At 46.7% G+C, this 60,948-nt stretch overlaps 1 protein-coding gene across 1 annotated transcript; it reads left to right on the forward strand.

Moving 5' to 3' along the window:
* The first annotated feature begins 22,726 nt into the window (after positions 1–22,726).
* On the forward strand, positions 22,727–60,360 carry C8B (complement C8 beta chain). Its single transcript, XM_049617085.1, has 12 exons — positions 22,727–22,875; positions 29,210–29,366; positions 32,681–32,822; positions 34,474–34,615; positions 37,191–37,323; positions 39,673–39,870; positions 43,449–43,689; positions 45,558–45,686; positions 48,374–48,537; positions 55,545–55,698; positions 57,754–57,822; positions 60,175–60,360. The coding sequence occupies exons 1-12, from the start codon at positions 22,784–22,786 to the stop codon at positions 60,324–60,326; spliced, it is 1,773 nt and encodes a 590-aa protein (XP_049473042.1). The 5' UTR covers positions 22,727–22,783; the 3' UTR covers positions 60,327–60,360.
* The last annotated feature ends 588 nt before the right edge of the window (positions 60,361–60,948 follow it).

A 60,948-nucleotide genomic window follows, 5' to 3' on the forward strand; every position in this document is an offset into this window, starting at 1 on the left:
CAAACCGTAAGATCATGACCTGAGCTGAAGTCAGCTGGTTAACCGACTGAGCCACCCAGGTGCCCCTTTAATGGGCACCTCTCTCTTTTGAGAGAGAGAGAGACAGAGAGAGAGTGTGCGCAGGGGAGGGGCAGTGAAAAAGAGAGAGGAAGACACAGAATCTGAAACAGGCCTCAGGCTCTGAGCTGTCAGCACAGAGCCCAACGTGGGAGTTGAAATTGGGACCAGCGAGATCATACCTGAGCTGAAGTCAGATGCTCAACCAACTGAGCCACCCAGGCACCCCAGGTAAGTTCCCATTTCTATTAATAATATAAAAAGTATGCATCTAGGTGCTTATGTATCCATAGAAAATGTTTATTATGGAATTCAGGAAACTTCCCATTCATTTAATAAATATGTATTGAGTACCTGCTATGTGCCAGGCATTGTTCTATATGCTGGGGAAGCAAAGTCTTTGCCCCCATCCATCGGTGTTAGGCACATGCTAACCCGGGGCGGGGGGGCGGGTGGGGGGGGTGGGGAGGGAATGGGGTGAGAAAACAAACTTCTCATCTAAACCTAATTGCACTTTTTGAAATGTTGCTGCACACTTTATATTTGCAATATTGCTAGTGGCCAAACATATTTTTTAAATACATACATTTGTGTAATAAATTCGCATGAAAACAAGATAATTTTTGTCTCTCAAATTAGCAGTGACAAAAATGTATTTATCCCCAGGTTGGTAAGGATATGAGGATGCGGGCACCCTCAAATACTTGGAGTATTTGATTCAAAGATATTTTTAAATCAAAATCTCTTAAAAAAGGTGCATAATGTTCAACATGGTAATTCCATGCCTAAAACTGGAATTCATAAGATGAAAATTCCCATAGTAGTGAACAAATAGATATTAATAGGCCCTTCACTTATATAATGTATAATAGAGAAATACTGGAAGTCTAAATTACCAGTGCTATGAGAATGTCTAAATGTTATATCTGTAGAATGGGATGCTGTTCCCAAATGCCCAATGATAAGCTCCTTGAAGACAGGGGCCATATTTCTCATATTTATCTTTGCCAACAATAAGTAAGATTTATGAATGTGAACTATGCAATCATTAAAATAATGTTGTAGGGGTGCCTGGGTGGCTCAGTCGGTTGAGCGTCCGACTTCGGCTCAGGTCATGATCTCGCGGCTTATGAGTTCGAGCCCCACGTCGGGCTCTGTGCTGACGGCTCAGAGCCTGGAGCCTCTTCAGATTCTGTGTCTTTCTCTCTCTCTCTCTGCCCCTCCCCTGCCCACACTCTGTCTCTCTCTGTCTCTCAAAAATAAATAAACGTTAAAAAGAAAAAAATTTTTTAAATAATGTTGTAGAACCTGTATTTTATCCCAGGGTTTCCTATGCCACTTTTTTTTTTCAAGTTATTTATTTATTTACAGAAAGAGAGAGAGCACGCATGAGCAGGTAAGGGGGAGAGAGAGAGAGAGAGAGAGAGAGAGAGAGAGAGAGAGAGAGAATCCCAAGCAGGATCCTCACTGTCAGCATGGAGCCCTACACAGGGCTTAAACTCGTGAACTGTGAGATCATGACCTGAGTGGAAATCAAGTGTTGGACGCTAGCCTAACTGACTGAGCTGCCCGGGAGCCCTATCTCCATGCCACGTTTTTATTAACAATTCAGTATAGCAGAATGTAAAGTCATCTATACATTATGATTCTAATTTGGTTATATAAATATATGCATTCACATACATTCATACAAAAAACCTACCAAAACCCAGGGAATAGGATTACATATGACTTCCATTTTATTCTTTGTGCTGAATGTTATTTTGTTTTAAATTTTCCCTATGATGAATATCTATTGACTATTTCATATTTATTTATTTTTGAAAAAGAGAAAGAGAGAGAGCACAAGCAGGGGAGGGGCAGAGAGAGTGGGAGTCACAGAATCCAAAGCAGGCTCCAAGCTCTGAGCTGTCAGCACAGAACCCAACATAGGGCTCAAACCCACGAACTGTGAGTCATGACCCGAGCCGAAGTTGGATGCTTAACCAACTGAGCCACCCAAGCACCCTAATATCTATTACCTTTTTAGGCATAAAGAAATAAACTTTATTTTAGGAAACAAGGAGCTATTAGACACATATGTCCAATGCAGATAGCATCATAATAGATAATATTTGTTGAGTTTTTCATTTGTGGCCAGATACTGTGTGAAATGCTTTACTTAAATCATTGCAATTCATCATCCTCACTACAGTTCTGTGAGGCTCAAACTGTTACTGTTCCCATTTTGCAAACTATGACACTAGGTTTAGAAAGCACCCAGGTCACAGAAGCAGCTGCTGGAAGGGCCGAGATTGACACCACGGTCTGACTCCAGAACCTGGGTTCTTACTTACACCAGGTTGACTCCACACTGAGCATCAGTACAGTGCCCACTGAACCTTCCAGAGGTGATTTGGTGATGTTGGATGACGGAGAGAGAGAAGAGGGTTTGGAATGAACACAACGGGCTCAAACACGTAAGTAGTGTTTCCCTCTATGCTTCAAACGACCCTGGTGAAGCAGTCGCTAGAGATCTCTTGATCCCCTTCTCAAAGGAAGCCAGTCTTTGGACCCATTTTGAATGAGTCGCTATCATCCTCCAAACAGGTTCACAGAGGCCTTAGGAAAGACCCGGCACCCTGCCCCGCATGCATTCTTGGAAAAGGTGGGAACAGCGTGGGGAGGCCTGGGCCGCGGTGCATCTTGCACAGCCAGTGCATGTTGGCTCAGCGGGCACGACGTTTCTCTGGGGAACACCAAAGACGTTTTAGAGATGGCAGCAGCTGGGGAGTTGAAAGAGGGCCCACGGGTTCCTGTTCCCAAGCAGCCGCAATCTGCCTTTCTTCTCACGGCTATGGCAATACCATCACCACCCGCCTCCCCTTGCCTCAAAAAGCCATGATCAAGGGAAACCATCTAAGTCAGTCTATGAAACCCATAATTCATGATTCACAATTTCTAACGACACTTTCTTTATTTAGCATATACTTCTTATGTTAGCAAATATAAAAATTAAAAACACGGGGGGGGGGGGATAAAATATAAAAGGTAAAATATATAAATATAAAGCTTTCCTAAGCTTGCTTCTAACTCTAATATCTCTGCTACCCCGTTTTGCCATTCGTTTTTGGATCATCTTACTATGCTACAGCAATTATAAATACATTTGCTATATTTATATTTGCTATTCATAAGCACAGCTTGTATAGCTAAGCTATAGCATAGCACTTATAAATAGCAATACCACAGCAATTATAAATACAGTGTTAATATGACAACTTTAATATTACAGAGAAAACTAACTCTTGACCATGCCCTTCCGTCCTTGTTCCTTTCCTAGAGAAAACCAATGAGGCATTCAGGCTACTCTCCTAGAGTCTTCTAGGTATTGACACTCACAAAGGTTTACTACCAGAATACATAGTTTTATCTCTTGGTGTTTGCTTTTTTAATACATAAATAGTATGCTGGGCATGTAAGTTGTTTGTCTTCACTGAACCATGGATTTGGAATATCACCCTTCATGTACACGTAGATCGATATAGATAAATGTGTACGTACGTGCGTGTCTCTAAAGCGGAGGCACAGTGTCCCTACAGTAAAGTGCACAAGTCTTCAGTGTGCAATTCAAATCCCAGCTGCTCAGTTCTGTCACCTCCTGGCTCTGTGACATTGGGTGAGTTAACTTCTCTGAGCTACCATAGGCTCATCTGTAAAACACAGATGAGAATATCTTTGTAATGAGGAATAAGTGAGCCAGCATTCATAAAGTGCCTAGCATCTGTAAACTCTGCATTCGTGTCTCTTAAGTATTAATGACGTGTTGGAGGTCCACGGCCAGTGAGGAGCCGAGGCAGATTTTCTCTGGCAGGCCTACGTGGCTGCTGGTGCTCTTTATGCTCCATTAAAATCCTCTTTTGGAAGCAGGAGTGGTCACCCAGCCCACCCTTCCAATGGGAAGCAGAGACCCGACAGACAAGTGGCTTAAAATTCAGCTCTGGAATGAGCTGGTGGGACTTCTCCTTCCCTCCCTTCCAAGGCTCTGCCTGAGCCACCCCACATGGCTAGAGTGTCTCACCCTTTCTTCCAACCCCAGTGGGCTTCTCCATTGCAGGGAAGAGTAAGGTGGGTGTAGTATCCCGGCCTTTCTGCCGTCGAGTACCTGACTCGAGGGGCAAGGGAAGAAGTGCCACATGATGCATCGTCCAACCCCCCTTCCCCAGCCTTTACAAGACAATTTTGACAATTCCACCTTGAGCACGTATGTCCCTTCTTCTCCATTCCACTGCTACTGCAGGTTAAGCCTTCTAAGTGGTCACCTTGACTTTCCTTTTAAACAATGTCTGATAAATACCCAACACAACTCTGCACTTACTCCATTCCTCTAAGAGCTTCCATGGTTCCATGTTACCTGTAGAATTAAGTCTGGATGACTCGAATATTTCCCCCCCGGGGCTTTCAAACAGACAAGGAAGGCTTAAACTTACAATGAGTGGCAAGGTTTCTAGAATTTCATCATGAAGCTACACCCTGAGTGGTTGCTGAGTCTCCTCCAGAGGTCCCGGAAGCCTCCTCAAAGTCAGCACCACCCTGTTCGGCCCTGAGCCAGGTCTGACCACAGAGGCAGTTCTTTAGCAGTCACGTGCCCACCCGCAAGCAGGGTTCCAAGCTGGCTTTGCTGTCCCAGTCAGAATGGATCTCCTCAGCCCCTTTCTGGTTAGATCCTGGCAGGGAGCACCCAATCCCAGTATTCGGGTTTTAGTTCCAGTATTTGGTGGCTATCCCAGTGCTGCAAGGAGACTGGGGTCCTGCCAGAGTGCCAGCAGGCCTGCTTGGGGTACTGACATGCTTACCTGAGCCAGGCCTCTGATTCCCCCCTGAGATTCTGGATTCCATCCTATCAGGATGGAGGCCTACTTCAAGTCTCTCCTCAGTCTCCCAGAAATCTCCCTCTGACTCATTACTGAGCTAGGGCACACCCAGTTGCCCACTCCCCCTAGACATGGTTATTTGATCTTGGCCACCAGGCCCTTCGAGCTCCTCCCTTTTCCCCAGGCCCCCCTTCTCCACTTCTCCTATGACCAGGTCCTTTTCATAGATGCTGGTGTTTGCGGTGGGGGTTAGCCTATCCGCATGTTTGCTTTGTTGTCACACAGCCCTATGAGATAAGTATTCTCACTAGCATTTTATGAAGAAGAAACTGAAATTCAGGGGCAGGAAACACACTCTCCAGATAAATAGGGCAGCCAGAATTTGAACACTGACCCACAGACTCCAAATCTTGCTCCTTCTCTACTCTCTACTTCCTGGAGAAAGTGAAAGTGGGGTGACTGTCCTCCCCTTTCCACTTGGGACCCACCTGACTTTCAGGAGGATCCTAGGCCACAGTTGGCTATGATACCTTTCTCTAGTTCTTTCCCTGTTTACTTGAGCAGAGGATGGAAAGATAATTATCTGTTACATTAATGTGTGAGACTCACCACTAACAATGCCATGTTATCTCAATGGAAACATCTGGCTTATGGATCACGAGGAACAGGTTTTTATCAAGCTCCGCATAAGCTTACCCCCAAAATAATATTCTACAAAGCCATCCATGCTCTATACTGATGACATTTTCGGTAGAGCAAGGATTGCATTTTGCAAACGGTGCAATAATTTGCAAACCCAAGTGCTGCACTGGAAACCATCATCTCAAGAAAAATGTGCTTTAGCAGATTTGTTCTCCACTAAAAGAAAGCTAGCATTGCCAGAGGCCCCAAGAAAGGGGCCAATAGAAATATCTCTGTAATTGGGCCAGATTCAAGTTAATTTCATTATAGATGCTAGCACTAACCCAACGAATAGTGAGGAGTGTGGCAGCGGGGATTTGTGGGCCTGGAAACTAGAGTAGGGAGTCTCTACCAAGAAAGCAAGAGACAGATTGAGAAGAGCCTCAAGATCACACAAGAAAGCCTGAGGACAGGGGCGCCTTGGCGGTTCGGGCAGTTAAGCATCCAACTCTGGGTTTCAGCTCACATCGTGATCTCCCAGTTCGTGAGTTTGAACTTGCGTCAGTGCAGAGCCTTCCTGGGATTCTGTGTCTCCATCTTTCTCTCTCTCTCTCTCTCTCTCTCTCTCTCTCTCTCAAATAAATAAATAAATAAACATTAAAAAAGGAAAAAAAAAAAAAAAACAGAAAGCCTGGGCACAAAATGCCAGGAGGAAGAGTCAGACAGACTCCAAAACAGGGGTGAGCAGAGGGCAGAATGTGGACAGAAACAGCTGTCAAAGCCAGAGTACAAGGCGTAGGTTTCAGAATCAGGGGCATAAGGCAGCTCAACGCAAGTGAGAACAGAGCAGTGTTCCTGAAGGAACATTAGTTGGCATCTGTGACCCGTTCTCAGGAGATGGTTGGTACCCTAGTGAATCACTGGGGCTTATGTTCTCATGGGTGGTTTAGATGATGTGGATAAATGTCTTTGCTTTCCTACTCGGACTGTAAACCCCTGTAGAGCGGGAACCATGGCATGCTAATCCCATTTCCCTGCGTAAAGCACAGTGCCCAGCACATAGTCGGCGAGGAGCAAGGCCTTACTGAACAACTAGGACTGAGAGAAAAGCACAGGACCAAGGTAGGAGTCCTGGAGTTGAGTGGGTCTGCATTGCTGGGTAGCCTTGGGTAAATTACTTTACCTCTCTGAGCTCCAGTTTCTAACTTAAGTGAAGAGGCTGGATGATAAATGTAATGTCTTTCCTATACTGTAAAATAATATGAGTCTATGAATAAGTAAATCAGTGACTAATAAAGGCTGTTTTAACAGGATTACTACCATTCTTACTAACAAGGCGGTATCCAAATAGGACTTCTCTACAGGTGTTCAGGATATCAAATGAATAACACAGCCCTCCCCTTGAAAGGGTGCCTACTGGGGCGCCTGGGTGGCTCAGTCGGTTAGGTGTCCGACTTCGGCTCAGGTCATGATCTCACAGTCTGTGAGTTCCAGCCCCGCATCGGGCTCTGCACTGACAGCTCAGAGCCTGGAGCCTGCTTCAGATTCTGTGTCTCCCTCTCTCTCTGGCCCTCCCCCATTCATGCTCTGTCTCTCTCTGTCTCAAAAATAAGCATTAAAAAAAAAAAAAAAGGAAGTGTGCACAGGTGGAGGAAGATGAGGGAACAGGTAGCCAAGGAATTATAATTCGGTGTCACAAATTCTGTCGTAGAGATAGTGCTGTGGGTCCAGAACAGGAAGTGGTTTCTTTTCTTGGGATAGTCAGGGAAGGCTTTGCAAAGGAGGTGACATTTGAGGTGGATCATGCAGAAATGAACATAAGTTCCCCAGACAGAGAATGAAGAACTGAGCAGAAAGTCCAGGAATGACATGTACCAAGTACTACAAGTCAGGAAACGTAGGATTTATCACTGGAGACCCAGGATTTGACCCAGAAGATAATGCCTTTCTCACAGAAAGAAAGGAAAGGAAAGGAAGGGAGAGGAGAGGAGAGAAGGGGAGATGGGAGGAGGGCAGGGGAAAGGAAATGCACTTTGAGGCTGGGGATACATCTGTTTCTGACCCCCGTTGTTGAGTAAGCTTCAGAGCGAATACAAAAAGCTGTGAGACAGCATGGCAGTGCGTTTCAGCTCTGGAGTGCTACAGCTATAGAATGTGAGTTCCAGAAGAAACTTCAGAATCATCCAAACTAAGATTTCCTAACATGAGCATTTCTTCTATGCGTCCTCCTGCTGTTTCCTTCTTCCCCACTCTCGTTTCTGAGACTGGAAATGGGGTATGGAATTTAAAGTGGTTTTTTTGCCTTTGTTTTTGTTTTTGTTTTTGTTTTTTAGTTTCTAGCTAAATTTGGGCTGGGGAACACAAATTATAGGTGAACATTCTCATTTTATGTCTTTTAAATTTTAAGTTTGTTTATGTACGTATGTATGTATTTAGAGAGAGTGCAAGGGGGAGATGGGCAAAGAGAGAGGGAGAGACAGAGAATCCCAAGCAGGTTCTGCACTGTTAGCACAGAGCCTGATGTGGGGCTCGAACTCACAAACTGTGAGACCATGACCTGAGCCGAAATCGAGTCCAGTGCTTAACCATCTGAGCCACCTAGACTTCCCTGAATGCTCTCATTTTAAAAATCAGAAAGCTGAGGCCCAGGTAAAGGAGATTACTCTCTCATGGCCTCAGAGCTAGTGAGTGGCATGGCTGGAAATAAAGTCTCAGTCCCTCGGCTTTCTGCTCTCAAGGCAATTACCCGGGTAACTTTTCCAAGCTACAGTGAGAACATCTGCATGCCAACCCATTGGCCTTTCATCAGCAGGACACAGGTATGGGCAGGATGCCTCCAGGGTCTGGAACTGTACCACCGTGTGCCAGTTTCCACACCCCTGGCTGGAATCCTGCTCTAGAAAGACTCAAGAGTGCTGCTATCATGAGGCTCTCACTCTTTACTCTCAGCCTTAAAAGAGACTTCCCAGTGTTTACCTGAACAGCCTTGGTTTATGTGTCATTCCCTGGGATTTTAAACTTTAGAGAAAGAAACAAGAGAGAGGGAAAGAAAAGGCAGACCCTAATTTTCCCACCAGCAGAGGAGAACTAGGGTTTGGCATAAAGCCCTTGGCGTAAATCCTCCCTTTATCATATAACTAAGATTATTATTAATTATAATAGCTAACATTTGTTAAACCTTTCCTTGGTGCCAGGCACAGTTCAGGGGGTTTACCCACTTCATCTTTAATCCTTACAAAATCTCAGGAAGGTTGCATCATCTGTTTTGTTTGTAAAGAAAAGGACCGTGGGGTGCATACACCCCTCAGCCAAGGTTACACAGCGGCAACTTGACCACTTCAGGATTTAAGTACAGCTCACCCCGACTCCACACCTTATTTTTAAGAGTTGTGTGACCTTGAGCGATACAGGTTCCTCATCTGTGACACAGTGGGTAATAATAAAAATTCATGTTGTGGAAAGACTCACAGAATAAATAAATCAAAGTAAATAAAATAACTCCTGCCTATCAGGGTTGCTGTTGGAATTAAATGAGTTGATATGGGAAAGTGCTTTGTAAACTGCAATACACCTTACAAATTTTATCATTATTATTATTTCCAAAAAATATGGCTTCTCCTATACAATAAAACAGTCCCTGGCATGTATTTATGACAACATGCCTAAGAAACAATTTCCATTCTGATGGGTTGCCTCCCTATCATGTTATTAAAAGGTTAAGGAAAATGAACAACGGAGGATTAAGATTAGATCTTTCACACATGAAACCACAAAATCAATAGAGCCCCCGTAATCCATCCAGTGATAGGAAGAAATATACCTGAGGCGCCTGGACCGATTACTCAGAGAAATGTCAACAGGTATTGACAAGAAACCTGGCAAGGCAGCCTTGGCCGGGACTCAGCCGCTGCCTCCCTCACTCTAGCGCCCTCCTGGCAACCGGAGACTGGATTTCGAGAAGGTGGAGCAGTGAGGGGACTTGGGGGAGCAGAGAGGGGGTTCGGGAGAGGGGTGCTTTTCCTTCTGCCAGAGTTCTGCAGCACCAATGTTTCTGCAATTGGGTCAGAGCTGCTTGAAAAACAATGATAGCCTCAGAAGCACTGTGGGGGCCCCATGCGATTATACCTTTTTGTAGTCAACACGAAGCCTAGTTTTTGAAACCTGCTGTGATTATCCTTACGCTTTGTTGGTCATGATCACTGTCATTCTTCTTCAGCATTTATAGGATGCCGACTCTCTTCCCGGACACCTGTGGGATTGGGAGCCATGGCTGGAAACTCAAAGCAGTGAGTGGGTTCTCCTCAGAGGGTTTCTTCTTCCTGCCCAGCTGGAAAGGGATGCCTCGAGATGTCAGGAGAAGACACGGTTCTGGTGAGTGTTGTGGTCAGGCTTCCTGACAAAAGTTTGAGATTTGACTCAGGGCAGATTGAAGCCTGGCCCTGGGGTACCCTAAGATCGAATGACCTATTGATTAACTTACATGGTTTGATGATTCCACATCTGTGTGAGTGCCCTCCCACGGCCCGGCCATGGACAAGCTACAGGCATTGTGGAGGGTGAGACAGTAATAGTTCCAGGGTACCGAATGTCTGCCGCGTGTAGAGCACTGTGCAGAAGTTGACGCGTATTGCCTCTAATCCTGGCAACCGCTGTACTTGTCCTCGCTGCTTTATAATGGAGAGGGTCAGAGACGCAAAGAAGCCTGCCCACAGTCAGTAAGGGATAGAAGTGAGGTTCAAGCTCAGACCGCTGTTCCTCCGATGCCCACCCTCTGCCCACTCTTTGGCATTGCCTCTCAAAAGGACAGATCCTCAAAACAGAAGCGAGGGGGCCGCCTGGGTGGCTCAGTCGGTTAAGCGTCCGACTTCAGCTCAGGTCGTGATCTCGCGGTCCGTGAGTCTGAGCCCCGCGTCGGGCTCTGTGCTGACAGCTCAGAACCTGGAGCCTGTTTCAGATTCTGTGTCTCCCTCTCTCTGACCCTCCCCCATTCATGCTCTGTCTGTCTCTGTCTCAAAAATAAATAAATGAACAACAAATTTTTTTTAAAAAATTAAAAAAAAAACAAAACAGAAGCAAGGGCTGTGATGGGGCTTCAAACATCGGGCAGAACTACCCTCCTACCAAAGGGACAACATGGAAGTAACAGGAGCAGATACCAAAAAGAGCAGAGGATCAGAGGACGCTGGAGAGACCTGGGAAGGTTCTCGTGGGCTTGGAAAGAAACTCTACCGGCAAGGTCTACGTGGGAAGGACAGGGAAGACTCAGGGGGCGGGTTAGTGTCCCTCAGAGCCCATCAAAGGCTGCCCTCCCAGCCTCTGAGAACGTAGGCTGTGGTATAAGATACTCCAGCCACTCACTCTGCAAGCATCTGAACCCAAGACAACTGGGGCCAGCCTCTTTAAGAGTTTGTGCCCTGTTTCTAGTAGCTGGGCTCCAGGCATCACCTACCTTCAGGTTTCTAAGGGAATCCAGGGGACTCTGACTTGAATGCCGGGTACCTCGGCTTGCCCCACCTCAGCGAGTCTGCCTGGATCTGAAAAGCCCAGGTGCCCTGTGCATAGGACATGTATACGTATTCTGCAGGTGAGGACCTGAGACTCAGAAAGGACACACAAAAGTGGCATGCACGTAGCAGGAATGAGTCCTGAGCCCCATCCTCTAGTGGGAATCCCAGGACTTTCCCTCCTACTCCATTCTGCCTCATAGAAGAGTCTCAAAACTGCAGCCAGCCTCTAGGGATCAAGTGGAACTCTACATCCTGAAAAAGGCCACCACCCTGTCCCTTTCACACTTCTCCAGGGAAGTCCTTGGAGTCAGAGTCAGGGTCCAGAAAGGGGGAGGTGTGAGGCCTGGAATAAACCCCCATACTTGGTAAAGAAACTGATTGATAATAGTGACTAATGTCTATAAAAGCTACTCCCCATGTGCCATGAATTGTTCCAAATATTTTCTGCAATCTTAACTCATTAACCCTCATAAAAGCCCTATGAGGTAAATGCGATTAGCCCCATATTCCAGACAGGAAAACTGAAGGTGAGGGGCATAGCTTGTAAGCTCAGGAGCCCACTGCCACAGGCAGACTGTTTGTGCCCCCCACCCCCAAAAAGTCGTATGCCGAAAGCTAATCCTCAGTGCGATGGTATTTGGAGCTGGAGCCTCTGGGGGGCGGAGGGGGGTTAGGTCACGAGGGTGGAGCCTTCAGGAATGAGATGAGTGCCCTTGTAAAAGAGACCCCGAGGGTTTCCTTGTCTTTCCACCATGCGGGGACCGTGAAGCTGGAATATGGCAGTCTGGGATCCAGGAAGGGGGCCCTCATCAGCCCCTGAATCTGCTACCACTTGACCTCAGGCTGTAATATCAGCGTAGAGCAGCCCGAATAGACTAGGCCCGCCCCTTCCTTTTGCACCAGGCAGAGACCTGCCCCTTCCTTTTGCGCCAGGCAGAGGTACTGCAGAGTCTCCCATCCCCCTGCCCCACTGACGTCCCTCGCGGGAGACAGGAAATGCCCCCAGACCCGGCTCACATGCAGAGATTGTGACATCATCGACCGGGATAAAGAGATCCTGGAGCAATTGCACACCTCAGCAGATAAACTTATTCAAACATGGCTCCAGAACTCAGAGACTAATGCACTCAGGAAACCTAGAAACTTGCAAAGTAATACCTTGAATAAAAATCAAAACTGTCTATCTGCGTTCACGTGGGACTCCTAAAATATCCAGTTTGGACATCAAACAACATAAAAAATGTTTCTTCGTGGGTTGATCAGTCAGTATGACTTAGATACCAAGGTGATTCAGCCTTGACATCGACGCTGCTGTTTATCAACCCTGTGCAGCAAGCCAAGCTCGGGAGGCCAGGGTTTTCCTCTCCAGCAAAGGCCACACGGTTGTATACTGGATGCACATTGACAGATATTAATGGTCCCTCCTGGAAAGAGGGCTATTATTCTCTTTTTGCCCCTCTGGCTGCCAAAATGCTCACATCAGTAGGCAGATACGGTAGCCCGTACCCAAGCCAAATATCGAGCTGGAAAGATGTATAAATGGGAAATTATGAAATTAACAATATGAGCAAGAGCATTAACGTTATTAATAGTTAACATTTTCAAAATCCTGGTGCATATGCAGTGCTGTGCTAAGTACCTTGGCAATCCTGAACAGAAAAGTTAAGTAACTTGACCCAAAGTAAGGCCACTTTTCTAGCACGTAGAAGAGGCAGACATCATAATCAGACATTCTGACTGTAGAGCCTGCTCTCTTAACATGTATAGAAGCTGAGCCTAGTGTCATATTTTTTTGTCTACCACACAGTTAAGCAGAAATATGTAGAGCAAACTATGGGAATGCTAGGCTGGGGTTCTGATGTCAGAGTTGACATCTTCCTCGGCCAAGGGGATAGTCTCTGTCCAGGTAGGACCAGGTCTCCTGCCTTGTTTTGTTTGCAATCTGTGGATCCACTTCTGAATGTCCCTGTTCTTCTCTCTCATGCCCTGTCTCAAAATTGCATCATTTCCACGTATCGGGGTCTTTAAACCCTTTGAAGGAATATCTTGGCCTTTGCACCTGCCGCTTCTCAAAGTCCATTGTAAGTCTTGAGGCTTGATCCCAAATGAGGCTGGAGACGGTGCTTCCCTGTGGGTAGTACTACAGTGATATTCTGGGCTGGCCCTGTGGCTCACTTCAACCGGTAGTATGTGGTAGAAGCAGCACACTCCCTCCAGCTCCAGGCTAGAGCCTGAAGAAGTTCTGGAAGCTTCTGCTTTTGTGCTCTTGGGAGCCCTGAGCTGCCATGTAAGAAGTGCAGCCACCCTGTGGAGAGGCCTTGTGGAGTGACCACCTGGAAAGGAAGAGGCCCTGCGGAGCACCAAGGTGGCAGTCACAGGGTCCCAGCCACCCCCCGAGTTGTCCAGCTCTTCAGCTGAGTCAACGAACATCTGAGTGGTCATCTCGGCCATTCTTATTGCGTCCCTTCAAATTCTTGACCTGCAGAATTGTGAGTAATGGTAACATAATTGATGTTTTAAGCCACTAGTGTTGGGGTGGTTCTTTGTGGCAACACCAGATAGCAGAAATGCTGTGTGATACTGCATGGCATCGGTATCGCATTAGCAACTCAAACGTCTGACAGTTCAGTCGCTTCACCCTTTGATTTGGGACGTTCTTTTCTTTTTCTTTTTTTTTTTTTTTTACTTCTTTTTAAGTTTTATTTATTTATCCTTGAGAGAGAGAGAGAGAGCGAGCATGCGCACACAAGCAGGAAAGGAGCAGAAAGAGAGGGAGAGAAAGAATCCCAAGCAGGCTCCACCCTGTCCACCACCCCCAGAGCCCGGTGTGGGGCTCGAACTCACAAACCGTGAAACCACAACCTGAGCCGAAATCAAGAGTCAGATGCTTAACTGACTGAGCCACCCAGGCGCCCCTGGTTTGGGGCTTTCAAGCGCAGGGGAATTTCCCCGCCCCCAGCCAACCCCCAATGACCTCAGAATAGTATATGCTTTTACTACTTAAAGGTACTCAAATCATCATGGTAGACAGAAGTGTAATTGATTCCTTGTGTTTATTTCCTCTGGGAAACCGGAAGCTCCACATGGATAGGGAGCCAAGAGTTGTATTTACTGCTTGCTGTGTCTCCCACGCTAGCACACTAGGCATTGAAAAAAAAGAAAAAAAATATATATATATATATTTGAATAAATGAATTGCTGTGAAGTTCAGAGTAGCTGAAGCAGACAGATTTAAAAATCACTTATGTAGCAGGGTGAGGAGTCTACATGTGATCCACTGCGAGTGAATGAACAGATGAGCAGGGTGGCTTAGATTTCCTGTTTGCCACAGTTAATCCACAATATCAATGCAACTACATAATCCATCAAGTTGTTAAAAGTCCCCCAGGTAATTCATTTCCTGGCACATTGCCAGGTGGAATCCCATTTCCCCTCCTCACACATTTCTAGTGTTCCTGGAAATATCCGACATAGAAAAGGAATACTCAACATTTTTATTTCTGAGGAATTGCCTGTACTTTAATGTAAAAACATTTATAAAAACGAGCCGCTCTGAGTTGAACTCCAGATGTTTCCTTGCCTGTGCCAGTGATGATAATGAGCTTCGTGAGGTCAGTAAAATATCCTAAGACTGTGGGAACTCAAAAGAGTCTGAGAGAAAATACAATGGGGGCACCTGGGTGGCTCAGTTGGTTAAACATCCGACTCTTGATTTCAACTCGGGTCACGATGCCAGGGTCATGGGATTGAGCTCCACCTCGGGCTCTGCGCTGAGCATGGCGTTAACATTCTCTCTCTCTCTCTCTCTCTCCCTCCCCTTGCCCCGCCCCCCTCAAAAAAAAAGTAAAAAGAAAGAAAGAAAAAATATGATGTACTATGCTCCATTATTAAACAGGTAATTATGCACAGACCCTGGGAATCACTGACTGGCCTAGAAGTCATCTTCCTTGTCCACATGTGAGTCCTCAACACGCTGTTGCTTCATGGTCCCTGTCTGAAAGTGTTCCCAAACTGGGGACTCCCCTAAAGGCATAATTTTCCTCACTGCCATGGCCCACCCGTCTTCTAGCGTTTCTTCTTTGCCTCTTCTCCTCACACACACTGCCGGGTCCTCTCTGATCAGCACTCTGGTCAATGACCAGGAGCCGAGCAACATGCCCGCTCTCGGCCCTAAATCGCTAGAACCAAATCAAGTTGTTCCTATAGGGCTCTCCCCCCGGTCTCCTGGTTGTATTTGGCGATTGCGTCCCAAATAATGGAGGCAAAACCCGCAAAGTCACTTCTCCTCTTGGCACACTGGCCGACCATCACCTTGGAGCACGCCGCGGGCCACATCTGCCTACCTGCTCTTTGTAGCACTGGCCTTCATCATTAGTGTTGCCCAGATGTTCTTGGTAGACTTCCTATGTACGGTAACAGGAAGACACTGGAATCTCAGCAGCTGGAACCCAAGAGAAGTTTCCTTCTCACTGAGGCTTAGTGTAATCAGCAGGGAGTGTGGAAGATTCTGCTCCATGTGGTCACACGGGAGCCCAGGCTGCCCGCTGTGCAGCCCTCTTCAACAGTGGCTTCTAAGGTCATATTCAGCAGGCAGATGTGGGGCAGGAGAGCGGGTCAGATTGCACGTGGGACGGTGTAAGGGCACGCCTGTATTCCATGTGCCTTTAGTCACAGAGCCAAGCAGGGTCACAAAGGTGCTGGGAAGTGCAGCGTAGCTGGGTGCTCCGTGGAGGGCACAGGGATCCGTGAACAGCTGGTCTCTTTGCCACAAAAGGATGAGACTCTTCATTTTGCTAGCTAGCTTTTTTTCCCTTTCCTTATTCTTCTAGTTGGAAATAGAGCCATCTCCTTTTCTCCTTCGGGTGGTTTGTCCCCAGGCAGTCCTCCAGAGACCTCACTGCCCACTCAGCCCAGCTGCACTTCTTTCTGGTCCACCTTTGAACCTTGGTGGGGCTCCTACCCTGCCGTGGGGAAGGAGCTCCAGGGAGCGTAACCTCCTCCAGGGATGCACTTCCCACAGATGTCTGCCAAGGGTCTTTTAAATCAGGCCTCCAGGGCCTCAGAGAAAACCCTGGACATCAGACACTGATTAGGACTCTGGGACAGTAGGGGAAGATAAAGTCTTCCTTCGCCCATCCCCAGGGTCCAGGGAGGTGAGCCTGGAAGACAAGGAACTCACCTGATGGTAGCCAAGTGTGCGCCCTTGAATCCACAGGACCATGAGTGATAAAGAAGGAAATGGATGCCGAGTGGAGCCAGGGCGCTCTGGGCAGCTGACAAGCTCAGCCCAGGGGACTTAACATACCTTCCTTAACACAGAACCATAATCTCCGTCATAATGACCCCACCTTGTGCCCAGCAGCATGGTTTACAAAGTCCTTTACAAATAGTGTGTTATTGGGCGCCCGGGTGGCTCATTTGGTTAAGTGTCCGACTCTTGATTTCAGCTCAGGTCATGATCTCACAGTCCGTGAGTTCGAGCCCTGCACTGGGCTCTGCGATGACAGCGCGGAGCCTGCTTGGGATTCTTTCTCTGTCCCTCTCTCTCTGTTCCTACCCCCACCTGTGCTTTCTCTCTCTCTCAAAATAAATCAACTTAAAACTTACAAGTAAATAGTGTGCTATTTACTTCTCTCCACAACAGAATGCACACATTGTGTCCATGCCTCCTCTCTGTTACCACCACCCTGCTTCGGGCGTCTGTATCTCTCAGTGGACTGTTGTAACACACCCCCGTCCAGACTCTCTGCTCCAATTTCCCTTCCACTGGTCCATCCTCTACACTGCAGCAAGAGTAGTCTCTCCCACAGAGAAAGCTGTCCTTTCCCTTCCCCTCCAAAGCCTTCAGTAGGTCCCCTTGCACTTAGGACACAAGTCCCGATCATTAGCACTGCCCACCAGGCCCTTCATGATATGACTCCTGCCTGCCTCCAGTGCCATTTCTTCCCACTACTCATGCTGAACTCTGTGCCCCTGAAATACCAAATGGCTTTCGATTCCCCAACTTCTGTGCGGGGTCCCACCCTTGTATCTTGAATTTGCTGCCCTGTCCCAGTAATAGCACATGCTCTCCCTTTGGTCCTTTGGTTTCTTGACTCCTCCTCACCCCTGAGGGGCCAGCTCGAGCATCACTTCTGAGAAACCTTTCCCAATGATCACACACACACATGCACACACACACACCTGTGTGCACACTCACACGCATGTGCACATACACACGTGTGTGCACAAACTCACACTTTGCACACACTTGTGCACATACACACGCACATGCAGTACTCATGCACGCACACTCACACATACACACTTGTGCACACTCACGCATGTGCAACACAGGATGCTCACACGCACACTCTCTTGTGCTTGTGTGCACATGCTTGTGCATGTGCACTCACACATGCACGTGCATGTGCACTCACACATGCACGCTTGTGCACACGCTATGCACACACACGCATGTGTGCACACTCGCAGCTGCACACAACTGTGCACATACACGCACATACACGCACATACACATAGTCGTGCGTGCACACTCACAGATACACTTGTGCACACACTATGCACACGCATGTGTGCACACTCGCAGCTGCACACAACTGTGCACCTACACGCACACACACAATACTCATGTGCGTGCACACTCATGCATACACTTGTGCACACATGTGTGTGCAACACAACAGTGTACGCCCTCTTGTGCTTGCGTGCACACGCGTGTGCATACACACATACACACACTTGTGCACACACTGTACACACACATACTTGTGCACACTCTGACATGTGCATGCACACATGTAAACACTTACATGCACACACACATTTGGCTGTGCCCAGATTGTGCTCTGAAGGCTCCATCACTGCACTCACCACACTGTACTGCCATGATGTATTATAGTGTCTGTTTATCTCACCAGATTGTCTGCTCTTATGTGGAAGGTTTATTACACATTCATCTTTATACCCCGGCACCTAGCATTGTGCCTGACATGTAGTAGGCTTGCAATAAATGATTATTGAAGCATTATTTCAACAAGCCTGCATTTTAAACCAGGGAAACTACTGCTTGGAGGGCTTAAGGGATTTGTCCAGGATATAAACTAATAAATGGGAGAAATGAAATGCTAATCTAGGTCTGTCTGATGCCTCAGACACTTCCAACTACTCCACACCACCTTCAAAGCGAAAAACCCAGAATTCTGTGAGCTGAAAAAGTTACATCTCCTGAGGGAATTTTTTTCCATTTCCTTTTGTTTTTACTTCTTTTGAATCGCAGATATTTTTTAATCTGAGGGGAAATATGGGCTTTTTCCCCAGAAACATGTACATACACAACAAATTTTGTGTGAAACATTAGAATATAACTAGTCAGAATAGAGTAGCTATTGCTGCAGTAACATATAAACCACAAAATCTCAATGACATAACAAAAGTTTAATTCTTAGTCATATAAAGTTCTCTGTGAGTCCACAGGGGCTCTTTTTTTAAAGAATTTTTAAATTTATTTTGAGAGAGAGAGAGAGAGTATGAGCAGGGGAAGGGCAGAGAGAGAGAGGGAGAGAGAGAATCCCAAGCAGGCCCCATGCTGTCAGCACAGAGCCCGATATGGGACGCGATCTCATGAACCGTGAGATCATGACGTGAGCCAAAATCAAGAGTCAGACACTTAACAGACTGAGCCACCCAGGAGCCCCAGCAGGGCCTGTTCTCCATCCAGCAAGTCAGAGCTATAGGCTCTATCGACCATAAGCCACTATTATCTCAACACACACTACAAAATCACAAGGACAGGAGAAGAGAGAAATGAAGGAGGCACACTGAGCTTTAACTGCTTTTGTGAAAGTGGCGCATATCTGTGGTAAATCCCAAAATACCCACAAATTCCTTGCAACCTTATACGCACACCCCTTTGCAAAGGGACTCTGCTGTTCCTTCTATCAGTAGGTATGATTTGTGTCTCTGTCTCTTGAGTGTGGGTTTGGCCATTGCTTTGGCCAGTGGGACATTAAGAAACATGATTCAAGCAGAGGCTTAAAAGGCACTTCTGCCTTGGAGCCTGTCCTTTCTTGCTGTTCTTTGGAACCATGAAATCACCGTGAAGAAGACTGAGTCTGTTTGGAGAACTGTGGCCCACTGACCCCATCGCTTCAGTCAACAGTCAGCACTGATAGACAGACAGAATGAATCCTCAAGTAGACAAGGCAATGCTGTATCAGCCAGCCCCCTCCCAACCCACCAGCTGGCTGAGGTTGCATGAGTGAACCCAGCAAGACCAGCAGAATGACCCAGCTTAGCCCAGACCTATTTGATAACCCAAAGAATTTTGAGTTAGTAAATGACTACTAAGTTTAGGAATTTTTGTTATGCAGCAAAAGCTAACTAATACAAAAATAGGTACCAGGGGGAGAGTATTGATTGCCATAACAAAACCTAAAATGTGTGGGATTAATTATGGAAATGGAGGATAGAAAATTAGTTATCAAAGGCTGAAAAAAACAATGAACTCTTGGTGGATCCATAGGCGTACAGTTATGAGTTTCTTTGTACAATTTAAAGGCCTGGAGACATATGATCATTTTCTAAAACCTACTCTTAGAGAAGAGAGCTATGGCCAGAGAGTGGTGAGGTGTGATAATTGTGCTATACCTGAATCCATCCTGGACCTTCTAAAAGGAGGGTAAAGCCTTGGAATTACAAACAGAAGACTTTGGGAGTCAGGAAAAAAACAAAAAAATAACAACATAAAATCCATACCTGATCATAGGTTTCCTCGTGGACTCAGTTATGGAACCCCATGTCAGAGGCATGGAGAATGACAGTTATTAGCTTATCGTCAAGATCAAACAAGATGACATATGGGAAAGCCTGTTAAATTGCTAAGAACTCCCCACGAAAAATCTGTTTTATCACTGCTGCCTGAGGCTGCCATCCTCCTGGCATAACCTCAGGTGAGCAGCACTGAGGGGGCCACCAGGGGGCAAAGGACCCCAGGAGAGTCATTTGGGAAGGTAACGTTAGTATGAAACACAAACAACGAATTCTGTTTAACCAAGTGGCACATATTCTGGGTAGAGAGAACAGCATGCGCAAAAAATCTGGCGAGAGAGCACCTGAGTCATTCATGTAACTGGCCACTAAAAATTGCAGGGTCCTCCATGAGTCCATCGGGTTGAGGAGGTGGAAGGGGAGCCTTGTCTTGCAAGGATGTGGCTTCTCTTAAACGCACACAGGCGCGCGAGAGAACATGGATCTTTCTTGAAATGCAATTTTCTGCTTGTTTACAAATGATTAACTACCACAATCAATTGTGGCAAAGTTCAGGTCGCTGCATCCTTTGGGACAACAGTGAGATAGTGCCTTGTGCTTGGGATAATGATAACTGGGATGCACACAGGATGGTCTGACAGCAGAGTTTGTGTTCTGTGTTCTGGGCCCAATTAACGCAAAGGGATGGCCGCCCTCCATGGCCTTCCATCCATCCCCTTGCCGCTCTTGCTTATCTGCCTTCCCAGCCCTAGCCCGGCCCCTCTGGCACATGTGGCAGGATGGGGTGCCGGCTGACACTCAAGAGTACTCCACCCTACGAGGGGAGCTAGGTTAAGGGCTTAATGTGTTCTATATCCACTCCCCAGAATAACCTTGATGAGTTGTTATCTCCATTTTTCAGAATAGAAAACAGAGAAATGAGGTCGCTTGTTTAAGGAAATGCTATGCAGTCTTCCTCCCAACGCATCGCCAAGCTGCCTGCTGCCTCCCCCCACCCCGGGTCCCCTCGTCTACACCTGCAGCATTAACAGCAACAGGACCATCTTCCGCCATGTTTATACAGCCCTTAATGCCCTGCAGGTTGGTTTCATAAATGCAAGGTTAGTGCAGTTTGGACTTTAATTTGTTGATTCTGAGGAGTCAGTGGTGGTTTGCAGAGAGGTGTGTTTGGGATCCTTGGCCACTTGCACATTGCCTTTGAGTCTGTGCTATGCTTCCTCCAACCCCACGCCAGTGCCCCCCACCACAGGGACGGCACGTGCCGTCTCCAGCTGAGAAGTGGGCCTGACACTGTGTCAGCCGGAACTGAAAATGTGAACACGTCCATCCGACACCCAGTCACGGGTCCTCTGGGAATCATTTCTAGACGTAATGAGTTGAACATTTGCTTGGATTACGCCCTTGCAAGAGAGTCTCATGTGACATTTTCCTTTAATCCCGTTTAAGGGGGACGCCACATCAAAATGGCACAGCAATGGGCGTGCTACTCGGAATAATGAAAAGTCGAAGGAAAATCCCTCTTCCAGACTCAAGTTTATTCACCATACATGAGTGGCACCTGCCTTTGCTGTGTTCACCCCTAGAGGAAAGAGAGAGTCCCTCTGACCTGCAATGTGGGAGACATGGTAGGTGGAAGGCAATGGTGTTGACTGAACTCTTTTCAGGTTGCTACCACGTGGGGTTTTGTAGGGTCACTAGCAAATATGGGAGACGCATGTTCAATCTACGACTACCAATCACCTACTACACTTTCAGGCAAGGTCAGGAAAGCTCTCTGTTTTTCCCCAAACCGTGGTGAAGTTCCATGTAAGTTACATAATAACAAACAACACAGATTTGGATAATTACTCTTTCACAGTTATTTTTTTAAGTGTATTTGTTTGTTTTGAGAGAGAAAGAGAGCACGCAGGCAGGAGAGGGGCAGAGAGAGAGGGAGAGAGAGAATCCCAAGCAGGCTCCTCACTGTCAGCACAGAACCCGATGTGGGTCTCAATCCCACAAACTGTGAGATCATGACCTGAGCCGAAATCAAGAGTGGGATGCTTAACCAACGGAGCCACTCAGGTGCCCCTATAGTTATTGCTTTTACGATGCCTATTTATGAAGCACTTTCACAGTTAGAAGCCCAGTGACTCTCCCAACCCTGAGTGACGGATAAGCCTAACTCTCCAAATTTCGTGGACGAGGGAACAGAATCAGAGAAAGTCAATAAAAGATAGCAGGTCACTTACAGAGAGGGCACGTAGAACGTGCCAGGCACCCTTCAAAGTGTTTTAAATATTTCAGTTGATTTGGTCTTCACATCAGCCTTGTGAGTTGGGCACTATTATTCTCGTTTTATAGATGAGGAAAGAGGCTCCCAGAGGTTAATGATTTGCCACGGGTCACACAACTAGTGAAACATACCAAGAGAATTCTAACTCGGGTAGACAGGTTCTAGAGCTCAGCAGCCCCTCATTGACTTGCTCAAAGTCACACCGCTAGAAAGAGGCAAAACGCAAAGCTTGGTTTGACTTCCCACGCTGCCTTCCACTTCATAGTAATAGCTCCCACGTGCGAGTGTTTCCCATGGGCCTGTCCTCGTCGCCTTACTTAGGTTACTTTCCGTAAACCTCACCACCTTGCAAGCGAGGAAACCGAGGCCTAGAGGTAAAGTGACTTGCCAAAGGTGACAAAGCAGAGAAAGGATTTGAACCCAGGCAGTCTGGACCTAGAGCCCACGGTCCCCACTGACAGCCTGTCCTCTCGGCTGCTTCCCCGGATAGTCTGTGTCGTGTGCTGCACAGTTTTCCACCGTTCTCATTGGTGTCTGGGGTCATAGGCACGGTTCTGTCCGTGCAAAGTCTAAGGGGTTTCCAGGCACCACTGGCTTTCTGTTTACTTTGCTGAACTGTTTGCTCTGTGGGGACAGAAGCTCCCTGTGCAGACTTTTCATGGACCTCGGAGCCTCAGCTGAAGCTCCATCACGTAGAGACAATGAAGATATCGGTGCCGTGGGCTCAGAGGACACCATCAGAACTGATTCTTCTCTCTGCTGCCCTCGGCTGCCTCAGTTTGCCCGGCTCCAGGTAAGTGATGGTGACAAGTGATTCGCCAGTCAATAATGTGACAGGGAGTACGAAGCCACAAAATGCTGACCGCCTCTTTGTCGTGCGTCTATTGAATAAGGAGCATCTCCTCGAGCAATTTGCATGCATTTGATAAAATAATATCAACAGCTGTCTTCAGATTATTATGGAACCAAGCGTCTGACTTCAACACAAGTTCCCCTGAGAAACTGACATGTTTAAATGTATTTTGTCACGCTGAGAATAGGATACTTGTTCTGTGTTCTGAACAAAGCTTCTTTGCGCAAAAGAAGGCCTGTCATGTATGGAAAAAAGAGCCAATTCACATCAGTGACTTTAATGTCTGAGTGGGACCCACTCTACCTGCTCATCAACCCAAATTCTGTGGGTTCTCAGGTTCTCTCTCTCTCTGTCTCTGTCTCTCTCTCTCTCTCTCTCTCTCTCACACACACACACACACACACTCCTGTATGTTCCCAGCAGTTAAGTTCTAACTGATTTACTTCATTATTTTTGGTATTGTTAATAGGATACAAGGCAGGCTAAAGAAAATATCTTAGTGAAAGCTCAAACGGGGGCTCCGGTGAAAGATGTGCCAGTGACTTGGCAATTAGGAGATCCTCCTGGTAGATGAGAAGCCCTTCCACGATGCTGAAATGCTCAGGTATCCCAGGCCTCCTTGTGAGCAGGCCTTCCCTGTGGGAAGAAGGGCTGTTCGTGCCATTCCTTTTGTTGATTCCATAAATGCTGTCTGAGCACAACCTCCCACTTAATGTGAGGAGTACCAGTGCCCATTGGACACACCCCCCGGTCTCACCTCTTCCCACCACTCAGCTGCCACTGGGCACCACCCCTAAGACCAGAACGGAGAGGTTCACTACCCATTGGGCACTCAACAAATAATAGCTATTATGATTATCAAGAATCTCAACTTGGCCCCACGAAGAACCAAGCTGCCAAGTCCTGCCTTATATGCTTGTTCTATGTATACACAGAGAAGGGTTAAAGACCCAGGGATATGTGTCTGGAATGGAGGTTGAAGGGGCTCATAGCAACCCGACCCCCTGCAAATAGGAGTGACCCCTTTGCAAGACCCCTTGTCAGGCTCTAAGGATACAGAGATGAGTAAGACACAGAGAGCTTGTGTTCTCATGGAAAAAGCCACCATGTGGGCACACACTCTAGGTACAGTTGCAAGAGATGATACAGGGACAGGTGAGAAGCAAGAGAGGGAGTGACCAGCTCTACTGGGCATTCAGTAAGTCTGGAAAGTCTTCTAGAAAAGGATGGTATTTGAGCTGAATCTTTATATAAGAATAGATGTTCGCCAAATGGCCCAGGGAGTGGGGAGTGTTCAAGGCAAAGGAAGCATCATAGACAAAGGCATGGAAATACGAGAAGCCTGGCTTGTTCCTGAAGCTTCAAGTCTATTTCAGGAGGCCTCGAGTACGGGCCAAGGCGAGGCACTAGCAAAGACGAGATCAAGTGGGAGTCAGCAGGATCAGAGTGGGTGGAGTGGAGGAGTACTAGGGTGGGAGCTAAGGACCTTGAACCTTACCCTCTAGCAATGGGGAGCCATTGCAGGGTTCTAAGCCAAGGAGCAGCACGATCATATTTATATATTCGGAAGTTCACTCCGACATGGAAAGTGGAGGTAGGCGTGGTAGATAAGTAGAGTGTCTTGTTTAATCCTCCAGCCATCCCATGAGATGGATATTATCTCTTATTCACACTATGTTAGAAAAGCAAAAGGGTCCTCAGAGAGGAGAAGAGACTCACTCATGTTGTCAGTCTCAAACCCCCACCAGGTTTGGTGTTCTGGCCTCTACCCGTGAGTTCCAGTGGGCGGTCCTGAACACAGCAGGTATTTGAGTTCCATACTTGAAGTGGATGAACAGCCTTCAGTTCTGGCACAGGAGAAACTGAGACCTCCCTCATGTTAGCTCCCAAGAAAGGTTTTTGTTTAGTTCTTATAATCATGTCAGATGAAATAATCACATCGTCCTAAGACCTATTGTTTATTTATCGCTGCTCTGTGCCAGCCACTTGGATGCATTAGCTCTAAGCCCTCACAGCTATTGGAGGTAAGTTTTATTGCTTACGGTGTTACAGAGAGGGAAACTAAGATTGGTAGATAAGGTAAATGTCACAAAGCTACTCACTTACTATGTAACAGAATATGGATTCAAATCCAATTGTTTTTTGTTTTGTTTTGTTTTTTTTCTGGTTCCAGAGCTCCTTTGTATCCCTGTACTATCCTGCCTCTCAAATGCATTATCCCCTCTCCAGCTGCATTGTGTATCTGACGTGCTGGGCCCCCATGTCATTTCTCTATCTCTGGGCCACACATTTGTTGCCTTGAGATGTTGCTTTAAATTTCATGTCTACAACAGCAAATGACAGAGAGAGGAGAAATTGAAAATCTGCCACCCAGAAGCTGCCTCTTCCAGCAAAGAGGAAGGATGCTATTTGCAAAGGGAATGTAGCTGCCTAACAAATTGTGTGTGACAGAGAGTTGTTGTGTCAGGGCATTTCTACAGAAAGCCAAAATATATTGACACACCCCATCTCTATAAGTTGATGGCTTGCAATTTACTGCTGACCTAATCCTGCCTTCCTCGATGGATCCATCTTTATTTTGATCAGAAACTCCTGTTAGAAAGAGAGTAGGAGACAGGAACCCAGTGAAATATATCCTGATGTTGGCAATTGCATTCTGTACACCTCAAGGAAAGGCACATCCTTGCCATTCCTTATGTAGAGGGATATGTTACAAGGACTTGTAGAAGCATATTTATTGTAGCGTTCTTTGCAATGGCAAAACATTGGGAAAATATAAATGTCTTTCAAAAAGAAAAAGAAAACATTGAATGCAACTTATGTCCTCTGATGGGACATCAGAGGTAAAGAAATGAACTAGATCTCTTTATGAATCAACATGGAGAGGGCTCAGAAGTAGAGCATTGATTGACAAAAGCAAGTTGCACAATAATATGTATAGTATGAGTAAAGCACACAGATACAATGTTATATGTTGTGCGTATATAATATGTAAAAATATTTAAAGGGCTCAAGGGATACATGTAAATCCCCGACAATAGTTCCCTCTGAGAAGGAGGAGAGGGAAATGTATCTGGGGCTGGTATCCAATGCAGATGTGTAATGTATAGGGTTATTTTCTATTAAAAAAAATTGAAGGAAATATACCAAAATGTTAATAATTGCCAATCATGGGCTATGACTACATGAGTGTTTATTATTTTACTTTCTGTACTTCTCTGGGCATGTTTAAAAACATAGAGAGGATTTTGAATGACAGAGTCATTTCAGTTGGTCAAAAGGTCCATCTGGTCTGTTTCCGTAAAAATCCGTGGGCATGAAATGAATGTGCTGTATCCCTACACAGAGGCCAGGATTTAAAGATGCAATTTAATGCCAGCCTTTCTTTCCAATTTGCATTTTGTAGTACTAATAAACCACACACATCCTAACTGATGTAATTTACAAACATACTATTTATTCAGCTGATTACTTCATTATACTGCCACCTCCATAATGAAAATGGAGTGCAAAAATGAGAGACCTGGTGGCTATAACTACTTTTTACCAAGTTCCTTCTGTAAACGATCATCTCGCCTATTAACAGGCTTTCAAATCTAAGAGAAGAAAATAATTGTGACTCTTAATACAGTGCGTGTACATTACCCATCCACTCAGTCTCAACTGTGCCCAGAATTGCCTTGATGGTTGCTAAAAACACAATGTAACCGTTTCTTAGTTGAAACAGGAAGACGGTACCCTGCCGAGCTGTCAAATATATACTTAGGAGAAGCCGAATCACAGACAATATTGTTTTGTCAAACCCCAGCAAATTAGTAGATATAAGAACACATTCTGAGCCCCGCTCCTGGGGTGCAGCATCCTGCCTCAAGTAACCATTTTAAAAGTATCCACCTGTGGTTTCCAGGAGAGTCTTTGACCTTTCCTTAAAGATCCAACTTTACTAGGCAATTGATTTTTGCTGGTCTCTGGGGCGGTTTTGGAGATGGATTTCACTGTAGTTAATATTATCCTCTTTTTAGGACTTTTGCCAAGTGAGAATGTATTGTTAATGCCCTTGTCTGGAGTGATGTACTATGTATTTGAGACAGTGGAAACTGTGTGATGCTCTCCCTAATGACTCAATCTTGGACACAGAGATGAAAGAGACCTTGCATAGAGACAGAGGGCACTGGTAGAGTGGATGCTGTTCCTGGCACCCTTCCAGGCAGCATGGGGGAAATGGATAAAGAGGCATTAGAGTCCAACAGACCTCAGCTCAGACCCCCAGGACCACTGCATACCAGCTACGTGACTTTCAGTCATTTCCCTCATCTGCCCAAGTGGCAATGTCCTCTCGCATTGCCGTGAGGATTCAAGGAGATGGCCCAGGTAAAACACCTCACACGGAGCTTGACATGTCCTGGGTGCTCAGAAAATCTTTGTTTTTCTTTCTCATCTCTTTTGCCTTGAAAAGGAACACAGGTTGCAAGATTATGTTCTCGCCGGTGGAGGAAGGGTAAAATCTAAATGCACCCGTCATGGGTTTTTTTGTTTGTTTGTTTTGTTTTGTTTTTTGATTTTTTTTAATTTATTTATTATTTATTTTTTTAATATATGAAATTTATTGTCAAATTGGTTTCCATACAACACCCAGTGCTCATCCCAAAAGATGCCCTCTTCAATACCCATCACCTACTCTCCCCTCCCTCCCACCCCCCTCACCCGTCATGTTACACACGGAGTTAACTGGAGGCCTAGACAGATTCAATACCACGTTTGTTTATCCACTCTTTTACTGAATATCCCACCGAATGCCAGGAACTCCACAAAAAGCGTCACCTTACTTTCTACACATAGTTCATGTTGTTTGACAGCTCTGTAGATGCGACACTGTCTGCCCCTTCCACCCACCCGCCCTGCCCTCACCTACATCCCCTTATATGCTCTGTCTGCTCTGGACTGGCAGGGCACCATTCTCTCTTGGACTGCTGGTGGTGTTGCTGTCCCTCAAGGACTTCTGTCTGGCCTGCTTCTCCTCTCAATAACAGTCTTATGCTTTCCCATAGCTTCTCAGGATCAGCTCCGTATCTCTAGCGAAAATCTCTCTTCGGAGTACCAAACCCACTTAGGAACTAGTTGCTGAATCCTCTACATAGGTGTTCCGTGAGCGCCTGGGACTCAGCATGCCCGCCCACATCCTCTCCAACAAGCTCTTTTTCTCCTGTGTCCCCCACTCACGCACACACACAAACTAGAACTAAGCATCAACCTGAACCCCTTCCTGTCTAACCTCTTCCTCTCATTTTCTATCCGTTCCACTGGAGCAACATCTCGTATACCTGCCCCCCGCCCCCCGCCATGTGCTCTCCCCTAGACATTGCCATGGTTCAAGTTCACATCACTCATTGATGCTACTGCATGAGCCTCCTGCCTGCTTGTCCCACCTCCAGGCTCTCCTCACCCTGGCCCAGCCTCCACACTACAGTGACGTCCTAAGGCAAACTCTGGCCCTGGAGCCTGCGTGCTTACAAACCTTGCCTAGTGGATGAGTCCCAAAGAGCTAAGATATGAGACATGTTTCTCTTCTCCTGTTCTAAGATAGACGTGAGCTCCAGAAGGCAGAACCTATGTTTTATATTTCCCTGTATCCCCTGTAGCACAGTACCCTGAATGTTGTTCGTTCTCAGCAAATGTTTCATGGACTCTTAACATGGGAGAGTGCCTTAAAGACCATCTAGTCCAAACCTCTCCTTTCCCTGGGCGTAACACAGAGGCCCCCGGTGAGGAAGGAATTGCTTCCAGTCGTACATCTAGCTGTGGTTGTATTCCCTGCTTATCTGTAGCAGTTTAGCATTTATAAAGTGCTCTCACGTGTACTTTCTCAGTGAATCCCAGGAATAGCCTTGGGAGGGAGGCATGATTCTCCCATTACATGGATTAACAAGTGGAACTCACACAGGTCGAAAAGGCAAGTCAGATCCCCCAGGTGCCGATGGACTGTCTTCTGCTCTTGAGTTCGGTACTCTTTCGACGATAGCTGGCCAAAATGGAAGGCACTTATGGGTGTTCGATAACTGTTTGCTGGATGAATTAACCTATACTTGAATGATAAACTAATAGCCTCACACAAATGAGCAAATATATATATATATATATACATATGTATATGTATATATATATACGTATATATATATACGTATATATATATATATTGAACAGATGGGTAGGTGGTTGTATGCATACTTAATTCTTTTTTGACACTTGATTCTGTTCTCTCATGATGGCCATTTAGAGGTGAAAGGCCACAGTCTCTTGAGTCAAATGCAGTCAATGAGAGCCTCACCAAGAGCAGACACACACGGAATGTGGATGTCTCACTGATGCCTATTGATTGTGAACTTTCCAGCTGGTCCTCCTGGACCACGTGTGATCCCTGTCAGAAGAAAAGGGTAAGTACTCTGGCCTTGGGGGAGCTCTAAGCTTCCAGAAGCCCTAACTCTCAGCAAGAGTGGTGAAGGCACTGCTGACAGTGCCTGGCACATAGTAGGATCTCATTGAACGTTGGCTCACTTGATGAAGTCTGTTCCTCAGTGTTTCCACGTAGTAGATCCTTTCTTCAACCTTCCAGCTACTTGCCTAGCATACTTATCCTTGCTCAGGTTATAGCTTCCTAATCAGACTTCCTGCTTCCAAACTTGCTCTTTCAGTCCATCTTCATGGTACAACCAGGGGAGCTATTGAAAATGCAAGCATTGCCTGTCTTTTCCCAGCTTGAAACCCGTTCAAAGTCTACGCATGGCTCTTGAGATCAGATCCAGACTCACGGTCTTCAAGGCCCCCATGACGTTGACCTGGCCGACATCTCCATAAAGCATCCCCCACTCTGGCCCACAGAACACTTGTCTCTCTCTGACCATTTCACACTCTCTCTCTGCCTTTATTCATGCTGCTTTCTGAGGCTGGAGTGACCTTTCCCACTTGCATTGCTGGCGAACACCTACTCATTATTTGAAACTCTGCCTACAGGCTACCTCTTTGGAGCCCTTCGTTGACTTCTCAGCCCTATGTGCTATTAGATAGCCAACCTTCCAACACCTGTAATAGCTCCCTGTCCTTCCTGTCATTTACTTTTCCTTAATTACTTACCTTTCCATTAAGTGGTAAGCTGTTGAAGGTTTATTCAATTCTGTACCTACAATGTAGGCCAATTTCTGGAACATAACAAGAGCGCCATAAATAGGTATTGTTTGATCGTGTGATATTTTCTGGCACCTCCATAAGGAAGGGAAGGGAGCAGTTGCACTTTCTGTTAGGCAAATAGGTAAACAGAGACTCAGAGCAGGTGGTTTGTCAGGTTCACCTAGCAGCAGATAAAGGCCTTGAATTTGGGCTGCTGGCTTCTTGTCTAGTGTTGTCCCACAAACAAACGAACGAACGAACAAATAAACAAACAAAAACCACCATAGTCCCTGCCGTATTTGTGCTTCAGGTTCCCCTGTCATACGAGGGCTGACACGGGATCCCAGCTCTGAGAACAGAGAGCTGAGAGAAAAGAGAAAAGAAAAGGGTTGTGTGAGAACCCTGTGAGAAGAAAAGGGATGTGAGAGAAAAAAGAAAAGGGTTGCCATTTCCCCAGCTCCTCAGGATATCAAAGCAGCCACGGGCTAAGACCCTAACGAGGCTGTAAAAGTGGACCCAGGACATTTACACAGTTAACTGGATCTTTGTGGAGAGCCAAGCAGGATCATTCAGTTCCCAAAGTGAGCTTTATTGCTGAAATTATCAGCATTGATCCAATTATCTGTACAATTGTTTCATCTGCAGCATAAACCAGGAAGACTCAGCATGAGCCAGCCAGCCAGCCAGCACTCTTCACTCAGTTTGTTACGCACTGGCCCTCAGTGGACATCATCACTCTCTGCAGGGTCACTGGCTGCAGGGTTATCAAAACCTTTCAACCGGAATTTTGAGATGCCTCTCTCCCATCATTTCCACACCCCTCAATCCCATTTTGTCTTTGGTGCCTGGGGCTGGACTTCTAACAATCTTCTTTGCAGACCTCATCCCTGTCCTGCCAGTCTCTGCCTTCCAGGACAAAAGACCCTCTGGGGTCCCATGCAAAGGAGCATGGGTGCATGGTTGTCTGTATTGTTTTTGTTTTTTTTTTTTGGCAGCAAGAGGTGGGGAGGGGTGTCCAGATGCCATACAAATAATAAGTATGGTTGGTTAACATGTCATTCTGCAAAGGGCCTGCTACCCTGGCTTGTATGATTTTGTCGCACCAAACTCTTGCCTACAACTAGTGTTTGGAAGCCACCCAGATGGGATCACTTTCCCCCCTATAATTGTTTCTCATTGCCTCATAGTAAAATACTAAATCTAACCTGAGACCTGGGGAGCCCTCCCTTACTTGCCCCTGGCTATGTCTCCCTCCAGCTCTGGCCACCGCCCTCCTGTATTCTTCTCTCTGGCCAAGATGAACATCTTTTTGTTTTCTGGAACAAGGCATGCTCTTGCTAGTCTCTCAGGTTTGGTAGAGTAACTTTCTCCCCACAGATTACTCTTCTCTGCCCTCCTCACGCTGCCTCTTCCTGTTTGCCTGACACCTCGTTTCACCTTTGGAACCTCAGCTTGCTTGTCACTTACTGGCTCCCAAGTTTGTATCAGTGAGGCCTCTATCAATTCACAGAGCACTGTGCCCTTCCTCAATATGGCGGCCATCACACTGCGTTGTCCCTGCCTGGCGCTCACCATCACCACCCCCACCATCTGCAGTGACCTCCTTGAGGGCAGGCCAGAGGGCACGATTATGATTAGAAACACACAAGCAAGCCCTTATGGAGTGAATAAGTCATGGGGATGGAGGTACAGCCTGGGGAATATAGTCAATGGTATTGTCATCTTGTAGTATGGTGCACTTGCGGTGAGCACAGCATAATGTACAGAGCTGTGGAATCACCGTGTTGTGCACCCTAAACTAATGTAACACTGTGTCACCTGTACTTCGATTAAAAAAGAACCAAGCAAGCATCAATACCGACCTTGTTCGACATCGAGTGGCTCAGTGTTTTAGAAATCCAATATTTCTGGAATAAACGAATAGGAAGTTAGAGATAGAGAAATATTGCCTGGTAAAGATTAAAAATAAAGAAAAATACCACTATATGTCAACCAACGGGAATTTAAAAGTGATAACAATAAAGAAAAATAAGTACAAGAAATTGTGTGCCTACTAGGTACCGGACAACATGAGATTTCATATTTAGATCCTCTATATAGTTGAAACTCCATAACCGTACATTTAGGTTAATTCATTACCCCTATTTCATAGGTTACCAAATTGAGATCACAGAGGTTAAGTAACTTGCCAACATCACGTAACTAGAAAGTATCAGAGTCAGATGTGTCTCCAATGTGCTTGCTTTTTGATTTATAAGATAGTGAGTAAATGAGAATAATTGAATCAACCCATTGGAGTAATCAAGCTGAGAGATTGTGGTGTTGTGTTACTGAACTGGCCACATCAGTCTACTTAATACCTTTTGACTCTGAAGCCCGAGCTTTTCCCACATTCAGCAAATCTTTATTGATCGCGGCAGCTGCAGAGATCAAAGGCCAGGTCTCTGCCCTCAGAGAGCTCAGAGTCTAGTTGAAATAGTCGAGCAAACAGGCAATTGCAACATGGACCCTTCAGTGTATATCCCTCAGTTCCCAAGGTCCCTGAGGCTCCGCCCTTGGTTCACCTTCCTCCTCTCTGCCACAGTACAGACATGCCTACTTGCTCCGGCCCTCTCAGTTCAATGGGGAACCATGTAACTTCTCTGACAAGGAAGTTGAAGACTGTGTTACCAGCAGACCATGCAGAAGTCAAGTGCAATGTGAAGGCTTTGTGTGTGCACAGACAGGTATAAAGGGATGCAGGAGTGGGAGGGGATATCTAGCAAATGGGGTGATGGGGGCATTGGCCATTACCTGCTGCTCAAGGTCAGGGTCATGGGTCAGGCCGGGAGCCCTCCTTGTCCTCTCTTCCCGTGTATTATTTCACAAAAACAGCCCTATAAAATAGGCATCAATATTATCCCCATTTTACAAATTGACAAATTAAGACTTGGGGAAGTTACTTGCCCAAGATCACGCAGCAGCCAAGTAGAAAAGCGGCAGTTAGAAATTTGGAAATGCAAATCACATTCACAGGCATTAAGGACAACAAAAACACATACATGTGCTGGGATCAGAAACCTCGAGCCAGGTCTTATTTTGACTTTGTGACCTAGGAGAAGTCACTTAGCCTTTCTGCATGTCGGTTCTCTTAACAGAAAATCGGAAGTGACGTTAATACCTTACAAGCATACTAGAAGCATCAGGTGACACAGTGGGAATGAAAGCTCTTTGCAGACTCTGAGCCCTGCTGGCTCTCTCAGCGGCCTGGGGCTGAGGACAACATGGAAAGCCTACAGCCGTTCCATCGGGTGTTTAGACCACTTACCTCTGAAAAATGTTTGCAGAAGTAGCTCTTGACGTTTGCATTTCTGCATAACCAAGTATAGTGGAACCCCTAATGCATGAGAGTCAGTAAAAAGTTTTGATTAAAGGAACGAAGGGAGGAGCGTACAATACTCATCTACTGCAGAACTAAGTAAACACTTGTCTTTTCAACTCACATCTAGTTAATTCAAGCAAGCACATATATAGTCTCTCTATTTCGCCACTTCCCCAGCAAACGTAAGAGTATTTTGACCCAAGATGATCTAGATGGGAATTGCAACCTCTCTACGTTCCCTGTACCCATGTGGACCGGGCGTGCTTCAGGATTTTTCAAGAACGGGTTAGAGATTTTCAGAGCGATTTCCAGGGCTTATTGCAAATGCAAGAATTCTGTCTAATAAATCTGAAAGACTTTTATAGTGTGTCCATGGACTCATGGCCAGTGTTCCATGATTCCGACCAGAACCATAATGGTCATTCAGGCAGGCTTTAGTTTAAGTGCCTTGTAAGAAACATTTGAAGACCAAATTGAATTCTTCTGCTTTTGATATTGGTTAAAAATGATCAGACATCTCTAAGGAAACAGGGTCACCTGTCTTATAGGCTTAACCCCTAAGAATATGCAAACAAGAAAGGGAGTCAAGTCAAAGGGGAAAGCATTCAAAGGAAGCAAAAGTGCCAACAGCCCTGGAAGGGAAGGGGAGATGACTTCCCTGTTTTAGAGACAAGAAGATCGAGGCAGGTTAGGTAGCCCGTGGAAGGTCACACAGCTAGTGCTACCCACAGGACCCACCAAACCCACCTCTCCTCACCAGCCTCAGGGAGAGAAGTATAGATTTGCCTCCGGTCTGGCCACTTCGACCCCGGCCACATAGACACTTCCCTTTTCCCCACCCTTAATAACCTCCCCTCAAAGTGGGTTCAGAAATACAACACTGGCCTCTTTGGGGGAATAAAGTGTTTACACCAGATAAAGGCCCAGCCAAATATCTGGCACGTAGTAGGTGCTCATCCCCGTCGTTTCCCTCTCGGCAGCCACGTGCCTAAGGGTAACACCCTTTCTCCTTCCAGGGAGGTGTGTAAACCGCAGGCTTCTCTGCAACGGGGACAACGACTGTGGAGACCAGTCAGATGAAGCCAACTGTAGGAGGATTTATAAAAAATGTCAGCATGAAATGGACCAGTACTGGGCAATTGGCCGTCTGGCCAGTGGGTGAGTTACTGTCCTTCTGTTGTGTAGATGGGACAGCACAGAATTCAGTGAAATTCTGGAGGAGAGGAAGGGAGCTGATATTAACACAGTGGCTCCTTTCTTCTTTTCCAAAAAAAAAAGACGTCATATAAGTGGATGCTTGTAGCTACTCTCTGAACACAGCTCCGGGGAGCTCCAGGGACATGTCCTGTGGCTAGACACGGGCCGTGCAGAGGGCTGGGTCAGGAACACCAGAGACGGAGCTGTGCTCGGAGACCACACGGGCCTCACACCAGGGCTGGGGGTGCATGTTTACTCAGCACCTGCCGTGTGACTGTGCTCCGTGCATTACCTCTGAATCCTACTGACAACTTGCGGGGGAGGTTTAGCTGCTTCTCTAGCTCTAGGCCCCAGCATAGGGCCTGACCCAGAGGGTAGGCTCCTAAGTAGTTAGTGAAAAAGTGGGTTTCTGAGGGCGCCTGGGTGGCTCGGTCGGTTATGCGTCCGACTTCAGCCCGGGTCATGATCTCGCGGTCCGTGAGTTCGAGCCCCGCGTCGGGCTCTGTGCTGACAGCTCAGAGCCTGGAGCCTGCTTCAGATTCTGTGTCTCCCTCTCTCTGACCCTCCCCTGTTCATGCTCTGTCTCTCTCTGTCTCAAAAATAAATAAACGTTAAAAAAAAATTAAAAAAAAAACACACACAAAAAAAAATCAAATCTCACTCCCCAAAGGTTGTCATTAAGGAAAGAGACTTCTCACGCGAGGAAGACTTGCTCTCAGCACCACTTTATAAGCTGGTTATTATAGTCCCCGCCTCCTCAATAAGGAAACTGAGGTCTGCAAAAGTTAAGAGAGTTCCTAGGGGTCACAGGGCTAAGAGGGTGACCGAGTAGGCATTGCAAGCCAGCAGTAGGGCCAGACTGGACCCTGTAGGAGGGGACAGAATGACAGCTCGCTGGTCGTGGGACCTCCGGTGAGGCACGTATCTATGTGGGGCTTCAGTTTTGTCATCTGTAGCAAGCAGTGAATAATAACTTTCTCTCAAGTTCTGTGAGGATCAAATAAGCTAATATGATTATTGAGGACAAGCCAGTAGGCGGCAGCTTGTGTGGGGGAAGGACGCAGGCTGGCAGTGAGACCTCGGGCAGGTCAGTTACCCTCTGTGCCTTACTTCCCTGCTCCGTAAAGTGGACATCATCACCATGATAGCTATCTCAAGGATTAATCTTCTTAAGGATTACATGAGCCAATACGTGTAAATCGATAAGAAGAGTCACCTCCGCAAAGTGAGCACCACATTGCGTTGGTTAAAGAAAATAAACCCTTAGGCGTTCTTATGATGCGTGGACCTCTGTCACAGCAAAGAGAGCCTATGAAAATTCTGTTAGGAACAGAACTGAGGCCAGTGCACAGAGGCTAAGAGAACACAGAGCTCCTTTCAACAAGAAAAGAGCTTTCAGTAGTCGTCAGAGCTGGTCAGGAACGGAAGCCTGCCTTAGGAGGCAGGGAGAAATAAGGCTACACACTGATTTTCATCCCTTCTAACTACACACAGTGATATCTACTGCCCAGGGATTGGGGGGCGGGGGGATGCTATAGAAGGTGATCCGTATGTGGAGTCACACCCTGCTCTGTTTCTAGACATAGTCTAGACATAGTCTGTCTCAGCAAATGACAATTATTTGGTGTCTCGTGATGGAGATCATACAGAAATTAAGAATAAATTTTCCTTGGGGTTGCCTGGGTGGCTCAGTCGGTTAAGCGTCCGACTTCGGCTCAGGTCATGATCTCACACTCCGTGAGTTCGAGCCCCGCGTCGGGCTCTGTGCTGACAGCTCAGAGCCTGGAGCCTGTTTTGGATTCTGTGTCTCCCTCTCTCTCTGCCCCTCCCCTATTCATGCTCTGTCTCTCTATGTCTCAAAAATAAAAAAAATAAAATAAAATAAATAAAAAAAAGAACCACACCATGTTAAGGGGTTCACTTCACTTTATAAAAAAAAAAAAAAAAAAGAATAAATTTTCCTTGTCCTCATCTTACAGATGCAGAGACCAAGGTACAGAGAGGCAAGCTGGCTTGCCTGAGATCACATTACTAGTAAATGGCAGAGCAGGGATTTGACCCCAGGCATCTGACTCCAGAGTCTGTTTTCTTATCTATTTTGCTAAACCATTCTCATAAGGTAACTGTGAAAATAGAGAACAGTAGCTACTTGAGGGGCAAGCAAGGGGTCTTAGGAGGGCCTCTAGCTTAGCATGGCAAATGATAGTGAAGGCTTCCCACAAAGAAGATAAGGAAAAAAGAGATACAACAGTGAGTGGCTGGAATGGCATTCTGGGTACAGGGAACAGCACTGACCCAACAGAGAAGGAGCAGAGTGGATTGGAAGAGGAACAAGCATCTCCCAGTGGCTGGGACTAGGTATATGATTGTGGTCCAGAAGGGCCACACAGGAAGCTGAAAAGCTGGTTTGGACCAGATACTCAGGTTCTTGGACACTGTACCCAGGAGTTTCAGTTCCACTCATTAGGGTCTGCCAGCTGAGCTAACGTAAACTGATCACCCTAACCTCTTCCCCCTGTCCATGCCTTCCCTGCAGGATCAATCTGTTCACAAACAGCTTCGAGGGCCCCGTCCTCGATCACAGGTATTACGCCGGTGGATGCTCCCCCCATTACATACTGAACACGAGATTTAGGAAGCCATACAATGTGGAAAGCTACACCCCACAGGTATGTGGCAGGCAGGAAGCCACTGCAGGGCAACGGGGGGAACGCACACTAAGGAGCCAGCTAGCACAGAGTTGAGGCCCAACCCTGTGAGCCGCTGCATCAGCTTGGATGTATTGCTGTTTTCTCTTCGAGCTTCAGTTTTTTGGTTTTTTTTTTTTAATTTTTTTAATGTTTATTTATTTTTAAGAGAGAGAGAGAGAGAGACAGAGCATGAGCAGGCAGGGGAGGGGCAGAGAGAGAAGGAGACACAGAATCCAAAGCAGGCTCCAAGCTCTGAGCTGTCAGCGCAGAGCCCAATGTAGGGCTCGAACCCATGGACCATGAGATCATGACCTGAGCCGGAGTCAGATGCTTACCCAGCTGAGCCACCCAGACACCCCACATTTTTTATTATTTTTAATCTAAATTTTAGTTAGTTAATATACACTGCAATATTGTAGAATTCATTGATTCATCACTTACATGTGACACCCAGTGCTCATCCCAACAAATGCACTCAATACCCATCACCCATCTAGCCCATCCCCCCCACCCACCTCCCTCTGTCAACCCATAGTTTGTTCTCTGTCATTAATTATGCAGTTCCAAGGGTTAGGTTACGACCTTCTCCTCCTCCTCCTCCTCCTCCTCCCCTTCTTCTCTCCACATGTACGTATTGGCTAAAAAAGAAAAAATAAAAATAAATGAGCCATGGACAAACACAACCTCCCCCGCGGTGCCCACTGGCACCCCTGGGGCCTCTACCTTCAAGGGAGGATCTCAGAGCAGCTAAGTTACCATCCCAGTTAAAATAGCCCCTGACCTGGCAGGACATACATGGTAAGTCTCTCTGCATAGCCAGTGCTTTTGGAGTGCTGTGTCAGGCCCTGTGTGATGTTGTATCCATACAGACTCAATCCTCAGAACAAGTCCAATGGGAGGGACAAACATCGTCTCTATTTGACACATGAAGAAACTGAGGCAGGGGGGCCTGGGAGGCTCAGTCCATTAAGCGTCGACCCTTGATCTCAGCTCAGGTCATAATTTCACAGTTCGTGGGTTGAAGCCCTGCATCGGGTGCTGGGCTGACGGCACAGAGCCTACTTGGGATTCTGTTTGTCTCCCTCTTTCCCTCCCCCTCCCCTGCTCTCTCTCTCTCTCTCTCTCTCTCTCTCTCAAAATAAATAAAAATAAACTTAAAAAAAAAAAAAGAGGGGCACCTGGGTGGCTCGGTCAGTTAAGCGTCCGACTTCGACTCAGGTCACCATCTCACAGTCCGTGAGTTCGAGCCCCGCATCGGGCTCTGGGCTGATGGCTCGGAGCCTGGAGCCTGCTTCCGATTCTGTGTCTCCCTCTCTCTCTGCCCCTCCCCCGTTCATGCTCTGTCTCTCTCTGTCTCAAAAATAAATAAACGTTAAAAAAATTTTTTTTTTTAAATTAAAAAAAAGACATTGAGCATACAGAGGTTCAGCCTGTTGTCGAAGGTTGCTCAACTAGAAAATGGCAGGGGCGCGTTCCACCTCAAGCAACCTTACCCCAGGCCACAGTCGGACTCACCTCAGCTCCCTTCCTCAGCAGCTTAGTGTTATGGGAACTGCAGGCAACCAGAAGCCAACATGTGGGGGCAGAGACCATTGGGACTGATCCCTCCAAGGACATCGAGGCAGTACCTTGGGCACAGAACAAGAACTGATTTTTGAGCAAACAGTTCTAAGTTCTCCGGGAGGCACTTCCCTGCCCCTGTCACTTTGTCCCCACTGTGCCGCCTTTGACCACACCTCATCAGCTGTCAGCTGCTCTCCCCTTACAACCTTCTCACCAGCCTGTCTCTCTGACTCCAGATTCAGCCCTTCCAGTCCAACCACCGTGCTGTCCCAAAATGATCTTCTGGAGGCTCAGCTACATCCATGTTGGCTCATCTTGGATTGAGTCCAAATTTCGGACCAAGTAATACAGAAACCTCAGTGTTTTGATGACAGCACATTCCCTCACGACCCCTGTCCCTTCCCCTCACTGTTGCGTCTTCGTGGTCAGCTACCCTAGAATCCCTTTACTTCGTAAAGTACATCCTGTTCTTTTCCACCCGTGTGCCTTTGCCTAAGCCGAGTCCCCAGTCCAGAACGCCCTCCTGCATTTCTGCCAGTTGAAACCCAAATCACGCACTCACCTCTGAGTATTACCCACAGTCTGACTCTCCTACTGGATTAGGAGCCCTGGGGCTGGGCACACAGTTGGCTCTGAGGTTCCTGTATCCAGAGGCTCTAGTTGAGAGCCCAGCACATGTTAAGAGTTCAGTGGGTACCTGTTGACTTGTACGGAACTGAGGTGAGTCAAAGCAAGTAAGAAACCTTTTCTTTTTTCTTCCCTTAGACCCAAGGCAAATATGAATTTGTGCTGACAGAATATGAGTCGTACTCAGATTTTGAACGTAGCATCACGGAGAGAGGAAAAAGCATGTCTAGTTCCGGCTTTGGTTTTAAAATACCTGGAATATTTGAAGTTGGCATTAGCAGAGCGAGTGCTAAAGGCAAACATTTTATTCGCAGAATCAAACGATTCTCTCACACCGTAAGTACCCTTTGCTGGCCTTCAGTTCCCATGCATCCATTTCGATTTTCATGACCAGCTGTGTCTGTATTCCCCACTACTGCTAGGCCTAGCAACCAGCCTGTATTTCCGTGGTCCTGAAAATCTGTTCACCAGAAAACAGGGTGGTCTTCCTTGAACTGACTTTTTAGAAAGACCGGGCAGTGTGGCATATCATTATTTTCTTCTTTTATGTTTACATTCTCTCATTTTCCAATGAACTTTATCTTGTGGTTTTCCTTAAACTTGAGCAGGTAGCTTTTCCAGACCATATCCACTCTGGAGACGTTTCAGCCTCTAGCGATCTAACTTCTGTCCTAAACATTCAGCTGAAGTTCCCCCTCCAGGATGTCACCCAAGACCCTTCTTGTCGGATGGCTTGGGGCCTCTGCTGGAGTCGGCCACACCATCATGCACCTGTTCCTCCCACTTGCTTTCTGCTCCTCATCACTTTCCTTTCTGGGGTCTAATCTCCCCACCTGTTCTTTATTTAATTCGTGGCCATCTTCTCTTCTTACCCTTCAGCTACCCCAGTTGACCTCTGTTCATTCTCCCTCCCCCCCCCCCCCCCCCTCCCCCCACCCCCCCCCGCCACCAGGGCAAGCCACACACCTTCATTATTGCTTCTGACCTTTCTGTTACACTTTGTCCTGCACAGCACACTCTTATGGGCATCATTACCTGGATGCCTCGCTGACACTCCAAGCAGGCTCTTCCTCCTACATTTTCTGTGCTAAATAGCATTTGTTTCCTTCTGGTTTTCCAACCTAAGCATTTCAGAATCCTGTTTCGCTCTCTTCTCATCTCCACATTTTTTGGCCACCAGATCCTTCAGTGTCACATTCCAATATTTCTTAATCTAACTCTGATTACATCTTAAGTAGCCCGGACCCTTGCACCTCCTGCGTGGCCCCCGCCTTAGGGGTCTCCTGTCTCCCAACTTGCCCCTGAGATTTATGTGCTGCCAGAAAGATGTTTCCATGATACTAATCTAATCATGCCGCCTGTTCCCCCTGGCCCGTAAGATGAAGGTCAAAGCCCGTGAGTTGGTAGAAGAGGAGTAATTGGACTGGGAAGTATTGGGATATGATGTTGGAGAAGCAGGTGACAGGCAGCCTTGAGGAACCTTGAGTTCCCGAGCAAGGAAGGTGCATTTTATTCTCCAGCCACTAAGCGTTTTCAACCTGGGTGAAATGTGTTAGAAAATTAATCTGAGTGGAACCTGGAGACCAGGTCGTCTCTAATGATTCATAGGAGGAGAAAGTGGTGAGGGGCTCAGAAAGGGCTCTGCTGCTGAAATACCAACCAGGAGAAAATGAGTAGTAAATGCTAATGGGTCTGTTACTGTCTTGGTTTTTCCTTCTAGGCTCTGAGCAACTTGGAGGCAGAGGCTGTTTCTTCCATCTTTAGACTTAGAATGGCACCTAGTAGGTGGTTAAGACTGAAATACAGTGATGAAGGGTGGTATTAATGAAAAGGATCATACTTTGTTGGGGAGAAAATGAAGAAAAGAGAAAATGCCATCTGTTTACTCCTTCCCTTTCTCCTGCTTAGCCCCTCCCTCCCTGCCTCCCTGACTCAAATATCCAGTGATAGCATGCTTACAGTGTTCTGGACACTATAGTAGGCTTAGGGTACAGAGACAAATACAACCTGATTCTTGCCTTCGAGCTCACAGTCTAGGAGGAGAGGCAAACGTGTATGCAGTCAACTAATTCTTAATTTTTTTATATCAGTTGTAATGCAGCCTGGTTTGTGCTATAAAGGAAATATAAGCAAAGTGCAATGCAGTCCTGGAAAATGGTGTGTGTGTGTCTGGGAAATTCAGGGATGGTGTCACATAGGCAGCAACAGCTAAGGAGTATTAAAATATTAGTAGACGCGTGTCGAGCCGAAAAGGGAGAGAAGAGCATTTAAGGCAAAAGGAACAGCATGTGCAAAATTGTATTATGAAAAGAATAGATTTGGCAAACAGTGAGAAGTTGGATTAGGGCTGGAGTGTGGTGTGGGGGGCAGAAAGTGGTAAGGTATGGGGAGGAACGCTTCACTACCAGGGGACAGGGCGTGAGTTCTTATATTCACCGTAAGGGAATAGATTTTATTCAGGAGACAATAGAGAGCCAATGCAGGCTTTTGTTTTAAGCCCAGAGGGGCATTATGATAGAGGCATCCCTCAGAGATATCGCAGGTTTAGCTCAAGAACACTACGATAAAGTGAATTCACAATAAAGTGAGTCCTATGAATTTTTTGGTTTCCCTGTGCATACAAAAGTTATGTTTACACTATAGTCTATTAAGCGTGCAGTAGCATTATGTCTAAAATAACAATGTACATACCTTAATTAAAAATACTTTGTTACTAAAAATGCTGACCATCATGTGAGATTTCGGCAGGGTATAATCACTGATCACCATAACAAATATAATAGCAATGCAAAAGTTGAAGTATTGCCAGAATTACCAGAATGGGGCACAGGCACACAAAGTGAGCCAATGCTATTGGAAAATGGTGCCAGTCGACTTGCTCAACGTAGGGTTGCCACAAACGTTCAATTTCTAAAAATCACGGTATCCGTGAAGTGCCATAAAACAAGGCATGTCTGTAATACCATCAGGGTTTTAAGACGCCAGCTCTGATTGGAACATTGACGGCAGGCTAGAGAACAGAGGGAGATGAGCGGGAAGGTTTTATCCAAACCCGAGCAGGAAAAGAAACTTACAGTATTTAGAAAAGTCGTGAACAGAGCACTGCTTAGCTTGGAAGGGAGAGTCATGAGTCTTTGGGGCAGAACTAGAATGAGGTGAGAGTAAGGATAGGAAACTCTCACCTCAGATTATTCTTGCACATCAGGATGTTTGCACATCACCTCCCATCGCCATCTCTCAGCCTATCCCCCACACCAGGGGTCACCAAACTTTTTCTGTAAATGGCAAGATAGTAAGTACTTTAGGCCTTGTAGGACCATAGGGTCTCTGTCACAGCTACTCAGCTTTGCTGTGGTAGGGTGACAGCAGCTATGGACAGCGCACAAATGACAGGGCGTGGCTGCCTCCTAAAAAAAAGCTCTATTTATAACACCAGGCACCTGATGTGGCGTGCAGACTTGTAGCTGGCTGACTCTTGCCATGCACTGTAATGCCTAGCCTTCCTAAGGCATCACTTTCACTCTTTCTTGAGCGGCCTTTCTTTGGAATTTAAAAAGCCCAAACAAAGAGGCTGCCTTTGCAGGCAGGCAGACCCTGTATCCCACCAGAGTGGTCCCAGAGTGCTCCTGCTGCTCCCTGCCATCTCTGCTCCTGGCCACCTACCCTTCTCGTTCCTTCTTTGCCGCCATAAGGAGGTGAGTTAAGAGCAAACTCTCCCAAGCTGAAAGGACATCGGAATATTTATGAGAAATGAAAGCTTGTCAAAGAGACCGTCTTCCCCCAAGTATCCTAAAGGAATCATAAGAGTGACGACCCCAGGCCAGGAACATCGGATGGTATTTGTAAAGTTCATCCTCTTGTTCCAGATTCCTAACTTTAAAGGTCTGCTTTTCCCATGTTGGTATTTCATTTAGAAAAGCACATTTCTGCACGCGCGCTCTGACCTTGAAGTAGCACATTACAAGCTGAAGCCCAGAAGCCTCATGCTCCATTACGAACTCCTTCAGAGAGTCAAGCTGCTGCCCCTGGAGTACAGTTACGGGGAGTACAGAGATCTCTTCCGTGATTTCGGGACCCACTACATCACAGAGGCCGTGCTGGGGGGCATTTACGAATACACACTCATTATGAACAAAGAGGCCATGGAGAGAGCAGGTACGCTGCCCAGGGGACTCTGGCTCTCCTGCCGGGGCACACAAGAGCTCTGTGAGGTGGTGGGAGGAGAGTTACGGGCTTTGCTCCTAGTTCCCTTCTCCCTCCCTGGCTGTAGTGTCATTTGCAGATCTCTCCTTTTTGTGACCTGTTAGTGGGTCCTCCTCCGCCCAGCCCTCTGTCTGGGCAGTCCTCTTTTCTACAACTATTTCCTCTAGACAACAGCATCCAGTCTCATGGCTTTAAATGTCTTCGATATGTGGAGAACTCCCAGTGTATGTTTCCCCCTGGATCTCTTCCCAGCACCCAAGAGCTCTCATCAGAATGTCCCCTTGACACCACCGTTTGGATGCCCAACAAACATCACAACCTTACCATGTCCCGAAAGTCAGCTTTTGCTTTCCTTTCCCAAATTTGTGTCCTCCACAGTCATCCACATCTCAGAATGGTTTCACCATCCAACCAGTGGCTCAAGCCAAGAACCTAGGAGTCAACCTTGATTATATTTTTTTCCTTCTCGTTGATTAGCAAGTCCCCTCAGTAACTTTGAGGCGAAACCCAAGATTCTGCACAAGCTTTGACATGACGTCATTGCTGCTGATCCGTAAACCCCATTTTAAGTAGCAGGATCGCAGATTGTTACCACAGCCACCTAACCAACATCCAACTCCCGATGCCCCTTGGCAATCTCTTCTCCCTGTGGATGTAATTACAGGACTTACCACTTGTAACCATCTGCAGGCCTAAGGTGTGATTCCTGCTTCCCAGTCCAGGGTTCTGGCACTTGCCACGTTAGGTGACCTGCCCTGGGCCACACCGTTCACAGTGGAGGACCCAGGGCTTGGTTATAAGGCCACTGCACTTGCAAGAGGATACGTGGTCTGTAATGTGTATAAATTTATGCCGGTGTGGCTTCATTCTCACTAAGGCCAAGGATACCTTCCTCCATACCACTGGTTTCCAGAGCACTTTTCTTATTTCCTCAAACTGCTTCCTGCAAAAGGATTCTGTTATCAAACAAACTGGGGAAACATATAATGGATCCCACTTTTAGCACCCCACGAGGCTACTGCCATAAAATGACCTGTCCACCTCCTCTGATACAACGCTGGTCACACTTACTTGACCACGGAAGCACCTTTTCTTATAATACTTACTATTGCAAAAATTACAAGAGATGTTATCACGAAATTCATATTTCCAGGAACATGCTTGGAGGGAAAACGGATATACACTTAACACCACTGGAGAACTCCATAGTCAGGACTGCTCTCCTCTCCTTGCCTGGCCTCAATGTACCGCGGAAGGTGCTGACCAAGTCACATCCAAGTTTGAGCAAGCCTAGGAGGAGAGCTTGCCTTGGGGAGAATTAGGGAGAAACAAGTGGGGAATGAGGCAAAAATGAAGAAGAAATAAGAGAAATCGGCCCCTTCTCTTTGCTAGGTCCTAGACCAGACACTTTAAATATATCACCTCAATTAATTAATGAACTTGCCCTCTCTACTCCAGCAAAGATTAAAGAAGAGTGGGTCAGGGGAAGGAGGACACACTACAGCAAACTGTACTTACTGGATCGACCCCTAGAGGCTCAGAAAACAACTCTGAGCACTTCCACTCTTGAGAGGGCAGCAAAGACCCTCAGAGCCTTTGAGGACCCTGAAAGGGGAAGGTTCTGTCGCCCTCTCATGAGGCCTCCCCCCTGATGTCATGGCTGCCTGCGTTGTTGGTCATCAGGCTGGCCACCCGTTGATTTGAACCTGAGTCACGCGACATGACATCCAGGAAGGGCAAGGCTTCTGGAATCGATGACAGGAAAAGGTGACAGGGTGAATTACCTTTAGGTCATGGGCCTCTTTTCTTGCTTCCTTCAGATTACTCCCTTAAGGACGTCCAAGCCTGTGCCAAGAATGATTTCAAAATCGGTGCTGCCATCGAGGAGGTCTACGTCAGTCTGGGTGTGTCCGTGGGCACATGCCAGGGTATTCTGAGGGAAATAAAAGGTAAGTGGCAGGGGCATGTGAAATCTGTGCTCATTATCTTTCCCTTCTTAGCATCCCCCCAAACCGAATCTTTCTTCAAGCTAAAGACTGGATATTCTAAGGAATTTCAATTAAAATCATAATTCACTCAATAAAAACTTACCTAGCTCCCACTATGTGCTGGGCATACAAAAGTGAATGAAATTGTGTTCCCACCCTCGTGGCACTCACATGAAGTAGGCAAACAATTAAAGGAGCAATGGCACCAAACCCAGTTTGGAGAATCAGGACCGGCTTCCTAAAGGAGGGCACGTTGGAATTGTCACTCAGGGAGTAAAGCGGCAAGGTTGTTTTTAAGGCAGGAAAAAAATGACGATGGAAATTTACTCTGGGGGCCAGGAGCTGGCCTGGCTGGAGGCCGGTGGAGAAGGCGGGGGAGGCAGGTGAGGAGGCTGGTCCTTCTGAGACAATGGGCGGGGTAGAGACTGGAGAAGCAGGCAAAGCCATAAATCATGTAGCAGAGTCCGCAGGGCAGGGGAGACCAGACTGGAGGGGGCAGGTATCAAAGCCAAGTGTCCGGGAGCAGGGAACCTGGAGGTCATTCCAGGGAGCTGGGAATCAACCCAGCAAGTAGAGTAGGAAAGAGAGACCAATCAGCAGGGCCCCGGGCCCCGGCGTCTGCTGCACCTCAAAGAGCAGTCCCCACCGGCTCCACTTTACTAAGCTTGCACCGGGGATCGTACGTGGAGAAAGAGTTCCAACACCTGAAGGAAAACAAAATAAAACAATGACCATAATGAACTGCTGGTCTAGAACCATCCCTTGCACTTTTGACTGATGTGTGATTGATACTGTTTATTTGCTCATTTTGGTGGGGCTGGGTTGGAAGATAAGTCCCATAAGGGAGACATGCACAGAACACAGGTGCTCTTTAATTTTGTTTTTTAAGTTTATTATTGAGAGAGACAGAGCATGAGCAGGGGAGAGGCACAGAGAGGGGCAGACACAGAATCTGAAGCAGGCTCCAGGCTTCGAGCTGTCAGCACAGAGCCTGACGCGGGGCTCGAACTCACCAACTGTGATATCATGACCTGAGCTGAGGTCGGACGCTTAACCGACTGAACCACCCCGGTGCCCCTAGGTACTCTTTAAAGAAGACTCATAGGGAGCACCTTGGTGGCTCAGTTGGTTAACGTCCGACTCTTGATTTGGACTCAGGTCACGATCTCATGGTTTGTGGGATCGAGCCCCACATTGGGCTCTGCATTGACAGCACAGAACCTGCATGGGACTCTCTCTCTCCCTCTCTCTCTGCTCCTCTCCCATGTGTACATTCTCTCACTTTCGCTCTCTCTTTCTCTCTCACAAAAATAAATAAACTTAAAAAAATAAAAAGGAAATAAAGGAGATTTGTAAAGTGATCCCTTGCACAGGTCACTAGATGGGATATTGGGCAGGACCCTCATCACTTGCCAACTCCTCCCTCCCTTTTGGAGATAACACCATCCTCGCTTCTGTGTTAAACACATCCTTCCTTTCTTAATAGTTTTACCACCATGCGGATCACTAACCAACACGGCTCAGTGTTGCTTGTTTTTGAACTTTATATGGATGGAATATACTCTTTTCAGTTCTGGGTGGTGGTGGTGTTTTCGTTCACTGTCATGTGTGTATAACTACAGCTAGTTGCCATTGCTGCCTAGTATTTTAATGTATGAATATAATATTTTGTCCATTCCACTGTGGAATTTGAGTTATTTCCCGTTTCACGCAAGTGCAGTCGCTGCTGCTAGAGCATTCTTCTGTGCTTGTCTGGCACACGCATGCAAGTATTTTGCAAGGAATGCACCCAGGAGTAGAATTGGTGGGTTGTAGACTGTGTACTTTTTCTGGACTAGTGAATGCAAAGCTGTTTTCTAAAACGGTTGTACCGCTGTCCCCCTACCAGCAGTATACAAGACTCCTTTCTATGGTGCACAGGGTTGCGGGGTCAAAGCTAAGTGGTCACTTGACACAGTTCTTTTGGCATGGGGTAAATGGACAAATTAGAATGGGAAGGACTCATTGATATGATGGAGGGCTTTCTGGGAAACTCTACATAGATCAAAATAATAATCATGTTATAGTAGACGCTCTTTAGTGGATATCTATCACACACAAAGCCCAGCTTTTACAAATTTTCCCACCTCTGTTATCCCATACAAAGAAGAGATGTAGCTTAGAGCTTCAGCAAGGCTACCTGGATAAACCTTTTCACCCCTAGTGCCTGAGATTTCTTATCTGCAAAATGAGGATTATGTAGTTCCTATTTCATTGTGAAGATTAAGTGAGTTAATACAACACTTAGATTACTGGCTGACACATTAATGATCCATAACCTATCTCCCTATCAACCTATTTACGTATCTATGACCTATCAATCTCTCCATATATATGAATATCCATCAGGTATCTATCTTCCATAGACTCAGTGACTGGCATTTATAGATGTCCCCTCCTTATCCTGCCCCCAACTTGTGTCCTATTTGATTGGGTGAGTTGCCTTTTGCCCTTTGCGTCGTGACTTCTTTGCTGGTGGGATTGCATCTTGTCTACTGGCACCTCCAGGATGAGCTTAGTGAATATCATGGTAACTAGGTTGGGTTGCAGCAAATTCCAGGGTGCCGAAGTGGATCCCCTGACATGCCAGGTCTCTGTGTCGATTCCAGACAGAAACAAGAGAGACACCATGGTGGATGACTTGGTGGTCCTTGTGCGAGGAGGGGCAAGTGAGCACATCACCGCCCTGGCGTATAAGGAGCTGCCAACCGCGGACCTGATGCAGGAGTGGGGAGATGCCGTGCAGTACAACCCAGACATCATCAAAATTAAGGTATATCTGGGGAGCTGCTCTCTCCACCCTTTCCTCTATTTAGTAAACAGCTTATGAGGGGCTACTAGGAGCCAGGCTGGGGGATACAGAGCTCAAGAAGACCCACACCCTAATCTCAAGGCACACACATTATAGTAGATAATGTATCTGGAGTGGACCGATTACAAAATAACTGTTGGGCACCAGCTAGAGACCCCTGACTCCCTCCCACTCAGGCCCCCAAGTTGCTAAAGGAAATCAACCATCAGCTTCTAGTTCCAGCCTTCTTAAATTGATACTGTTTCCATTTGGTCAGAGATTCTCTCCAGGCACTATTTGCCTATTTTAACATTCATTCAACCAACAAATAGTTGCTAAGTTCCTGCAGAGTGAGAGGAACTAAGCCGCTGGAGGAGAGGCAGAAAGATGCAAGTGTGAAACATACACTCTGTGCTAACAGGTAGGACCCGGGCAGCCATGACGGTCGTACAAGACAGGGTAATACTTCATGGTGATCAGTGACGTTTTGAGCACCTACTATATTCTTGACACTCTGCCAGGGTCTTTGGGCATGTTATTGCATCTAATCCTCAAATTGCGTGTGCTTACCTCCGTTTTGTGGCTGATGAAAATCGAGGTCACAGAGGGAGCATCCATCTGTGGCTGCTCAAGAGTCTCTGTTAGGTCTGGGCCCGAGACTTTGACCTCTTCCCTCCCCTCCAGACTTTCCTGTGGGTTTGGTGAATAAAAACTAATGATCCCAACCAACTGTCACCCACACAAGAGCAGTTTTGCAACCTTAAACTAAGAGGACGTTTGCTAGAACAGGACTGTCATACACATCAGCAGTAGTAGGTCCTTGCCTGTGGGGACTTCTGCACGGGGTCCGTGCTCCATCTCAGGCCATCCTCTCCTTGCTGTTGTCTGTACACTCACTGGTTGTTTGGCACCCACTCCACCCCACCCCCGGGACTTAGTCTTGCCGCCAAGGAGGGGTGACGAGGGACCGAAGCTCTTCACGTGATGCTCTGCAGCTCCCAATCCTGGCAGTTGCCCAGTGTCTTAATTTGTATGTCAAATGCATAGTTTCTGCAGAACAGAAGGCTGCCATTCAAATCCTGTCCTCTGCTGTTTTCAGTAGTGACACTTAGGGTACAGCTGCTGACAAGCATCAAGGAGAATAAAGTCAGCTGTAGGTTGTAGGCAGCTCCAGAGAACTCTGGGGTTGGCTGATGGTGTGGTGACATTGCTTGGTATCACGGATGGGCATGGGAGTGAACAGAGCTCAGGGGAAAATAGATCCCTGGTCTTTACTTGTCACTTACAACTTACCTGAATTTTTTTTTCCCCAAAACCGAGAATTAATGGAGTTTTCCCTGGTCACCTACCTGAATGGGTTGGATGTGCCAGAGCGGGCACTGGGAATGTCAAGTGTCAGGCATGTGATGTGATCTGGTGTGTGTGTGTGTGTGTGTGTGTGTGTGTGTGTGTGTGTGTGAAAAAGACAGAGAGAGGAAGGAAGAGAGGAAGACAGGTAGGGCAGGCCAGCATGCTAAGCATCTCAGGCCTGAACACGGTCTTAGGCATGCAGCACTTTACCAAAGGCACAGAGGCCCAGCATGTGTGTGATGTAGTAGAAAGTATCACACTGTCAGGTGTGTGGGCTGAAAGGGGGAAAAGGTGAAGGAAGCAGAGATGTTTTCAGGAGTTGGGGAGGTGAGGTTACTGAAGACTTTTAAGCCCTACCTTTTGTAAGTCCCTGCCGTGAGTTGGAAATGTATGTTCTGGACATCCCACTCTTCCATGCACTCTTTCCAGCAAGAGAAAACTGCAGATGCCTCCACATTATCTCATAATAATTCTTCTCTGCAGAGTCAGCCCGCCAGGTAGTTAGCGCGGCGATTGTTTTCCAGGATGGCAGAAGCCACTAGACAGGCAATTCCTAGACAGAGTGTTGGCTAGGGGTCGCATGCATAAAGCATTCTTGAGGATCAAGACCTGAAACACGATTGGCGTAGGAGCCAGGTGGGCGGGGAAGAAGAACACCGAAGAGCCCCCTCGCACTGTTCACTGATAGACTTTCGACACAGAGAAACAGCTCTTTGCCCAGAGTTAACAAATAGCCGTGGACACAGAAAGAGAACTCCAAACGCAAAAGATTGAAATTACCTTCAAGATTCAGAAGACAAGCCTACATCTAAAAGTGGAAAAATAGAAGTAAATTTTGGAATGCATTTGCCTTTTTATCGTAAGCTTTAAGCAAATGAGGAATTCAGGAAAGAAAAAAGAGATGCTGAGATATTAGACACTCATCAGATGCAAAAGGAAGTGGCTGACTACACGGAACCAAAGGCACAATAGCAGATGAAAGCCTACAGTGGAAACTGTAAAGAACAGAATTGACACTGCAGAAAATTGAGTCAGTGATGTGGGAAGGCGCCATAAAAACGTTCTCATAATGTAGCAGCGAAAGACAAAGAGATTAAAACAATGACGTAAAAGAAATATGATGGAAGAGAGTACAGAAGGAGAAATCTGAAACTCAAGGACTTCTTCCTGAGAAAGAGACAAGATTAAATTTGAAGACGGCATTCATCACGGACATAATAAGGGAAATGTCCCTGAGCTGATGACACAAAATGCAGAACTCATTGAAAAGTGGGCAAAAGTACTGAGAGCAAAACAATACAGAAACACATCCTATGATGTGATTTTTTTTTAACTTCTAGAAACAAACCTATTCTAAAAAAAATAAAGGTGGTTCTGGTCTTAGAATTCTTTGCAACATGAAGTGCCTGAAGGCAGTGTAGTGACAATGTCTTGAAGGAGAAGCTAGGGTCGTTAATGGATAAAAAAAAATCCCAAAGACACTTTGCATTATTAAAGGAGTCACATAAAAATTGCCAGATTTGGCAAATGGAAAATATAGCATGTCTAGTTAAATTTGGATTTCAGACAAATAATGGATAATTTCCTAATATAAGCATACCCCAAATATTGCATGGGACATACTGGTATGACCAAATTATTTGTTGTTTATCTGAAATTCAGCTGTAACTGGGGAGATTCTGTGTTGGACTGGCAAACCTAGTCACAAACTCAACCACTCGTGAGCATTTCCATAAGTAGCCAGGGTGGCTAGGTTGTCATCTGAGGTCCAAGCTGATGGAGAAGCTACTGTATAGAGCTCAGGCATTGCCCAGAGTAGAAGGAAAAGATATGGTTGTGAATGGTGTTCCCACAGAGGTCAGGAAGGCATTGGTTATGCTGCAGTGAAAAAATTTCCCAAATCTTAGGGACTGAGTACAACACAAGTTTATTTCTCAATCACACAACATGCCCAAAGTATATTGGGGAGGGGGCTTTTCACATTGCCACTCAGGGATCCAGGCCACAGAGGCTTGATGTGGTCATATGCTCTGAAGATCACCGCTGCATTGGTAAGGGAAGGGGATATGTCCCTTCACTCTGTCCTGAAGGCTTCACCCTGGAAAGGACGCCCCCTCTGCTCTCTTTCCACTGCTCAAAACAAGTCATGTTGCAAATCTGCCCTTTAGAATGTCAGGGAATTGCAGCCCTGCTATGGATCCAGAAAGAAAAGCAGCTGATCACTTGGTAAGCAGTGATAATCACACCTTTCTGAAGGTGTGACCACCGTACCTTTCTAAATCACTGTACTCAAAGATTCTCTAACGGCAAATTACTCTGACCAAGAGAAGGGTTAAAATACAGATGTTGTGGTAACATTGCCTGGTAAGATAATGTCAGACTCAAGCCATTGGAGCTCACCCCCCAAAATAAATTCTGGATGTCAAGTAAGGAAACCATGAATGTAATTAAATGACAGGTAACACACCCACAAGATAATTTTGCCACAAACAAAATCCTAAATGTATAAAGAATGATACAATTTCTAAGAAAGACACATTTCAAAGGAAATAGACAACTCTTAGCACTAAGATGACGAATAAATATGCAAAATGTTTAACTTTCCTAGGAATAAGAAATGAAAAAGTAACAACATGATATTTTTTTTACCTATCAAATTGACAATGATTAAAAATCTATAATATTCAACAGGGCGCCTGGGTGGCTCAGTCGGTTGAGCATCCAACTCAGGTCATGATTCCCAGGTCATGCGATCAAGCCATGTGTAGGGCTCTGTGCTGGGAGTGGAGTCTGTTTGAGGTTCTCTCCCTCTCTCTCTCTCTCTTTCTCTCTCTCTCTCAAAAAAAAAAAATTATAATACTCGATATCGTTGAGAGAAATGAGATGGGCACTTTCATAAAATGAGATGAGAATATAAATTGAAACAACACTTTATATAACCATCTATACCTAGGAAAATATTTGTATCAAAGAATATTGAGCAGCATGGGGAAATGCCTATCATATGCTATTAAGTGAGGTGAGTGGAAAATAAACTGCACTTTTCTCATGCCACTGCTTTGGTGTAAATACCTGTCCATTTAACTATCCAAAAATATTCACTGAAAGGACACAAACCGCAATGCTAACCGTTCGAATCCTTTTCTGCCACTTACTGACTGTGTGACTCTGGTCCATCTTTTTAACTTTTCTGTGCCACAGCTTTTTCATCTATCTGTAAAATGGGGATACAGAAGACTGTCTGCCTCAATAGGATTGTTGTAAAGATTAAATTAGATAATGTATGTATTTAGTTCAGCACCGGATTACTGCTACCATTCTAGTAATTTTTCGTTATCATTAAGAATGGTGATCACCAGGGTCCGTCACAAGGAAGGGCATGGAGTTTAATAAATAGCGAGGACCATCTCTCTGCAGCAATATGATAAATAAAATGTTCACAAGGGCAAGTGTGTGTAGGACCCAGTGGTCAATATGAGTAGTTAGGACTGTGTTTTGGGGGAAGAAATAAGGAAGAGAGATGGGGGAGAAAGGAAGAAGAGGAGAAAAGAGAGAAACGAACCAAAGAAGAACGGCCAGGGAACGAAAGAAGGGACAATCATGCCATATTAACTTAGAATTAAAAGGGAGCTAGGGGCGCCTGGGTGGCGCAGTCGGTTAAGCGTCCGACTTCAGCCAGGTCACGATCTCACGGTCCGTGAGTTCGAGCCCCGCGTCAGGCTCTGGGCTGATGACTCGGAGCCTGGAGCCTGTTTCCGATTCTGTGTCTCCCTCTCTCTCTGCCCCTCCCCCGTTCATGCTCTGTCTCTCTCTGTCCCAAAAATAAATAAACGTTGAAAAAAAAAATTTAAAAAAAAAAAAAAAAAAGGGAGCTATAGAGTCCTACGAGTTGCTGCTCAGTTCCAAGGCAAACCCCAGTCTGCAAAATTTGGGGAACGCTGGTATAGGAATTGGAAAATGGGAATAATGAAGCCATTTTTATCAATAATTATCACGAGCTCGTAAGAAAAACAAAAGCTTTGGGTTAGAGTCCTGGAAATACTATTTAATGAGCTCTTTGACTTTGTTCAGGTCACTTAACCTCATCTGAAAACGGGGCTGATAATTGCTACCTTGTGAGGACGGAGTGGGCTCACGTTTGTGAACCGTCAGCAAAGCTTCTGGCACACAACACATGGAGGAGGTTTATTCGGGTTCTGCCACTGACTTGCTCTCTGTCCTGGAGCGCATCTCCGTGCTGGTAGGAGAAGGCCTGGGGGGTTAAAGGCAGCCTTACAAGGTGCTCTGACAGGGAATACGGATTGTTGGAGGAGCTCATACTGGTACACAGCCAACCCCCCCTTCCCTCCCCCACGTGCGGCCAGCAGGCTGGACGCTTCTGCAAACCGCCTCTGGATCAATTCATTGACCACAAAACGGTGAGACAATGGGACCACCGAGGGGCCTTGCTTTGCCCACTGGAGCGAAGGTCAGCATCGGACGCATTAAGAAATGGAAGCAATTTTCTTCCCACTGGAGGCTTCTATTAGGTATGATTGCCTGCATTTAGACCCTAAACTCTCCAGAGCTGGATTAGGGCAGGAACAGAGACAAAATCTGGAGAGGAACCTGACCCTGGAGCTGAAAGTAGGACCCAGAGGCTCCAAACATTTTTAACTACCTCTTTGCACTTCTTCCCAGGCTTTTCCTAGCCCACAGCCATCTGTGGCTTCCTCTGGTCGCACGCTGCCAGGTTCGCTGGTGACCAGCGGCTCGCTCTCTGTGGCTAGGTTTCTGTTTTCCGCCCCTCTCCTCCCAGCCAGCTGCCTTTGCCCTGATGAAGCCTCCCACCCCCTTTCATTGACCATCCACTTTTATTAGCTGTTCTCACTAAGCTTGGGGCTAGACCCTAGACTCTAGACCCCAGAGCTGAGCAGTATATAGTCCTGATCTCCAGCAACTTACCTTCTTAATTCAAGAAGGAAAAGAGATTTCAACACATAAAATAATAATAATAATAATGAATGACCACAAAGGAGCAAAGAGATGGAATTTGTATTGGGTAAAGAGACTTTGTATCAGATGAGCACTGGACAGTATTCTGAGCACTTCATAGTGGGAAGACATTCTGTGAACTTGGGAGCTGGGGAAAGGCTTCGTGATGGTGGTTCTTGCATGACGTGAATGCTTCTTGCCAAGTTGGGACGGGGGAGCCATGTTGGGACGAAACTTCTAGAACAGTTTCAAAGAGCTGCTTGAAAGTCACCTCCTCTCCCCAACCACAGGCAGGTTAACCAGCTTCTCCTCTGCCCGCATTCCACGTTTCCACTGTTTCCGGACCTGCTGTGCTGTAAGAATCTGTTACCGTGTCTCTATCTCTGGATTCCGAGTTTCTTGAGAGTGTGGATTTTATCTTACTCATTACTCATGCTTCATGCCTGGCACTTAGGAGGTATTCAGTAAGAGCTGACCTGATCTCAGTTGAGTTTATCTGTGGATATTGGATAGGATGGTTCAAACAGAGGATGGGGCATCCATCCGGTTTCAGATGAATCCACCCGTTTCCGTGCACCGACCCCTTGCTCATTCCTGTGGACCCTGCGTTATCCTTCTATTTGGTGAATATTTTCTGTTGAAATACATCCCTTTCCTCTCCCCAGGCAGAGCCTCTGTATGAACTGGTGACGGCCACAGACTTCGCCTACTCCAGCACAGTAAGGCAAAACATGAAGCGGGCCCTGGAGGAGTTTCAGAAGGAAGTCAGCTCTTGCCACTGTGCTCCTTGCCAAGGGAATGGAGTTCCTGTCCTGAAAGGTACCCTTTCCAGGCAGCTGGTGTCCCTGTGAAAGACATTATCTGGAGGGGCTGGTGCTGTGGCCAGAACACATCATCAAATCCATATGCCCTCCAGACTATCTCAAGAAGAGTTCTAGATCAATCCCTGGTCCTCTTCCTGAGGCCCCAGGGTCTGTCATGAAGTCCTCTTTGCTTTCTCAGGGGGACAAAAAGAGCCCCCTGGCCATTTGGAGCCTCGTAAACTGAGCTTCTCCATGTTGAACAGGCATTCAAGAGACCGAGAGCTACTGATGCTCGGGCCCCCACCTGGATCCTTGTGTAAGAATCTGGAGAAAGCTCCTCATCAGGAAGGGTAAACCCTCTACAGGTAGATCTAATCTGCAGCCAGGGTGTGGCTCACAACTGCTGAAGTCTCCGCCTCCTTGGAGCACAATGAGGTGGGATTGGACAGAGCCCCCCCCCCCCCCCCCCGCCCTCCCATCCCCGCCCCTACTCAGGTGCAGCTCATGGGCAAATAGCAGGATGTTCCTCTAAGGCAGATCTCAGCCCGAGCTGCATGTGAGAATCACCCAGGGTGCTTTGCATAAACACAAAGCCCTGGGTCTCAGCCCGAACTAGTTAAAGTGAATCACTGGGGATCAGCCTTTGAAAAAGCCTACCAGATGATTGCACTATGGCATCAGGGCTGCGAAGCTGATCCACAGCTTAATCCGCTGGCAGACAGGATCCATGATTCCACCAGTTTACAAACCAGTGGGAAAGCTGGACTTTCCCACTGAAGTGTACTGACCAGTAGGACAAGTGTTAGCCTGTTTCCCAAGAAGTCAGAGTGTAGACAACTAGGTCATCTACCCTGGCCGCCGGAATGCCTTGGTTCCAGCCACAATGGACATGGCAGCTGGCAACATCACGCAACTGAAGTAGCAGGCCTAGGCTGTGCACATCCTGACCAACGCATGGTGAGAAGATGGGGGGATGGGGGAGCAGCAGCAAGGATGGGCCCCTTGAACTTGATTCCTAACTTCAAGGGCCATATCTGGGGCCACTGCAATCAGCAGGGCAAATTTGGGGTTGGCTGAGGTCTGGGATCTTGTGTTCCTGTCATGATGGCCAAGGAAGAGTCCAGTCCAGCATGAAGCCAAAAGAGGGTGTCAGGTGCAGTTGGGTCCAGCAGATCTGCACCCAGGGAGGGAGCCAGCTGGAGTTAGGGCAGAACCTCTGTGGACAGAGCCAGCTCAACCGGGCAGAGACAGGAGAAGACCTGTTCCCAACTGAGGTTGGGGAGTATGTGTCTAGCTTCTTGGACAGGGTGGATAGGAGCAACGGAGACATAAGTGAAAGCCTAAGGCTGGAAAGTTCTGCTGTCAGGACAGAGACATCGAAGTGGGGAGGAAGTCAGCAAGAAATGGGATCTTCCCATCAGCTCAACGTCGTGATCCAGGGTTGCTGAATTCCCCTTGCCTTCATGTGAAATTTGGACCTAGAAACTGGAACCCACCTAAGGATGTGCACTAGTGTGAGAGAGAATACGAAGCCAGAGACAGGGTTGTTCATGGGCCTGACTTCTAAAGGATAATCCTGTGAAGGGACTCTGTGTGATCCAGATGTCACTCCAAGGTGACATGTTACAGAGCAACTTAAGGAATAACTTCCAAAGGGCCAGAATTGGCCAAAGGTGGGACGAGACATCTGAGGACAGTGAGTTCCCAATCACTGGAGTGTTAGAGCAGAGGCTGGACAATTAGATGGCTCGGGGTGAAATTGAGCACCAGTGACCGTTGGCTTCCGCGACCACCAATGTAGCTTCCAACACTGGAAACTCACACCGCTGGGTCAAACATGAGCTCACGAGTAATTCCCCTCAGCAACTCCGTATGGTTCCCCTTGACAGGCAGTAACTACCCTTCAGGAGCAAAAGACCCTCAGGGAAGGAGTAGGTATTCTTAGCATGGAACCTTCTTATCTTAAACCCTTCAACTAAATGTTTCCCCTATTTTAACCTAATGGCAAAGTGATGTGGAGGGCTGAACTCCAGGAATTCTGTTTCACACTCTGTCTGCATTGTCTTTTCAGAATCCCGCTGTGAGTGCATCTGTCCTGTTGGATTCCAGGGCCCAGCCTGCGAGGTCACCTCTGAGAAAAGTAAGGAATCTTGAGTCGGTTGGAAAAGGGAAATCTAGGCAGTTCTAGAGAATAATTGAAAAGGGCAAGAGCACAGGGGATGCTGGGTTGGGGGCCGGGTGCTATGAAATTTGAGATCCATCCTGGCTCCTGACTTTATCTTTCATTATTTTCACACCTGAGAATGCTTCATGTTATAGGACTGTTAATGCACGGCATTTGCAAGTCATTTCTTTGAATCCTTCTGGAATGCTTACCTTTTTTCTTTCCTTTTTTTTTTTTTAACTGAACTTTTATTCAGTCCTCAAAATCCAGCAGGGATGCCCCTTCTTCTGTAAAAGTTCTAAGCCTCCACCCCTGAGTAAATTTAGTTAACTCTTCCTTTGTGTTCCTGTAGCACTTTGAACATATACCTAATATAGCTCTTAGCACATTATGTTTTGGGTTGTGTGTGTCTTTCTCCCCAGTGTGTGTGAGCAGAGATCATGTGCCATTTGTTTCTGAGTCCCCATGGCCCAGCCTAGTTGGTGCTCAGTGCTCTGGCCTGAATTAACAAAGGAAAGACTAGACTATCATTGGGATCCTTTCCAGCCCTCAAATTCTTTGGCCAGTTTATTATTAAGAGTTCTGAATATGCCCCCACCCTGACTCCTCCTTCCCTTTCCTTTCCTCTCTGTGGCTTTTGGATGATATCATTAAAAAAGGAAATGGCATGGGGCACCTGGGGTGGCTCAGTCGGTTAAGCATCCGACTTCAGCTCAGGTCATGATCTCACAGTTTGTGGGTTTGAGCCCTGCGTTGGGCTCTGTGCTGACAGCTCAGAGCCTGGAGCCTGCTTCAGTTTCTGCATCTCCCTCTCTCTCTCTCTCTCTCTCTCTCTCTCTCTCTCTGTCCCTCCCCTCCCTCCTTCCCCCGCCCAAAAGAATACAAATAAAAAACAAACAGAAAAACAATGAGGCACTGTGCTACGTACGTATCAGGCACCTAGATGAGTGCTTGGATTTAGCTTGTGCTTGAGTTTCATCAGTAACTGTGACCTTGAGCAATTTACTTGACCTCTTTGTGCCTCAGTCTCCTCATCTGTAAAATGGAGCTGGTGGTATTAACTACCTCCTAGAGCTGTCTTGAGTTTCTCATGAAACCTCAAAGCGCTTGGAATAATGCCTAACACATGTAAGAGCAAAATAAGTGTTGGTTAATTTGTTTTAGAGCAAAATCAAGTGCATTTTACATAACACTAAATCTTTTTATCCTCACAACAACATGGCAAAGTAGGTACCATCAATATCCTCATTTTATTGATGAAGACACTAAGGTTCGGTGAGTCACTAACTTGACCAGAGGTCACACAGTAAGTGTAGGAGCCCAGGTTCGGGCTCAGTGGATCTTGCACTATCCATTCTCCTCCCCAGTGAAATGCTCACCTCCCACCACCAGCACAAGCCCACACGGTCCTGTGCCCAGTGAGTGTGTAATCGCACAACCACAGGATTTCTCCTGGTTGGAGGAGACACTGGACATCTCCTGCTGTAGCCTTCTCGTTTCACCAGTGGGGCAGGCCCAGAGATACTAGGTGACGTATGCAGAACTATACTGCCCATCAGAGGCTCGACCAGACACCTGATGTATCAGGGTGGATGGAATCGGTTACTTGTCAGTCTCATCAACAACCACAGAATCCTCATGGGAAAGGCAAATGTCAGGGAGGGGAGAGTGCATTATTTGTTATTATTTCATATAACACGCAGTGCTTACGGTGTATAACAGAGTTCCTGCTTCGTACTTTGACAACAAGTAAACTAGCAGCATCCTATACCTGGGAGGTGACCCAGCTGGGAAGCACTCGTGCATTCATCCAAAGAATGTTTACTAAAGACCCCCTGGGTGCCAGCTTAGGTGTTAGGGTTCAGTGGCGAGCAAATCATATATAGATCCTGTCATCGTGGAGATTACTCTTTAGAGAGAAAGACCGACGTCATTTGAATTGTCCCAGAAATACATTTAAAGCTGTAATTGTCACTGCTATAAAATGCTCCAAGAGCTTAAAATATGATGGATTGGTGGGGAGTTAGAGGTCAGAGAAGGTTTCCCCGCAGAGATAATCCTTCAACTGAGATCCGGTGGGCGAATAGGATTAACCAGATAAACAGAGGAGGGAAGAGTATACTGGGCCAGGGAAACAGCATCTACAAAAGCTCTGTGGTAGAAGGGAATATGGCGAGTACCACGGTTTGCAAAAAGGACAGCTGACTGGAGAGAGGAGATCTGAGCACACTCACCAAGCCTTTTGGCTTATACACCCCACCCCCAACCCCAGAGGGCACTAGGGTGTAACAAGGGTTGATTAACGTTTGATGACCTTCTTCCTTACAGATGTCCCCATTGATGGGAAATGGAATTGCTGGTCAGACTGGTCTCCGTGTTCTGGAGGACAGAAAACAAGACAAAGGCAGTGTAACCATCCACCTCCTCAGAATGGAGGCAGCCCCTGCGTGGGCCCTGCTTCAGAAACACTTAACTGTTAAGGAAGGAAAAGCTTCTAGCACCTACTACTGTGGGCTGCACACTGCGAGAGCTCTGAGCCCTTAGGAACTCAGGCCAGGTTACCTCATACCAGCTCCCAGCTGGGGCCATCCCAAGGGTAGAGGGCCGTGCCACTCAGAGCGTTTGAAATAAAGATGTTATTTGCAAAACGCACGTTGATTTGAACAAATAGCTCAACGTCAACTACACGTTGCTTAAGGGCTTAAGAATCTCGGTACCCTCCCTTTGCTCGTCTGTATAATTTTATCCCAGTCACGTGTATTATCAGCCAGAAACTGTGTTAGCAGTTGTTCACACTGAAGTCCCACAGTGTGAGGGGCACATAGTAGGTACCCAATGATGAATCAGTGACTAGCTATTAAGTTTTTCCTCCCTTGAGGACTGCATGGTCTTATTCAGTGACAATATCAGTGAATATGTATCGAATGATTACTGTGCCAGCCTCGGTGCTCAGTGTGTTAATTCATTCCATCCTCATGACAGCCCTATGAGGTAGATGCCGTGTTAGCCCTATTCAGCAGCTGCAGAACTGAAGCTTAGAACAGTTAAGTGGCTTGTCCGGGGTTGCACAGTTAGGAAGTGGCAAAGCTGGGCTACAAACCC

Source organism: Panthera uncia (assembly GCF_023721935.1).
Source record: "Panthera uncia isolate 11264 chromosome C1 unlocalized genomic scaffold, Puncia_PCG_1.0 HiC_scaffold_4, whole genome shotgun sequence".
Lineage (NCBI taxonomy): Eukaryota > Metazoa > Chordata > Mammalia > Carnivora > Felidae > Panthera > Panthera uncia.

What these genes read in the sequence shown, in the direction of transcription:
- C8B (XM_049617085.1), top strand. Translation starts at nt 22,784, where the DNA reads ATGAAGATATCGGTGCCGTGGGCTCAGAGGACACCATCAGAACTGATT. An exon ending in ATTGGCCGTCTGGCCAGTGG is followed by an intron (nt 34,616 to 37,190) that starts GTGAGTTACTGT and finishes CCTTCCCTGCAG; the next exon opens with GATCAATCTGTTCACAAACA. An exon ending in TGGAAAGCTACACCCCACAG is followed by an intron (nt 37,324 to 39,672) that starts GTATGTGGCAGG and finishes TTCTTCCCTTAG; the next exon opens with ACCCAAGGCAAATATGAATT.